The sequence below is a fragment of the Henckelia pumila genome, chromosome 2 (genome assembly GCF_033568475.1).
Source record: "Henckelia pumila isolate YLH828 chromosome 2, ASM3356847v2, whole genome shotgun sequence".
NCBI classification, from domain to species: domain Eukaryota; kingdom Viridiplantae; phylum Streptophyta; class Magnoliopsida; order Lamiales; family Gesneriaceae; genus Henckelia; species Henckelia pumila.
This window is the reverse complement of record NC_133121.1, coordinates 81872114-81944202: the sequence shown is the minus strand read 5'-3', so window position 1 is coordinate 81944202 and position 72089 is coordinate 81872114. Positions and strand designations below refer to the sequence as shown.

General features: G+C 39.1%; 3 protein-coding genes across 14 annotated transcripts; all 3 read right to left on the bottom strand.

Moving 5' to 3' along the window:
• Positions 1-14807: 14807 nt before the first annotated feature.
• LOC140877797 (uncharacterized) lies at positions 14808-16127 on the bottom strand. The gene is made up of 2 exons (XM_073281375.1): positions 15743-16127; positions 14808-15118 (listed from the first exon to the last, which is right to left on the bottom strand). The coding sequence occupies exons 1-2, from the start codon at positions 16125-16127 to the stop codon at positions 14808-14810; spliced, it is 696 nt and encodes a 231-aa protein (XP_073137476.1).
• A 30954-nt stretch (positions 16128-47081) lies between these two features.
• Positions 47082-49691, bottom strand: LOC140877796 (uncharacterized). The gene is made up of 5 exons (XM_073281374.1): positions 49427-49691; positions 48925-49355; positions 48162-48651; positions 47842-47916; positions 47082-47404 (listed from the first exon to the last, which is right to left on the bottom strand). Exons 1-5 carry the CDS (start codon positions 49689-49691, stop codon positions 47082-47084), a joined length of 1584 nt encoding a protein of 527 aa, XP_073137475.1.
• Positions 49692-52231: 2540 nt separating this feature from the next.
• Positions 52232-60868, bottom strand: LOC140877715 (uncharacterized). Of its 12 annotated transcripts, XM_073281275.1 has the most exons (16): positions 60691-60868; positions 60497-60525; positions 60297-60399; positions 59326-59497; positions 58276-58461; positions 57689-57849; positions 57331-57607; positions 56815-57029; positions 56475-56573; positions 55865-56388; positions 54791-55551; positions 54393-54591; positions 53923-54081; positions 53738-53773; positions 52898-53104; positions 52232-52783 (listed from the first exon to the last, which is right to left on the bottom strand). In XM_073281275.1, the coding sequence occupies exons 1-13, from the start codon at positions 60863-60865 to the stop codon at positions 53938-53940; spliced, it is 3045 nt and encodes a 1014-aa protein (XP_073137376.1). In that variant the 5' UTR covers positions 60866-60868; the 3' UTR covers positions 52232-52783; positions 52898-53104; positions 53738-53773; positions 53923-53937. The 12 variants fall into 12 exon arrangements, with proteins under 12 accessions (XP_073137376.1, XP_073137380.1, XP_073137381.1 ...); XM_073281279.1 differs by having other exon boundaries at positions 53738-54081; positions 54389-54591; XM_073281280.1 differs by having other exon boundaries at positions 52898-53773; positions 54389-54591.
• Positions 60869-72089: the final 11221 nt, after the last annotated feature.

Sequence of the window (72089 nt, the reverse complement as noted above, 5' to 3'; positions counted from 1 at the left end):
ACCCTCAACCGGAGGTGGCACGGGGTCCGTACACTCAAAACAAAGGAACACTCCAAACTTGCAAGGGGACACGGACCCTTGCACGGATGTGGCACGGGGTCCGTGCCCTGTTGCACCAGCAGATTAAAAGCTTCCGCAGAACTGATTCCATGCTAACACAATCCAATTCTTCAATTCCAAAATGCTACAAACTCATAAAACATGCATAAATAGTACAAGGTAGATCTAGAGTTGTACCTTTTTCAAACCAGTAGAACATGCTTTGGTTCTAGATTACAACCCGAATACAAAACAAGTTCGAATTATAAAATGACTTCTAAAAACACCAAGTCCTCACTTCTACTCAACTCAACGCCTATCATGCTGCCTCTAACTTGATCCTGCCCCACCTGTCGCCAAGTACACATACAAAACAAAGCAATAGCCGGATAACTCCGGTGAGAATGATATTTCCAGTAAAAGCAAGATAACAGGCAATAACAAGTAATATCTCAATAACATGAAATACAAACAACATATTCAATTTTAATACGAATGAAATTCTTGTCTTTAAAATCGGGATATCAACTCTGATAAACAAGGGATTGATGTTATGCTTTTGAGATCCCAAGGATGAGATCACATAACAACTCACCGACTCTCCCAATCGAGGTGGTGCCACGTATCCCAATCCTCTAGACTTTGGTGCGACTATAAGGAGTATGCTGACACTAGGTGAACTTCTACAACCCAGGCCACTCGCAGTATAGCCCCCAAAACGTCTAAACAAAAAGGGCGTACAGACCGCTGAAATCAAAGATTTAGGCTCGAGATGAATGCATAAGAAAAACATAAAGCATCAAGCCATATAACAAAGTTCAAACAACAAAATACAAGTTCCCCATTCTAGAACAAGTATTGATGCAAGTATGTGATTTAAGGAAAACTCAAGAACCAACTGTCTCGAGTGTGATATCCCACTAAAACGATGACTGCTTGTACCTTTCGATGCAATTAGCTCCAACTCTGGATAAGCTATAAAAGAGGTTATATCAAAATCTATACAACCTAAACAACAACAACGCTCAAGGTAAACTCTTTACCGTACTTCGTCCAACTCTTCAATGATCAACTTCTGCTAACTCTGGGCTCGAAAAACTTCAAACGAATCTGTACGGAAGCAAAAGATGATCAACAACGACGAACAAACTCAATAGCCAAAGTTCATCAACTCAAACGGTTCAAAATCCCAAAACTCAAATCGGCGGCGTAACGACTATAAACTGATTAAAGCGGAAACACAGACATCAGTATAGCATTGCAAACAACTCAAATAAATGCTAAAACATCAAAAAAAATTCAATTCCAACACATCTCAAAATCCCCATTTTCAAATTATGCTTCCGAAAATCATAACAAATCCGAACGACGCTCTAATTCAAAATCGACTAAGAATAATAGATAAGAACTATCTAAAGAACGACATAACCGAAACTCAATCGATTCTATTAACATCCAAAAATAGAAGTATAACTGATCGGAGAAATACTTATGATAGAACGAAGCTCTCGCTGCCGTGATCGCCAATCTGCATTCGGATTAAAATTCTAAGGGACGGATCGACCGGAAAATGAAATCACAAAGCTTGAAGTCACGATTTGGGCGCCTACATTGGAGGAAAGGCGATGGAGGAGGAAGTTAGAGTGGGAAAGACAATTCAAAGCCTTTTAAATATATAATAAAATCGATATTTGCATTTTAGTCCCTAAAAAATCCGAAATTTGCAAAATAGACCCTGATCAAAATCAAATCGGCTCTTGAATTCTGTAATCTCCGATTATCTCAAATAAACTCAATTAAGATAAATTTGGGGCGTTACAATAAATCCCTAACAACTACCTCTACTCAGGCACCAGCCTCAACCCTGCTGCGAATCGCCTGGACCGTCCAGTCTCAAACCTGTCCCGCCACAAGGTATCCCAAGAACACCAAACATAGGGGCGTGATCGCCTACGCTCAATACGGAAGTAATGATATATGAAAAAATATTAGCATACAAATGACTTTAAAATCCTGGGTAAAACAGTCTGCTCAGGGCACCATCGAATATAGAACATCTTGCTAGAGAGCGACTCCGCGGGGGTACTCGTTTATTCACCCTATCAGTATAGCGTCTACTCCACCATCGTGGTCTCTCCTAGTGATAGAAAAACTTGGGGCTGAGCTTCCCCAAATCCTGACCCGAATCCAAAACAGGATACAAGTCTCATATGGAAACTGTCACAACCTGACTCGAGTCCATGATGAGGTGCAAGCTCCCTATGGAAACTGTCAATGACTCACCTCTCACGAGATGCAGTCCAGTGTAAAACATCCATGTGCTAAAGCAGTAAAACATGGTAAACATATAGAACATACAAATGCAACATATAAGCATATATATCATGCCGACTATCTCGGTCAGTACTTGCGTACCTCTAACCCTGCAGGCCAAATCCTAGCACACCGGTCTAGATCCCACGCCTACAAGTCCACGCTACTTCGGCTACAATTCAAACACCCATGCATAACTATTCAAGATCTAAAAGTCTTAACTCAGTCATTTCATACTTATAAATATTTTTAGGAAGTCAAAGCTATAACTGCATCCGTCATCAGCCCGCTGATGACGATTGCCTCAAAAACTTAGGCATAGCTCCGCTACTAGCCCCGTACCGCCTAGCCACTTCTGGCTCGTCAATAGGATGCATAGAAAGCCTTTATAATGCTAGAAGACTACTAAGAAGAAGAGAGGAGAAGGGAACTCGGTGCACCTCCAAATGAGCTCGGCACCCCTTTATATAGGCGGAGATCGGAGCGTTCGATCTCGAGTTCGGAGCCTCCGATCTCGATCGGATGGTCCGATCCCTGCGTCCGATCCCTCCTGGCCTTACACGTGTCACCCCCTGGCTGGTTGCCGACACCCAAACGGAGCCTCCGATAACCTATTAGGAGCTTCCGATCCTATGACATCAACCAAGCTGACCTCACACATGACGTATTATTTCTGGAACCAATCGGAGCCTCCGATCCCATCGGATCGTCTGATCTTCCAGTCAGAGCTTCCGATCTGCTAAACCCCATTTAAATTAATTAATTGTGATATAATCCCTTAATCACCTTATTTGGGTACGGGTTACTACATGATCCAAGACATAGAGTCCTCCTTGCCTACGGCCTGTCCCAATAAGGCTCTGTGATTGCGGGTCCTGAACATAACAATTGGATGAAGAAAAGAAGACTAAGTATCCAGACTCACATAATTGACTAACAGAAACAATATTTAAAGTGATACTAGTAATATTGTAAACATCTGTAACAGACTAACAAGATGTAGCAACTGAACCAAAACCTACTAAAGGCATAGGAGTACTATCAGCAGTCATAATAGATATAGATGAACTGGGAGAAAAAGAGATAAAAGATGACAAATTGGGTGACATATGATGGGAGGCACCAAAATCCAAAACCTACAAGGATGAGGGTATACCTGAAGAAGCAGACGATGGAAAACCTATGGGGACCTCGGGTTGTTAATCTTATTTTAGGGCAATTAATAAACAATTAGCATTCATTAAACATCATTTAAATAAACCAAGAGCAAAGTAAAATTTTTTTTTTTTTTTTAAAAAATCAGTGTCTCGCTCGATCGGTGAAAATCACCCGATCGAGCGAGCACAAATGCTCTGCTCACTGTTCGATAATATTTTGGCCTCGCTCGATCGGGCAACTTCCGCCGATTGAGCGGGCCAAAATATCCAATTCTCTGTTTTGCAAAATTTATGGCCGCGCTCGATCCTGGCTTTTCACAGGATCGAGCGTGCCCTCTGTTTCCAGAAAAATCAGCAATTCATTTTGCTGTCAAGCTTGATTCCATCTATTTTAAATCAACAACACATGATATATCAAATCCAAGTTTTGCATATAATCATAAACAAACTCTTAAGCATCTACACATGCATTTGATACATCAACAAGTCGCTAAAGATCGGTAAACGACATCAATTATGCCAAACTTCATACATGTAATTCAAAACCAACTAGACTAAAGTTTCATGCTTCTAAAGTTCAAGACTGTTGGAAAACGGTGATCAGATCAATCAGAATTGATACCCGGTGCAGCGGAAGTTTAAAAATTTTATATGGAACGATTCCATAATGGGTATCAAAACTTTACGATTAAATTGTGCGTGTAAAAATTAAATAACAATTAAATTTTTACCTCCAATCTCGAATCGAGATTATGGACACCAACAGATTACTCTGCTCTTGTTGTATATCCCAGGAACTGATGGACGAACAATTCTTCAATCAGGTCCACAAACAGAAGTTTAATCCCTCTGATAGATTGCACTAGAAAATCTATCAGAAGTTTCTACGAAGAGAATTAACAAATTTGATCCGTTAAACCAGACTGCAAATTCAAAATTCACAGGCTGGATTTTCTCACAAAGAGAGAGAGGGGCGGCGGCCACTGTAAGGAAAAACCAGGGTTTTCGAAAAATATTTTGTGACCTCTGTTGTGTAATTTCTGTACTGCAATAACTTATTTATAATGTGGACTGCTAACAGCTTAGGGCCCATTAGTCATAAGTTCAAGCCTGACAAGCAAAGCCCGCATGTTTAGAAATTAATATAAAATTCATCGTGACTCCTATTGATAAACCAATTTCACCAATGTGCACAGAAACCATTTCTGCACCTTTTAAAGTCAAAATAAATTTTCTGAATCCGAATTCAGTGATTTCCAAAAATGCCCATCCCTATGTCATTTTAGGAAATCTTACTCCCTCTATTCTTAAATAAGAAGTCCCACTTCTTTGTTCATTAAATTTAACTCTTTAAATTTAACTATCTCAACGGGGATTAAAAATCCATTAATTGTGTGACCCTCAATGGTTCAGGGATACAGCTAGTCGTGGGCTCACAACTCCTTGTGACTCGGAACAACAATTTCCGACTTGCCCATCGAATCATGGTAAGAGCACCTAGCAACATCGCCCCATGATTCCCTAGGTATCACTGATAGTGCCTGCAAGAACCAATATATTTTGGTTAGCGTACAGTACGGTCCCTTCATCCATATATCCCGATCGAATCAACAACCATTGGTAAATCGAGAGTCGTTTGAGATTTGATAACTATGCAATGCATCTTGAAGATCAAATAGTGACATCGCATGTGCTACTAAGAAACCATTTCTTAAAACACATCATGTACTCTGGCCAGAGATTCGTCACACTAATATCTCCTCAGATTGCATAGGATATCCACACTCGCAAGTATGTGGTGAATCCTTGACAACAAAGCATCGACTCCTATATGTGTCGTAACCGTACCCAATCCCGACACCTGATGACCCCAATAGAGTCGGTAAAAGAGTCAAAGCACAGTACTAGCATATAGAGTCTCAATGATGTTTCAAGTAGTAAGGACTAATGGTGTACAACCAAAACCGCGGACTTTATCCACTCGATAAGTGATAACCACTTGGAAAGTCCGGATAGGGTAGTTCGATCATTCATCGTATGAATATCCATTTGCATGCTTTGAACATCTCTATGTTCCATACCAATGAAACGTGGTACTCGGCATCGCAAATGCTAGTCTCAATCTCGAGCGATCCTTATCCTTATTAACGGACGGCTCAATCGACTAGGAACTGTTTAGAATATACAGTGACTATAAGATGTGTTTCATGATAGCCATCCCCATGTGCCACCACATCTTACATACACTATAGTATATTCAAGGTCTTCATCTAAACATCTTATAGTATGTCACAACATAATAATATGATAAAAGATAAAGTAAACGCCATTATAAAAGTGTAAATTATATTAAACAAAAGATTGTTTATACATAGAGTCATCAAAGCCCTTAGCCACAAGTTGGCTCACCGGGCACCCACTCTTTCAAAGACATCATCTACAACCCAAGTCCTCACGTGCTAGACTCTCTCCCAGCTGTCAATGATGTCGATGACCAGCTCCTGCCCCATCTGTTGTCATGCACACATACAAAACAAGACAACAGCCGGATAAAATTCGATGAGAAAACATTCTCAGTATAACCAACATATAGAAAGCGTTAAATAAATCATCTTGACTCTATTTAAACTCGACTCAACAAATACAGTACGTAAACGCTTTACATACGAATTGATTCACATAACTTCAAAGCCATCAAGATTCATAACTGATCTTGACATGGATATCCATCTAACGAGTTCGTAAACGACTCGCAAATAAGGTTAACCGCAACCTTGGCATAGAATCAATTCAATATAGCATCATATCAACTCGAATATAAAGATCCACTACCTGAGATGGATCGACAACATCACAATCAAATCAAAAACATAAACAAGTATGTGGTTTTTGTGGGCCAACTCAAGATTAGTCGTTCTTGAGTTTCAAAGTCCCTACTTCACGATGTCGTCATTATACCTTCGTTTATCGAGGTTCTAAACTCTTCAAATCTGTGAGATATAAACAAAATACATATATCAAACTTCAAATCAATCTATCATTTCAGAAACGAGTCAAAACCATCAAGAATTCATCAATCAATCGCATTTCAAACCTCAACTCTTTCTTCGTTAGTTCAAGTCGGTGTCTTGTGTCGTTTAGCCTTCAAACTTAACTGAAACTGAATAAGAAAAATACTATAACATTCAAAACATCTCAACAACAACTTCAACTCAAATATCGGCTATCAAAACAGTTCCAAAACTCGATCAAACGACGTAGCGATTCAAAATCGGTAACCGACGTAATCCCGACTTCGAAACTTGTAACTCAAATTCATATATCAGGATATACCTTATAAAACTCAGTAACATAACATCATATCAGTAGCTATACTCATCGATATACATGCTAGAAGTCATAACCACAACATTCAATCATCCAACTTTGATTCGGTTTCGAAAATAGAAGCGATACAATTCAAGAACATAATCAATAACTCAAAATCTGATATCTGCTCCATAATGATTTTGAAATCCAAATAACACAACATAAAACTTACACGAGATCGAAGCCCTCGTTGTAAGGATTCCAGAACACTTTTCGGAATCAAAAACGGACGATCGAATCAAAAGATATAAGGTTTTGAAAATCACAATCGCAAAGGAAAAGAAGAAGCTCGGCTTCTCTGTTCTTACTTTCTGAATAAGGAATGAAAATTACACGTGACATGCTGAGTAATCCAACGCAAATCTGATAACTTTCAATCAAAATTGCACTTTAGTCCCTCAACTCTTCAATAATTGCAATTTGTTACTCGACCCTTATTTTAATTCAATTTCAATCCTAAATAATTTAAGAATATTAGAATTTAAATCAAAACTCTAAATATTCCCAAATTAAATATACTTGGATTAAAATTAAATAAATTCGGATTAATATTAATTAATCTCGGGCCTTACATTTCTCCCCCACTAAGACATGAGTTCGTCCTCGAATTCATAAACAGTATAGATATGCAGACTGCATGCTCATAAGAATAAAGAATAACTGAAAATTGAATAAGAACTCACATCAGTGAAATAGATAAGGAAATCGTTGCTTCATATCATCTTCAACTTCCCACGTCGCTTCTTCAACTCCGTACCGACTCCATTGAATCTTCACTAATGGAATGGTCTTCGATCGGAGTAGTTTTGTCTTCCTATCAAGAATCTGAATAGGTCGCTCAAAGTAGCAAAGAGTGTCATCCAACTCAGCTTCATCAGATCGAATTACATGAGATGAATCAGATATATACTTCCTCAACATCGATACATGAAAGACATCATGTATTCTAGATAAAGACATAGGAAGAGCGAGTCGATAAGCTAGATTGCTTATCTTTCGAGAATCTCATACGGCCCAATATACCTCGGAGATAATTTTTCTCGTTTGCCAAATCGGACTGTGCCCCTGAATGGTGAAATCTTCAGAAACACTCTATCTCCCTGATCAAAAGATAATGGTCATCGTCGTACATTCGCATATCGGGACTGTCTATGTTGGGCTGTTCTCATTCTCTGCTGTATCAGTTTCACCTTCTCAGTCATCTGTCTGATCATATCTGGCCCTAACTCAGGTACCTCAGAAACATCATCCCAATACAAAGGCGATCGACATTTTTTTCCATATAATGCTTCGAATGGTGCCATCTCTATACTCGTCTGATAACTGTTGTTATAAGAAAATTCCACAAGTGGTATAGAATTTTGCCATGTAACGCCAAAATCAAGTACTATAGCTCTGAGCATATCCTCAAGCGTCTGAATAGTTCGTTCATATTGACCGTCAGTTTGAGGATGATAAGCGGTACTCAAATGTAAGCGCGTACCTAGAGCTTCCTGTAGGCTATGCCAAAAGTGCGAAGTAAACCTCGGATCTCAATCAGATACAATCGACTTTGGCACACCGTGTAGTCTTACCACTTCTCAAATATAGAGATCCGCCATTTCATCATGACGATAAGTCATTCGATAAGGAATAAAGCACGCAGATTTTGTCAATCTGTCAATGATCACCCAAACAGCATCGCATCCTCGAGATGATCGTGGAAACTTCGTTACAAAGTCCAAGGAAATGTGGTCCCATTTCCATTCAGGAATCGATAAACTCTTTAATAATCCACCTGGTTTCTTTTTTTCAGCCTTCACCTGTTGGCAATTCAAACATTTAGATACACATTCAGTCACATCAGACTTCATTTGTTTCCACCAGTACTGACTCTTCAAGTCGTTGTACATCTTTCTGCCTCCAGGGTGAACACTATAGCGACTGCAATGAGCTTCTTTCAAAATATTATGCCTCAACTCTGCAATATTAGGAACAACTATTCGGTCATTCACATACAAGATATCATCGTCACTAACCTTGTACTCAGACTGATGTCCTGATCGGATCATTTCAATCGATTTCTGTACATTCTGATCTGCTTTCTGTGCTTCTTTGATACGAATTAACAATTCTGGCTCAGCACTGATTGCATACACTCTCATCGGCCTTCTATTTGTCTCAAATACATACCCAGAACTACAACAATCTTCAATCAAATTAGATACACCTACAGTAGACAAAGATAAAGCACATACCTTTCTACTCAGGGCATCTGCTGCTGCATTAGATTTTCCCGGATAATATTTGATTTCACAATCAAAATCCTTCAATAAATCAAGCCATCGTCGTTGTCTCATATTCAATTTAGATTGTGAGAATAGATACTTCAGACTTTTGTGATCAGAAAAGATTTCAAACTTCTCGTCATATAAGTAATGTCTCCAGATCTTTAATGCAAAGACGATTGTAGCCAATTCAAGATCATGAATCGGATACCTGACTTCATGTGGTTTTAGTTGTCGAGAAGCATAAGCGACAACATGTCCTTTCTGCATTAAAATACATCCCAAACCCTGGTGAGAAGCATCACAATAAACAACAAAATCACCAGTACCTTTAGGGATTTTCAAAACCGGCGCTGTAGTCAATATCTTCTTTAATTCGATAAAACTCCTTTCACACGCTTCAGACCAAATAAATAATGCATTCTTCTGTGTAAGCTGTGTAATAGGCTTCGCTATCGATGAAAAATCTCGAATGAATCGACGGTAATAACCAGCTAAGCCCATAAAACTTCGAATTTCTGGCACAGATGTCGGTCTCTACCAACTGATCACAGCTTCAACCTTACTCGGATCCACTGAAATGCCATCTCCTGAAATTACATGACCAAGAAAAACAACTCGCTACAACCAAAACTCACATTTGGATAACTTGGCATACAATTTCTCTTCTCTTAATGTTCTCATTACAATTCGAAGATGATCAGCATGTTCACACAGATTCTTAGAGTATATCAAAATATCATCGATAAAGATAATTACAAAATCATCTAAATATCTTTGAAATACTCTATTCATCAATCCCATAAAAACTGCCGGTGCATTCGTTAGACCAAAAGGCATGACTATGAATTCATAATGGACATACCTGGTTCTAAATGAAGTTTTAGCAATATCCTCGTCTCTAACTCTCAACTGATGATATCTGAATCGGAGATCAATCTTCGAATATACTGACGATCCCTGCAATTGATCAAATAAATCTTCGATACGAGGTAAAGGATAGCTATTCTTTACCGTTGCTTTGTTCAATTGCCGGTAGTCAATACACAATCTCATCGATCCGTCCTTCTTTCTAACAAATAATACCGGAGCACCCCATGGGGATACACTCGGTCTGATATATCCTTTGACCAACAAATCTTCAAGTTGGTCCTTCAATTCTTTTAGTTCGATCGGTGCCATACGGTAAGGTGCTTTCGATATCGGTTGTGTACCTGGCATTAATTCAATACCGAAATCTACCTCTCTGTACGGTGGCAATCCTGGAATCTCATCAGGGAATACATCTGCAAACTCACTCACCACCGGTATATCAGTCAATTTCGGACTAGACTTCAGCATATCAACTGCATAGATCAAAAATCCCTCTGCTCCCTTCTGTAACAAATCAGTCATAGCAATAACAGATATCAAAGGAATTCTGGCTCGTGATCCCTTACCATAGAACTTCCATTCAGCAGTCATATCAGGTCTGAACTGCACAATCTTCTGAAAACAGTCAACTGTTGCTCTGTACTTGGTTAACATATCAATACCGATTATACAATCAAAATCAGATAAACCAAGAACGATACAGTCAAGCTCAACTTCATTACCTTCATACTGTAGTACACAGTTTCTAACAGACTTCACTGATACTATACCTTTTCCCAACGGTGAAGATATAGACACTACAGTAGCTAATGACTCAACAGGCAATGAATACAACGTAACAAATTATTCAGATATGAAGGTATGCACGCACCCGTATCGAATAAAACATAAACAGGATAACCATAAAGAGAACAGTTACCTGCAATCACATCGTCTGGTTCCGCTTGTGCTTGCTCTTCAGTCAATGCAAACACTCGTTCTTGTTGCCTTGGAGGTTGATTCACCGTCTGACCTCCTCCTCTACTCGGTGTTGTAGGCTGTGGTTGAAAAGAGTGAACAGAAGATGTAGATTAACCTATCGGTATCGATGATCCCGCACCCTGTGCACCTTCAGAACCTCGTTGTGGACACACTCGTGCAAAATGTCCCATCTTGTTGCAAATGTGGCAGCTTCCAAATACACCTCGGCATTGTTCATTGGTATGGCGTCCACCACACTTGGTGCAATACACATCAGACTTCTGTCCAGCCCTAGACTGTCGGGAACTACCTGAACTCGAAGAGTTACTACCACCAGATCTCTTGAACTGTTTACTCTTGCCCTTGAAGAAGTTTTTCTTTCCACTAGTGCTACCTCCAGCTTCAAATCGAGGTGGCGGTGGAATCTGTGACTGTTCTTGGGACTGTCTTACTGGCTGTGGAACAAACTGTGCTCCTCGTTGTTTCAATATCCCTTCTTCCGCACCCTTTGCTCGATTCAGAGCATCGGCAAAGGTATTCGGTCTTCCCGAATTCACAAGTGTAAACACATCAAGGTTCAAGCCATTGATGAATTGATCGGCTTGAGCTTCATCACTAACAGCAATATGTGGAGCAAACTTCAACAAGCTAGTGAACTTTGCAACATATTCCTCGATATTTAACTGTCCCTGTTGCAAACTCGCAAACTCTGCTCCTTTTTCCTTGTGATAAGACACAGGAAAGAAACGCTGATAGAAAGCAGTTCGAAATACAGACCAGGTAATAACAGTACCTTGGTTCTCCAATGCTTTCTTCGTCGCTATCCACCAACTCTGGGCCAGGCCATGAAGTTGATGAATAACCAGTCTCACACGACGATCATCTAAATAGTCAATAGACTCGAATAACTGCTCAATATCTTCCAGCCAATTCTCACATTCCACAGCATTCTCAGTTCCTTGCAACTTCGGTGGTTGGAATGACTAGAATCGTTTCAGAAGTTTCTCCATCGGATTAGCATCACTGAACTCATCAGTAGAGGTACTACCCTGTCCATGTTCAGACACTGTCACTGGGACCTGTGCAGCATTTGTCTGTTCAGGCTAATTCGTAGCGAACGTCTGTCTAACCCTCGGTGCTGGTCGGGGAGGCATATCTGATAATCAAATAGATTAGTGTACAAGTCATCATTACATCATAACACAATTATGTTTCAGTCCCTCCTCTGATAAGCACACAATGACTTCTCAAAAGATCGAATCTGATTCAGTCGTAATAATACATGCTTCCAATCATATTAGATAACAGATAACATGCAATTCTTAAAGCTGTAAATCAAGTCAAATAATAATCATGCTTCGAGAATAACTAAATCAGAATAAAAGACTCGATCTATCCCCGCTCATCTATTCTCAGTCCAAGAAACCTGGCTTTGATACAACCTGTTGTGGGGACCTCGGGTTGTTAATCTTATCTTAGGGCAATTAATAAACAATTAGCATTCATTAAACATCATTTAAATAAACCAAGAGCAAAGTAAAAAAAAAAAAAAAATTTTAAAAATCAGTGTCTCGCTCGATCGGTGAAAATCACCCGATCGAGCGAGCACAAATGCTCTGCTCACTGTTCGATAATATTTTGGCCTCGCTCGATCGGGCAACTTCCGCCGATCGAGCGGGCCAAAATATCCAATTCTCTGTTTTGCAAAATTGATGGCCGCGCTCGATCCTGGCATTTCACAAGATCGAGCGTGCCCTCTGTTTCCAGAAAAATCAGCAATTCATTTTGCTGTCAAGCTTGATTCCATCTATTTTAAATCAACAACACATGATATATCAAATCCAAGTTTTGCATATAATCATAAACAACCTCTTAAGCATCTACACATGCATTTGATACATCAACAAGTCGCTAAAAATCGGTAAACGATATCAATTATGCCAAACTTCATACATGTAATTCAAAACCAACTAGACTAAAGTTTCATGCTTCTAAAGTTCAAGACATCATCTACAACCCGAGTCCTCACGTGCTAGACTCTCTCCTAGCTGTCAATGATGTCGATGACCAGCTCCTGCCCCATCTGTTGTCATGCACACATACAAAACAAGACAACAGGCGGATAAAATCCGGTGAGAAAACATTCTCAGTATAACCAACATATAGAAAGCGTTAAATAAATCATCTTGACTCTATTTAAACTCGACTCAACAAATAGAGTACGTAAACTCTTTACATATGAATTGATTCACATAACTTCAAAGCCATCAAGATTCATAACTGATCTTGACATGGATATCCATCTAACGAGTTCGTAAACGACTCGCAAATAAGGTTAACCGCAACCTTGGCATAGAATCAATTCAATATAGCATCATATCAACTCGAATATAAAGATCCACTACCTGAGATGGATCGACAACATCACAATCAAATCAAAAACATAAACAAGTATGTGGTTTTTGCGGGCCAACTCAAGATTAGTCGTTTTTGAGTTTCAAAGTCCCTACTTCGCGATGTCATCATTATACCTTCGTTTATCGAGGTTCTGAACCCTTCAAATCTGTGAGATATAAACAAAATACATATATCAAACTTCAAATCAATCTATCATTTCAGAAACGAGTCAAAACCATCAAGAATTCATCAATCAATCGCATTTCAAACCTCAACTCTTTCTTCGTTAGTTCAAGTCGGCGTCTTGTGTCGTTTAGCCTTCAAACTTAACTGAAACTGAATAAGAAAAATACTATAACATTCAAAACATCTCAACAACAACTTCAACTCAAATATCGGCTATCAAAACAGTTCCAAAACTCGATCAAACGACGTAGCGATTCAAAATTGGTAACCGACGTAATCCCGACTTCGAAACTTGTAACTCAAATTCATATATCAGCATATAGCTTATAAAACTCAGTAACATAACATCATATCAGCAGCTATACTCATCGATATACATGCTAGAAGTCATAACCACAACATTCAATCATCCAACTTTGATCCGGTTTCGAAAATAGAAGCGATACAATTCAAGAACATAATCAATAACTCAAAATCTGATATCTGCTCCATACTGATTTCGAAATCCAAATAATACAACATAAAACTTACACGAGATCGAAGCCCTCGTCTTAAGGATTCCAGAACACTTTTCGGAATAAAAAACGGACGATCGAATCAAAAGATATAAGGTTTTGAAAATCACAATCGCAAAGGAAAAGAAGAAGCTCGGCTTCTATGTTCTTACTTTCTGAATAAGGAATGAAAATTACACGTGACATACTGAGTAATCCAACGCAAATCTGATAACTTTCAATCAAAATATCACTTTAGTCCCTCAACTCTTCAATAATTGCAATTTGGTCCTCGACTCTTATTTTAATTCAATTTCAATCCTAAATAATTTAAGAATATTAGAATTTAAATCAAAACTCTAAATATTTCCAAATTAAATATACTCGGATTAAAATTAAATAAATTCGGATTAATATTAATTAGTCCCGGGCCTTACAAAACCTATATGAGAGGAGGCTGACATGGCAGAGGGCTGTGAAGCAAGGAACTACTGAAACTGCTCAAACATATACGGATCCAAATGGTGGTAGCCACTGCATTACTAGACTGAGATAGTCGATATGGAAACTGTTGTGGTTGATTACCAGGTTTCCATGAAGCATTTTGGGGCAGCAAGGACAGCTGTTGAGCTCGTTGTTGCGATGGTTGTTTCTGTTGTTGCGGTTGTGGTTAACCTTTGTTCAACAAAAGTTTACATTGTGACTTCCAATGTCCCTTTTCTTTGAAATAAGCACACCTTCACTAAAAACCTTCAAACTTGACCGATATTTTGGTTATGAGGCGGAGGCCGCTGTGGTGCTGCAAAAACAGATTGCGTAGACGGTGCAATAGTTCCCTTATCAGCTTGAGACTTAAAGCAAATCTCCTCAATGAGAAATTCATGTACCACTGAATAAACTGAAGAAAGAGGACTACGATGCAGGATTGTCCCACGCAATACTTCAAAATCATCGTGAAGAGCCATCAAGAATTGTACCTGATGTTGTTCGTCTCTATGAGTAATGTAAGTTGGGAATGCTCGCAATGCTGAGGATTTTGTGAGTGCCAAATTTTCCCATAGTTCTGAAATGGCAGAATAAAAATCGTGGATGCCCATATCTTTCTACTGAAGTGCACGAATATCAGCATCCAATTGATATTGTTTGGAAAATTAAGACTATGTGTACAATTTTACCAGATGATCCCAAACCTCTTTGGCAGTTTCATAATTGGCCAGCTGAGCACCAATGGAGTGGGTAACAGAATTATTGATCCATGAGATAATCTTCGCATTATCGGCCTATTCTTCTCTATGAGTAACGTAAGCTGGGAATGCTCGCAATGCTGAGGATTCTGTGAGTGTCAACTGGTCTCATATTTCTGACATGGCAGAATAAAAATCTTGGATGCCCATATCTTTTTGCCGAAGTTCACGAATATCAGCCTCCAATTGATATTGTTTGGCAAAGTTAGACTGTGTGTACAATTCTTCCAGATGATCCCAAACCTCTTTGGTAGTCTTATACTTGGCCAGCTGAGCACCAATGGAGTGGGTAACAGAATTATTGATCCACGTGATAATCTTCGCATTATCGGACTATTCTTCTCTATGAGTAACGTAAGCTGGGAATGCTCGCAATGCGGAGGATTCTATGAGTGCCAACTGTTCCCATAGTTCTTACATGGTAGAATAAAAATCTTGGAGACCCATATCATTCTGCCGAAGTGCATGAATATCAGCCTCCAATTGATATTGTTTGGAAAAGTTAGACTGTGTGTACAATTTTTCCAGATGATCCCAAACCTCTTTGTCAGTCTCATACTTGGCCAGATGAGCACCAATGGAGTGGGTAACAAAATTATTGATCCACGTCATAATCTTCGCATTATCGGCCTCCCAAGTATCCAACAACTTCGCATAATTAGCAGCTTTTGTGTCCGTAGGTTTAACACACACACACACACCTGTAACATAACCCCTCATAGATTTTTTCCGCAAGAAATTCTTCATAACATAGCCCCAATACGAATAACTTTTTCCATCCAATTGGACACTAATCGATTGAAGCGAACCATCTTTACGACCAGCCATGATGAGAACAAATAGGCGCTCGAGGCAGCCATTTCTTTACACCATCCTTACTTCTCTCTCGACTTATAGCTTGATTCTAGCGGTTTTAGATCTCGGTTCGAAGGTCGGAGGATAGCAAGGCACTAATGGGATCGTAGCGAAGTTGTGCCTAGTTTTTGAGGTCATTGCATCAAAGGGCTAACGACAGATGCATGTAATCTAGACTCTGATTAGCTTATATGAGTAGCTATTAGTCTAGTTATGCTTTTAGTAGTCAATAAGTGATATGGTGATTCTCTGCTTATAGGCTTGGACTAGAGAGCCAGTGTTACTAAGTTGCTTAAGTTGCTTAATAAAGGTACGAACGTACTATCCGAGATATCATGGTTGAGTGTTATGTATGTTTTATATATGTTTGCATGGTTTATATGGCATGACTTATGAGCATTTAATATACCAAGGTTATTACTGCTACACACATTAATTATCATGTTGAGCATATACCTTGCTATTACACCAGTAGAGGGGTTGCTCAACCCCAAGTTATTGTGGATGGATTCCATGGATTCGGGTCCGGTTACTGCAATTAATAATAATAATAATAATAATAATAATAATAACAACAACAACAACAATAATAATAATTTTTTCAAATCACCCCTTGTATTTATTTTTTGGGAAATAATTTAATGGGATGAATTTGTGAGATAAACCGGAATGTCTGAAAGTATTTTTTTCACAGGAAGGAGTGGCGTGCCCGCGCATGTAGAAAATTTAGCACATTTCATAACCGGTATGTAAATGATATTTTATTTAATAAAATTTAATAAATAAATGTTGAAAATGAAGTTTCTGATGGGTAACTATATTCAGGAGACCGAAAAATAAGTTTCTGAAAACCAAACTTAAAAATAGTTTATTGACGTTTCATAACATCAATATTTAGACAGATAGAGAATGGACCCATCAATTATAGATCTCACAAAATATCATACGAATGCAATTAATTATTGATAATAACATTCATCAAAACTAAAAATTTTAATCCCGTAAATATATGTTTTAAGTTTTAATCTTGTAACTAGTCCATGTTTGATTTTCATTAAATGATTAAAATGCCTTTTCTTTTGAATCATTTTCACACAAAGCTATTAAATCTATCAAATATATATATAGTTTATTTGGCACCGATACCCTACTACGTAACTTATATAACGAAAATAATATACTATATACATTAAAATCTTAATTTCTAAGTGAAAATAAAGCGAGACAACAAATTTTTTTCCTTCTAGTTTGAAATATTGAGTATCGTTTGACTTTATTTTTCTACTTTGTTTTGCTTAGTTATTTTAATAGGTATACGTAATATAGGTTTATTCTCACTACAAGAACTTCGTGTGACAGTATCATAGCCAAATAAACAATACTCGATAAGGTTAGTGAATTTTTTTTTGGGAAAAAATGACCAAAATCTTAAAAAATCCAAGGTATTGAACTAAAACCAAACATTTGCATGTTATAGAACTAATACTATAAAAAATTATATTACTAAAATTACAATTTTTCCTTCAAAATATCATCGTTATATATTATCATAAATTATCGAGCGTTAAAATTATGGGGATATTCTAGGTTTCATTTGGACATGTATACTTTAAAAATATTTTTAGTATTTTATAAATGAAAAAAACTTTTAAAAAATTTCTTCAACGGCAAAAACTCATATGAGACGGTCTCAAGGGTCATTTTCTTTGAGACGGATCTCTTATCTGGGTTATTCATTTAAAAATATTATATTTTATGCCAAAAGTATTACTTATTATTATAAATATGGGTAGGATTGACCCGTCTCATTTGTGAGACCGTCTCACAAGAGTGTTACTCTTCTTCAACTATAGTTTTTTTTTTAAAATCGGCTATGAAATTGAATTTAAGATAAGACAAGATGAGGTGTTTGTGGGATAGTGTGACATACATATTAATTATATGTTGAAATATTTTTTAGACATGATAGTTTTAAAATTTTTCTAAGGAAATATTTTAACAAATTTCAATGCAATAAATTTGTAGAATATACTAATAAGTTATAACATTACATTTCAATGGTCTATGGAGGTGAAATTTTGACTAAAAACTTTCAGAACAAAGAGTTTATACAAGATGAGCATTTCTTAATCAAAAAATAGTGATAGGATGTTCTTTTTGATAAAGAAAGGAAGAAACTAAAATTTTAGCTGAAAACAAAATTACTAAAAAGTAAAAAACATGACTTTTAGGCTTCTGTCTCTTTCAAAACGTTGAAAACAAAAAACAAACAATTTTTTTCACCAATCTCTTGAAAATGCAAAAGTGCTTTGATGAAGCCAGAGAAAAATCTGGTATTCAGGGTGGGCGACTGTTCGAGCAAATAATACGAGAGATTAATCTAATGAGAATTGGGTGATTGGATGATGACTTTTTCCTGTATATGGGTCTGCACACACTTTAAACAAAAAATCAAGTTAGTGGGGCGCCGGAAGGTATTCCGGCGTGACCACTCCGATGCTTAAGTCAGCAATGGAAAAGTTTATGATCTGAAAAATTAAAGGGAATATATAGAATATTCGAGAAATTAGGATTTTTTTTCTATACCTGGTTATGTGGTATTTGAAGGATCTTGGAATGGAAAGAGATCTTCAGGAATTCCCGAATGGTGTCCATGCTTACTCATCATTGTTCTGCAATTCTCGGGTGGTGCCCATACCTACTCATCATTGTTCTGTAATTCCCGAGGGTTGCCCATACTTGTGTACCGTGGCTTCCTTAAGACCTTGGAATAGCGGTGATGTGATGGGATCCCAGGACCTCGTGCCTCTAGGGTTCTGATGGTGCGTCGGGAGCTCACGAATATCTGACACAATTACCATGTATGTTCTCCCTCCTTCCTACCCGAGAAAATCACCTTGACCCGAGTTCTGTGATAACATGGGACCTTCCCGACGTACCACCACTTCCCCTAAAAAAGTCGGTCTAGAGCCCGCCTCGTTGTCTCGAGTGGTCCATGCCGAACCCCAAGGGAGAGGTGATCTCTTCTTCAAAAAACCTTACTCGAACTAGGGCTGACCTAAGCAAGACGTCAGCCCTAATCGCCGCAGACGTACACGTGTGTATGAAACTGTCACGCGTCAATTCCACTACACATACTCGTCTATCTCATCCATCCATTTCTCTCTCATTTTAACGGCTATGATTACTGGGTTATTAATACTTATAAAACCCCTTTGCCCGCACCTTCCTCTTACTCTCGTCTTCTCCTTCCTCGAGTTCCTCTACTTCAACGATACCCGGTGCTCTCTCTTCTACAATTTTTGATCGACCCTCCACCTTATAAGTTCTCATTCTTTTTTAGTTATGCCTGACTCTACTTTCTCTACCTCTGGTGCAGTTGCTCGAGGTTCACCCGCGTATGAACCAGCGGGTAAAAGCTCGAGTGATTATCAATCTGTCTCCACCATTCCTTCCACCGCCACCTGTTAGTTTGTAGTAACCCGGTTTCATTTTGCAATATTAAGTTGATATTCATGTTTAGTTTTAATAAATCAAGATAAAGGGATTTTAATAAGATCTAACGGACCAAAGATTTGGGTCTAGAATGCCCGAAAAATGCTTAATGGGCTTATTGGTCTCGAGCAGTTTGGAGGATCCAAACTGGGTTTGGAGGCTTGAATGGTGTTCGGGGGAGGGAGAGATCGGACGATCTGAACTCACCCAGAGATAGGTGTCCAAATCTCGAGTATACAATGACATCATTGCTGATATCACATGGCCGGATCGGATGATCTGAAGTGTAGATCGGACCGTCCGATGTGTCACCAGGACAAGTGGCAAGGAGGATTTTACAAGTGACTCAGACGAGTAGGATCGGATGATCCGAAGAGGAGATCGGACCGTCCAAATTTGAATGCAGGCTACATGTTAACCATGCATAGATCGGACCGTCCGAACCGAGGATCGGATCATCCGATCTCCACCTATAAATAAGGGTCGAGATTGCCTCATTTGAATCGTTCAGTTTCCTCTCCTCTCCCGTTATGCCTTTATTTTAAGGACTTCGGTTCTCATTCTTTAAGAGTTGGAGTTGGAATTAGTATTTTAATAGCGGACAGTGTCCGTAGTAGCGGCCGAGCGGCGGAGCTCTGGCAAGGCTTCCAAGGGTCGTAGCTAGGCTATGCCCAGGCCCTGAGGCATACGACATTAGCAGGCTGACGATGGATGAAGGTATGGCTTTGGTTTCCTATAGTAAATATAGAGTAGGTTATAGTTTAATTAAGGCTTTTAGAACCTAGTAAGTGATGTTTGGTGTAGTAACCCAGATTCCATTTTAAGATAATAATATGATAATCATGATTAAGGGTCCAGTCTAAACTGCTGAACTGTTGAGCTGCTGAACTGCAGCTAGGGAATATGAGCAGCTAGGGAATCTGCTGCTAGGGAATCCCGACCTGCTGCTAGGGAATCCCGAACTGCTAATAGGGAAGCCCGAACCCTCCAGGACAGGCAGGCAGGTGTGTGGACGCTTGCATGAATGACAGTTGGCGCCTAAGCATGAGCTGTCAATAATGGTAGTGACTCAGCTCAAGCATCTGATACGTGGCGTGCTTATAGGAGCTCGGACGTCTCGACGTCAGCTCAAGAATCCCGATCACCCCAAATATTTTTCTATAAATAGGAGCTGGGGATTCAGTTATTTTTTACATCACTTCCATCTCACTTCATATCTTTACCCGGAAAAGAGTAGCTCGGGAGCTTGGGAAAGATTATCTCGGGAATTCGGGAAGGAATAGATCGGGAAGGAGGAGCTCGGGGTCGGACCAAGAGGCCAGGTCGGGTCGGGTCGGACTTGAGACCAGGTCGGGTCGGGAGTTTACCTAGGACAGCTAGGGGTTGTCTTTTTCCAGCTTAGTTCAGATTTCGGTGTTAGGTACATACACATTGACTGAGATTGCCAGCGAGTATACATGTTTATATGTTGCATTTATTTGACATTATTATGTGGCATGATGTATGTTTTACCGTTTTCTATATTCATATATCATGTTCACATACATGTTAAGCCTATACCTTGTTATACTTGATTATAGAGCCGCTCAGCTCTATACTCGATAGTCTGTCACTGAGAGTACCGCGACGGCGGGGACATGTATGTCTGACTACTCTGGTGTATTAAACGAGTGTGGTTGTACCCAGAGGTTGATCCGTGCGGTGGCAGCACTCATGTGGCGCCGGTACTGAGCATGACTTTTCAAATGACCATTTACCAGTCATCATGTTGCATGCATCATATACATATGTTTAATCATGTCTATGTACTGGGCGTTAGCGCTCACGTCCTAGTTGTTATCTTGGAAACCCTATTCCACGGGCAGGTCGCAGGATGGACGGAGCCGGTAGTTCGAGGCAGGACTAGGAAGCCGGAGCTTTTCAGGGGATTTTATACAGCAGGATTTGCTTAGTTGTATAATGGTTACTTTTAGGTTCTTCGATATGGCTGTATCACTAAAGATTTAAGCCTGGATTTGTTTTCCTAAGCTGTTATGTAATTTATGGATTATGTTTCCGCACGTTTTTACTCTGTTAAGAATTTTGCTGTATTAAGTTTAATGCATGCTATTAGTTGCCAGATAGTAGATGATTCCATGCAGGGTCACTACATTTTTGGTATCAGAGCATGCATAGATTTTGGGATTAGTACTTGGGATTTACTCTCATCTTAAGTAATTATTGCGCATTTGGGATTTTAATGTGCAATTCTTTTCAGGATATGGCTGACGAGAGTCACGGTAGTGTTGGCCAGGGAGGTGGTCATCATCATCGTCACCATCACCATCAGGATGATCGACATCGTCCTCATGAGGGTAGACGTCATTACTCTATTAATAAGTTCATGCAAGTCGGACCGAAACCCTTGTTGAGAGGTGAGAATCCTGAACAAGCAAGAGGTTGGATGTCTAAACTCGAGAGTGCGTTTCGAGCTTTCGATTGCAACGAGGAGAAAAAACTGGAAGTTCTAGAATTCATTCTAGAGGATCGAGCACGCTTATGGTGGGATGCCAAAGCTACTCAGGCACTTACTGAGAGAGGACAGGTGACTTGGGGGGATTTCTGTCAGTAGTTTCAGAAACTGTATTTTCCTCCAGCTGTTCGACAGACACGATCTATGGAGTTGCTGACTCTGAGGCAAGTATCATTGACTATTGATCAATATCAGCAACGATTTCTTGATCTGCTACCTTTTAGTCCTCATATCAATGACAGTGATGCGTCCAAGTATGATATCTTTCTGCAAGGCCTGAATCAAGATATCTACTCACAAGTTGTCGTATGTGATAATCCGACATCTTATGAGACTTTGGTGAACCGTTGCCGTCAAGTGAAGAACAGCAATAGGCGGACACTGTTGATGATGCCAGGACAGCCTAGTGGATCTCTTGGGCCTAGGGCTCAATCTGTTGTGCAATCTGGACCTATGTCTTCTTCTACTACTACTACTACTACTTCATCTGGTTCTCGTGGTTCGTGAGGTACTTTCCATTTCGGAAAGAAGAAGAAGAAGAAGAAGGAGGAATTTTGCAGCCACTGTGGTGGGAAGCATCCTGCGGCTTCGTGTCGGAAGGCTACTGGTGCTTGTTATATTTGTGGTGAGAAGGGACATCTGCGGAGAGATTGTCCTCAGCGCATGGGTTCTGCTAGTGGATCGGGATCACAGGTTGGATCTCAGGCTTCTACTTTTTCACGTCAGCAGACAGCACCACAGAGTTCTTTTGGTTATCGTCCACAGACTCAAGGGCAGGTATTTGCTCTGTCTCAGGAGCAGGCTACGGAGGGAAGAGATCGCATGTTGGCAGGTACCTTTCTGTTATGTGGTATTCCTGCACTTGTCTTAATTGATACTGGAGCGTTGCATTCCTTTATTTCTATTCGTTTTGTTAAGAGACATAGATTACCTTATGTATCATTAGATATGGATTTAGTTGTATCTACTCCGCTGGAGCAGGAGGTAGTAACTAAGCGTCTAGTGATGATTTGCCTTCTAGAGTTTGAGGGTAATGTGTTATCAGCTAATCTGATGATATTAGCGATGACAGATTTTGATTGTATTTTGGGAATAGATATGCTGACTTTGCATCACGCTACTGTGGATTGTTATCAGCGTCTGGTACAGTTTCATCCGGATGAGGGTGATAGCTGGTACTTTTATGGTGAGGGTGCGCGACCTCCGATGCCACTTGTATCGGCTCTGAAGGCATGTCATGTCTTGGAGTCAGGTGGGGAGGGCTACCTCATTTATGCAGTTGATATGTCCACGAGTAGTCTGGGTATCGATCAGCTACCGGTTGTCAGCGAGTTTTCTGATATATTCCCTGATGAGATTCCTGGTTTTCCTCCGGTTTGAGAGGTTGAATTTGGTATTGATCTAGTACCAGGAACTACGCCTATATCCCGAGCACCTTATCGTCTAGCACCGTCAGAGATGAGGGAATTGAAACAACAGTTGCAGGATCTGCTTGATAAGGGATATATTCGTCCTAGTGTTTCTCCGTAGGGAGCACCTGTTTTGTTTGTCAAGAAGAAGGATAGATCGATGCGATTATGTATTGATTACAGGCAGCTGAATCGTGTCACCATCAAGAATAAGTATCCTTTGCCACGAATTGATGATTTGTTCGATCAATTACAGGGTACTTCTGTTTACTCCAAGATAGATCTGAGATCGGGATACCACCAGATGCGGGTACGAGACTCAGATATTTCTACGACTGCTTTCAGAACCAGATACGGGCATTTTGAATTTCTGGTGATGCCATTCGGTTTGACGAATGCACCGACAGTCTTTATGAATCTGATGAATCAGGTATTTCGAGAATATCTGGATAGATTTGTCATTGTCTTCATTGATGATATTCTTGTCTATTCTCATGACAAGGATGAGCATGCACATCATCTGAGGATTGTGTTGCAGACGTTACGAGATAAGCAGCTGTATGAGAAATTGAGCAAGTGTGAATTCTGGCTTGATCGGGTAGTGTTTCTTGGTCATGTGATTTCTAGTGAAGGAATATCTGTTGATCCAAGTAAGATAGAGGCAGTGCTGAACTGGTCTCGTCCGACGACGGTTGCTGAGATTCGTAGTTTCTTGGGTCTAGCGGGTTATTACCGTCGGTTCATCGAGAATTTTGCACAGTTGGCCAGGCCTTTGACAAAGCTTACACGAAAAGATTTTGCCTTCATTTGGTCCTCGGATTGTGAGGAGTCATTTCACGAGCTGCGTAGACTTCTTACTACTGCACCTGTGCTAGCTCTACCTTCTGGATCAGGAGGTTATGTTGTTTATACTGATGCCTCTGGTAAGGGGTTAGGATGTGTTCTGACACAGCATGGACATGTTATTGCCTATGCTTCTCGACAGTTGAAGACACATGAGAATAATTATCCAGTGCATGATCTCAAGTTAGCCGCCATTGTATTTTCTCTCAAGATTTGGAGACATTATCTTTATGGTGAGAAATTTGAGATATTCACGGATCACAAGAGTTTGAAGTATTTATTCACTCAGGCAGAGTTGAATATGCGACAAAGACGCTGGATGGATCTTCTGAAGGATTATGATTGCGAAATCAAATATCATCCAGGTTCTGCTAATCTTACTGCTGATGCCTTGAGTCGGCAGGTGAGATTTTTTGAACTTCAGACTAGTGAAGTATCTCATATGATTCAAGAGTGCTGTTCATTGAGTTTTATGCTCAAGCATAAGAAAGGGAGGAATGGGATTCGATTGTATACTATTCTATCTGAGCCAGCATTGTATTCTCGGATCAGAGATGCTCAGATATCTGATGATAAGACTCAGAGTTTGGCATGTCTAGCCAATGGAGTTAATACATCTAGATTCCATTATCAGGCAGATGGTTTATTATGCTTATCAAATCGAGTGGTTGTACCTGATGTTGCAGAGCTCAGAAATGATATTTTTTCTCAAGCTCACAGGAGTCGATTATCTGTTCATCCTGGAAGTATGAAAATGTATAAGGACTTGCGAACTAGATTCTGGTGGAAAGGGATGAAGCGAAGTGTATATCAATTTGTTTCAAGATGTTTGGTTTGTCAACAGGTCAAGGCTGAACACCGATGACCAGGTGGATTACTGCAGAATCTTGAAATTTCCGAATGGAAGTGGGAGCACGTAACTATGGATTTTGTCACCCACTTGCCTATGACGTCACGTCAGTGTGATGCTATTTGGGTCGTTGTTGACCGTCTGACAAAATCAGCACATTTCATTCCTTACAACTGGGAGTATTCTTATGATCGCATGGCACGCTTATATGTCCAGGAGATAGTGCGATTTCATGGAATTCCAGTGAGCATAGTTAGTGATAGAGACCCGCAATTTACCTCACATTTCTGGGGTAGTTTTCAGCAGGCGTTGGGTACCACTCTGAGTTTAAGTACTGCATATCATCCGGAGACTGATGGGCAGTAAGAACGGACGATTCGTACGTTGGAGGATATGCTACGTTCTTCTGTCATGGACTTTGGTTTATCTTGGCAGGATCAGTTACCTTTGATCGAATTTGCTTACAATAACAGTTATCATCGTAGTATTGATATGGCACCTTTCGAGGCATTGTATGGTCGACGGTGTCGTACTCCATTATTCTGGAATGAAGTAGGAGAACGACAAGTCGAGGGTCCTGAGTTGGTGCAGCAGATTGTAGACAAGGTAGATTTGATCAAGCGGAGAATCAAAACTGCTCAAGATAGACAAGCCAGTTATGCTAATATTCATCGCAGGCCATTGCAGTTTGAGCCTGGTGAATATGTGTTCTTGCAAGTATCACCTTCCATGAAGGTGATGAGATTCGGTGTGAAAGGCAAGTTGTCACCCCGTTTCATTGGACCTTTCCAGATATTGGAGAAGATCGGAGATGTTGCTTATCGTTTGGCGTTACCTCCATCTCTTTCCAGTATACATAATGTTTTTCATGTGTCGTTACTTCGACAGTATATAGCTGATGAATCACATGTGATTCAGTCTTCTGAAGTTCAGCTAGAGCCAGATCTGTCGTATGTTGAACGACCACTCCGTATTCTAGACAGGAAGGAGAAAGTTCTTTGAAACAAGACTATACCACTTGTGATGGTACAGTGGCAGCGCCGAGGCGTTGAGGAAGCAACTTGGAAAACCGAGAGCCATATGCGAGCAGAATATCCTGAGTTGTTTGCTTTTTACTTTTAGTTACCATGTAAAGATGTAATTACCGTTGTTGTAATAAAACATGGTTTTTTGTTTCATATTATTATCTTAATTTGTCTTTAGATTTTATTTCGCGGACGAAATATCTAAAGGTGGGGAGAATGTAGTAACCCAGATTCCATTTTAAGATAATAATATGATAATCATGATTAAGGGTCCAGTCTAAACTGCTGAACTGTTGAGCTGCTGAACTGCAGCTAGGGAATATGATCAGCTAGGGAAACATGAGCAGCTAGGGAATCTGCTGCTAGGGAATCCCGACCTGCTGCAAGGGAATCCCGACCTGCTGCTAGGGAATCCTGAACTGCTAATAGGGAAGCCCGAACCCTCCAGGACAGGCAGGCAGGTGTGTGGACGCTTGCATGAATGACAGTTGGTGCCTAAGCATGAGCTGTCAATAATGGTAGTGACTCAGCTCAAGCATCTGATACGTGGTGTGCTTATAGGAGCTCGGACGTCTCGACGTCAGCTCAAGAATCCCGATCACCCCAAATATTTGTCTATAAATAGGAGCTGGGGATTCAGTTATTTTTCACATCACTTCCATCTCACTTCATATCTTTACCCGGAAAAGAGTAGCTCGGGAGCTCGGGAAAGAGTAGCTCGGGAATTCGGGAAGGAATAGCTCGGGAAGGAAGAGCTCCGGGTCGGACCAAGAGGCCAGGTCGGATCGGGTCGGACTTGAGACCAGGTCGGGTCGGGAGTTTACCTAGGACAGATAGGGGTTGTCTTTTTCTAGCTTAGTTCAGACTTCGGTGTTAGGTACATACACATTGACTGAGATTGCCAGCGAGTATACATGTTTATATGTTGCATTTATTTGGCATTATTATGTGGAATGATGTATGTTTTACCGTTTTCTATATTCATATATCATGTGCACATACACGTTGAGCCTATACCTTGTTATACGTGATTATAGAGCCGCTCAGCTCTATACTCGATAGTCTGTCACTGAGAGTACCGCGACGGCGAGGACATGTATGTCTGACTACTCTGGTGTATTAGACGAGTGTGGTTGCACCCAGAATTTGATCCGTGCGGTGGCAGCACTCATGTGGCGCCGGTACTGAGCATGACTTTTCAGATGACCATTTACTAGTCATCATGTTGCATGCATCATATACATATGTTTACTCATGTCTATGTACTGGGCGTTAGCGCTCACGTCCTAGTTGTTATCTTGGACACCCTATTCCATGGGCAGGTCGCAGGATGGATGGAGCCGGTAGTTCGAGGCAGGACTAGGAAGCCGGAGCTTTTCAGGGGATTTTATACAGCAGGATTTGCTTAGCTGTATAATGGTTACTTTTAGGTTCTTCGATATGGTTTTATCACTACAGATTTAAGCCTGGATATGTTTTCCTAAGCTGTTATGTAATTTATGGATTATGTTTTCGCACGTTTTTACTCTGTTAAGAATTTTGCTGTATTAAGTTTAATGCATGCTATTAGTTGCCAGTTAGTAGGTGATTCCATGCAGGGTCACTACATTTGGCATGATAGATAATGCATGGTATTTATGCATTGTAGTGCTGCATGGTAGGCTTGGACATAGATGAGAGCTTTTAGGATATGCCTCAGTAAGACACGGAAGTATTATTCGAGATATCCAGATTGAGTATGCATGTATTATGTGTTTGCATGGATTATATGATTGCATGTTTTATATGCCTTTATATTGTTGGGTAACTGGCGTTCAGATCAATCACGATTGATACCCGGTGCAGCGGAAGTTTAAAAATTTTATTATGGAACAATTCCATAGTGTGGGTATCAACCGTTTAACGATTAAATTATTTGTGTGTGTAAAATTAAATAACTATTATTAAATTTTACCTTCAATCTCGAAGCGAGATTATTGGACACCACACAGATTTCTCTGCGCTTCTTGTATCTCCCTGGAACTGATGAACAAGCTTTCCTTCAATCAGGTCCACGAATGGAGGTTTAATCCCTCTGATAGATTGCACTAGAAAATCTATCAGAAGTTTTCTACGAAGAGAATAAACGAATTTGATTCGCTATTCCAGACTGCAATTCAAAATCACAGACCGGAATTTCTCACGCAGAGAAGGGAGGGGGGCAGCCGAATTTCTTTTGAGAGAGAGCTAGGGTTTTCGATTTTCTGTCTCTCAAATTATGACCAGTTTTTTTTTAATTTCTGTACTGCAATAACTTATTTATAATGCAGGCCACTAACACCTTAGGGCCCATTAGTCATAAGTTGAGGCCCGACAAGCAAAGCCCGCATGTTCAGAAATTAATATAAAATTCATCGTGACTCCGATTGATAAACCGATTTTACCAATGTGCACAGAAACCATTTCTGCACATTTTAAAGTCAAGATAAATTTTCCTGAATCCGAATTCAGTGGTTTCCAAAAATGTCCATCCCTATGTCATTTTAGGAAATCCTACTCCCTTACTCTTATTTAAGAAGTCCAACTTCTTTATTCATTAAATTTAACTCTTTAAATTTAACTATCTCAACGGGGATTAAAACTCCATTACACTGTGTGACCCTCAATGGTTCAGGGATACAGCTAGCCGTGGGCTCACAACTCCTTGTGACTCGGAACAACACTTTCCGACTTGCCCAACGAATCATGGTAAAGTGCCTAGCAACATCGCCCCATGATTCCCTAGGTATCATGATAGTGCCTACAAGAACCAGTAGATTTTGGTTAGCGTACAGTACGGTCCCTTCATCCAAATATCCCGATCGAATCAACAACCATTGGTATATCGAGAGTCGCTCAAGATTCGATAACTATGCAATACATCTTGAAGATCAAATTAGTGACATCGCATGTGCTACTAAGAAACCATTTCTTAAATCACATCAAGTACTCTGGCCAGAGATTTGTCACACTAATATCTCCTCAGATCGCATAGGATATCCACACTCGCAAGTATGTGGTGAATCCTTGACAACAATGCATCGACTCCTATATGTGTTGTAACTGTACCCAATCCCGACACCTGATGACCCCAATAGAGTCGGTAAACGAGTCAAAGCACAGTACTAGCATATAGAGTCTCCATGATGTTTCAAGTAATAAGGACTAATGGTGTACAACCAAAACCGCGGACTTAATCCACTCGATAAGTGATAACCACTTGGAAAGTCCGTATAGGGTAGTTCGATTATTCATCCTATGAATATCCATTTGCATGCTTCGAACATCTCCATGTTCCCTACCAATGAAACGTGGTACTCCACATCGCAAATGCTAGTCTCAAACTCGAGCGATCCTTATCCTTATTATCGGACGGCTCAATCGACTAGGAACAGTTTAGAATATACAGTGACTATAAGATGTATTTCATGATAGACATCCCCATGTTCTACCACATCTTACATACACTATAGTATATTCAAGGTCTTTATCAAAACAACAATAGTATATCATAATATAACAATATGAAGAAAGATAAAGTCATTGCCATTAATAAAAGTGTAAATTACATTAAACAAAAGATCGTTTGTACAAAGAGTCATCAAAGCCCATAGCCACAAGTTGGCTCACTGGGCACCCACTCTTTCAATCTCCCACTTGCCCTATAGCCAACTAGTCATACTACGTAGACCCATTGCTTCGCGATGTTTGTCAAACAATGGTCCTGGCAAGGGCTTAGTAAGCGGATCAGCGATATTGTCTGCAGAGGCCACTCGTTCGACAGTGATGTCTCCTCTTTTCACAATCTCCCGGATGATGTGGTATTTCCTCAGTACGTGTTTGGATCTTTGATGAGACCTTGGTTCCTTTGCTTGAGCAACGGCACCCGTGTTGTCACAGTACACCGGGACTGGACCAACAAATTCAGGAATGACGCCCAACTCTTGGACGAAATTCCTCATCCAAACAGCCTCTTTAGCAGCTGCTGATGCTGCAATGTATTCAGCCTCAGTGGTGGAATCCGCTGTGGTGTCCTGCTTGGAACTCTTCCAAGAGACAGCACCGCCATTGAGCATGAACACAAATCCAGAGGTTGACTTCGAGTCATCCACGTCACTTTGGAAGCTAGAGTTGGTATAGCCTTCCAATTTCAGATCTCGTCCTCCATATACCATGAACATATTCTTAGTCCTTCGTAAGTACTTAAAAATGTCCTTCACGGCTTTCCAATGCATTTGACCAGATTAGCCTGATATCTGCTCGTGACACTCAGAGCAAATGCTACATCCGGTCTAGTAGATATCATCCCATACATGATACTACCTATAGCTGACGCATATGGTACATGTGTCATATTCTCTATCTCTGCATCAGTCTTGGGACACATAGACTTGGATAAAGAAACTCCATGACACATGGGTAGATGTCCTCTCTTGGACCCATCCATTGAAAACCGTTTCAATATGGTGTCGATGTAGGTTGATTGAGTGAGTCCTATCATTCTCTTAGATCTATCTCTATAGATCTGTATCCCAAGAATGTAGGATGCCTCACCCAAATCCTTCATCGAGAATCTACCTGATAACCATATCTTTGTTGACTGCAACATCCCTACATCATTCCCAATGAATAGGATGTCATCAACATAAAGTACTAAGAATGTCACAGCATCCTTAACTACTTTCTTGTACACGCACGGTTCCTCCGGGTTCTTGATGAAACCAAAATCTTTTATTGTTTCATCAAATTTCTGGTTCCAACTTCTTGATGCTTGTTTTAGACCATAAATTGATCTCTGAAGCTTGCATACCTTATGCTCGCTTCCCATGGATGTGAACCCCTCAGGCTGCTTCATATAGATTTCTTCCTTAATGTCTCCATTAAGAAAAGCAGTCTTCACATCCATTTGCCATATCTCATAGTCATACCATGCAGCTATGGCAATAAGGATTCTTATGGACTTGAACATTGCAACTGGTGAAAAGGTTTCATCATAGTCAACTCCTTGTCTTTGAGTGTAACCTTTCGCCACCAATCGCGCCTTGTAGGTCAATACCTTACCATCAGGCCCAAGCTTTCTCTTGTAGATCCATTTACACCCTATTGGAACAATTCCATCAGGAGGATCTACTAAAGACCAAACTTGGTTTGTATGCATTGAATCCAATTCAGACTGCATAGCTTCAAGCCATAAATTTGAATCCGCATCAGAAATTGCTTCCTTGAAGTTTCTTGGATCACATCCAATGTCGGGTTCATCTTGATCCCCTTCAATAAGAAGACCATATCGAACAGGAGGTCTAGAAGTCCTCTCGGATCTTCTAGGTTCAGGCGTGTCCAGTAATGGTTCCTGAGGTGTAGGATCGTTATTTTGTATTTCGGGTTCTTCTCGAATTTCTTCGAGTTCCATCATCTCGCCTTTCTTATCCAATAAGAACTCCTTCTCCAAGAAGGTGGCATTCCTCGAAACAAACACCTTTGTTTCAGCAGGATAATAGAAATAATATCCGATTGAATTCTTCGGATACCCTACAAAATAACATAAGCTGGATCGACTATCCAACTTATCTTCCACTGTTCGCTTCACGTAAGCAGGACATCCCCAACTCCTCAAGTACGAATACTTAGGAGCTTTGCCATTCCATAACTCGTATGGTGTTTTGTTCACTGCTTTAGTGTGGACGTTGTTCAACAACAATACCGCCGTTTCAAGCGCATAGCCCCAAAACGAAGGTGGAAGCTCAGTGAAGCTCATCATGGATCGAACCATGTCCAACAAAGTTCGATTACGACGCTCCGATACACCATTCCGCTGTGGTGTCATAGGAGGAGTCCACTGAGAGAGAATCCCATTCTCTTTCAGATAGTCCAAAAACTCGGTACTCAAGTATTCTCCACCTCGATCCGATCTAAGTGCTTTAATACTTTTACCTAGCTTGTTTTCTACTTCAGCCTTGAATTCTTTGAACTTTTCAAATGCTTCAGACTTATATTTCATTAAATATAAATACCCATACCTTGAATAATCATTAGTAAAGGTAATGAAGTAGGTGTGGCCATATTGAGTCCCAACTCTAAATGGACCACAAACATCTGTATGGATCAAATCCAACAGATTTTGACTACGCTCAGGTTTCCCCTTAAAAGGAGATTTAGTCATTTTTCCTTTTAGGCAGGATTCACAAGTAGGTAGAGAGTTAATATCAGACATATCAAACATGCCCTCTCCCACTAGCTTGTTCATCCTCCTTGAGGAAATATGACCTAGCCTAGCGTGCCAAAGGTTTGCCGGGTTTTGGCTATCGATTTTCCTTTTGTTTGTTGTCGCCGGTTTATCAACATAATTTATTGGAAAGTCTTTTAGTTTTAAGTTGTATAGATCGTTTTCAAGTTGTCCATTTCCAATCAAACATTCATTCTTGTAAATATTGCAAATCCCATTCACAAAATTGCAAGAATAACCATCTCTATCTAGCATAGAAACAGAAATAATGTTTTTAATTAAATCCGGAACAAATAAAACATCTCTTAAAAATAACTTAAAACCGTTCTGCAAAATTAAACAAACATCTCCAATGGCTGTAGCTTCAACTCTGGAACCATTCCCGAGCCTCAGCTGGGTCTCACCCATTCTAAGCCTGCGACTTCTTGTCATCACCTGCAAATCATTGCAAATGTGAGATCCACATCCGGTATCCAATACCCAAGAAGTAGTATTAAGTGAAATGTTTATTTCAATATAGAACATACCCTTTGCAGTTCCCAACTGCTCTAGATATTCCTTGCAGTTGCGCTTTCAATGATCGGGCTTCTTGCAGTAATGGCAAACATCCTTGGATTTTCCATTGTTTGAAGCCTTTGTCTTGTGCTTCTTCTCGGGTTCGACTTTCTTGGGTGGGGCAGAACGTTTCTTACCCTTCGTACTTGGCCCCTTCTTAGCAGAAGATGAGGAGCCCACCAAGAAAGCTGGTTTATCCTTCTTTAGTGTGGATTCATATGTCACAAGCATATTGACCATCTCTTCAAGGGTGGCCTCTATCTTGTTCATATTAAAATTTACCACAAATCCGTCAAACGAAGAAGGAAGAGACAGAAGCAGTAAATCCACGTTGAGTTCATGCTCCAACACCAAATCAAGAGTTGCTAACTTCTGTATGAGCCAAATCACTCGTACCCCATGATCACGGACCGAAGTCCCTTCACGCATGCGACACGTCATTAGCTCCTTAACAGTAGCGAACCTTTCAGCCCTCGATTGAGCCCCAAAAAGTTCCTTGAGTTGAGCGTGAATGTCAGCAGCATTCACGGTGTCCTCAAATCGCCTCTGGAGTTCATCAGACATCGAGGCTTGCATATAGCATTTGGTCTTGATGTCATGGTCTCACCATGCATCAAGTTTGGCCAATTCCTCCGGACTTACATCAGCTGGTGCTTCCTTCGGAGGTGATTTCTCTAACACGTAGAGCATCTTCTCCGAAGTCAAGACAATCTTCAACTTCCGGAACCATTCCGTATAGTTTGCGCCAGTCAACTTGTTTTGTTCGAGGATCGAGAATAATGGATTACGCGAATTCATTGTATGAAATACTGAAAAGAAAAACAGACATATATCAATGATTGTTTAAGCAATTTACTAAGACATAAAATAGGCGAATTTAATTTTATGAATCTCACTCCCACTATTTTAACGATTTCACTACCCTCTAGTGAAAACGGGAAACTTTTTCCTTAGTGAGAACATGGAGTCCAATTGACAAACTTATGGTCCCGAATAATATCAGCCAACCATAATTCTCAAAAGGTAGAGCCCAATAATATGACACCGTTTATAGTGACATGTCAAGATGACCCATCAATATTAAGTTGTGATGGACGGTCGCCATGTGGATCCCCCAATAATATGAGCCGATCCCATGGGAGTTCCACCCAACTTACAACATGTGTCGATCCAATGTACAGCTTTTCGACGGACGGGCCCCCCCAATAATATGAGCCGGACCGTATCCGCGGGTAGCATCACATACATTGACCGTTGATGGAAGGTAGGAACATTTAAACAAATTTAAATTTCCTTTATTTATCTTGATATCAATTTTAAATCATATTTAAAATGAGGGATTTTTAATTATGAAAATTTGTCTCATCATTTTTCAATTTATTGTATGCTTGCCGGATTCATACAATTATGTCTAAAACATGCATACAATCATAATATCATATATTATATATAGGATGATCGATTCCATTTCTAATTGACTCGTGGTTGCCAATCACGAGTCTTAGTCCAATCCTAGGTAATATGCAGTATGCAATGCAATCCTATTACATTAGCTTCCAATTTACATTTCTTCGTCTTTATTGTCTGCTGGGCCCACCATCTTCAAATCTTGATCTCCCACTAAATCTAATGTATTTACAATAAATAGCAATGACAAGTAGGGGATACATTTTAGGGGTGGGAACGGGCCATAAACCAAGCCCACTTTTATTACATATGACATTCATATTGGGCCATAAACCAGGCCCATTAATAAAACCAACAATAAAACAAATGTAAATTCCTAACATACACCTACAAAATTGGTCATGGAAATCGATCATCCTTATCCAATAACATTTAATTCAAAATTAATTTATTGGATATCATGCATATGGCAATTTAAATTTAAACAGGATAAAATCATATTTTATATATAAAATCATATTTTACATATAAAATCATATTTTACCTTTTATTAAATAAAATCATATTTTATCTACAGAATCTAATTTTATAGATAAAATCATATTTTACTTAATATATACATAAGATCAAATCTTATCATCAATTGTACCAAAAATAATTGATTTCAAAATTCAATTTAAGGATAAAATATTAAAGTTTTCCAAAAATTCAAATTTATCCAAAAATCAATTTTAAAATTTTCGGACTCGAACAATTCGATCCGATGCCTCGTGAACCAATCAAAACAATTTTTGACCGGACCAAAAATAAAATTTTAACACATTAAAATTAATTTAAATAAAAAAATAATTTTTTCCCGCGGGCCGCTCGGGACACTCCCGGGCCGGCCCGCACCCGTGGGCGCGGGCCGGGGCAGCCCGGCTGCCCCTTTAGGGCAGCGACAATCGCTGCCCTGGCGGCGCCTGGCGCCGCCCCTGGGCGGCGACGTGCGCCGCCGTGGGCGGCGCTGTGCGCCCCCTTTGGGCGGCGCCGTGCGCTGCCCGGGGCAGCGATCCAATCGATGCCCGGGTTTTGCCCGAAAAAAAAAAAAAAATTTTTTTTATTTAAAATATTTATTTTGTTTTAAAAAACCAAGACTCAAAAATTTTTGTACAATCGATTAATTTAATCGTTTGATCTGAGCAACCTGGCTCTGATACCACTGTTGGGTAACTGGCGTTCAGATCAATCACGATTGATACCCGGTGCAGCGGAAGTTTAAAAATTTTATTATGGAACAATTCCATAGTGTGGGTATCAACCGTTTAACGATTAAATTATAAGTGTGTGTAAAATTAAATAACAATTATTAAATTTTACCTTCAATCTCGAAGCGAGATTATTGGACTCCAACAGATTTCTCTGCTCTTGTTGTCTCTCCCAGGAACTGATGAACTCCTTCAATCAGGTCCACGAATGGAGGTTTAATCCCTCTGATAGATTGCACTAGAAAATCTATCAGAAGTTTTCTGCGAAGAGAATAAACGAATTTGATTCGCTATTCCAGACTGCAATTCAAAATCACAGACCGGAATTTCTCAGACAGAGAGAGGGAGGGTGTTCGGCCGAAATATTTGAGAGAGAGGCTAGGGTTTCGAAATTTTTCTCTCAAAATTATGACCTGTTGTCTGTAATTTCTGTACTGTAATAACATATTTATAATGCAGGCCACTAACAGCTTAGGGCCCATTAGTCATAAGTTGAGGCCCGACAAGCAAAGCCCGCACGTTCAGAAATTAATATAAAATTCATCGTGACTCCGATTGATAAACCGATTTTACCAATGTGCACAGAAACCATTTCTGCACATTTTAAAGTCAAGATAAATTTTCCTGAATCCGAATTCAGTGGTTTCCAAAAATGTCCATCCCTATGTCATTTTAGGAAATCCTACTCCCTTACTCTTATTTAAGAAGTCCAACTTCTTTATTCATTAAATTTAACACTTTAAATTTAACTATCTCAACAGGGATTAAAACTCCATTACACTGTGTGACCCTCAATGGTTCAGGGATACAGCTAGCCGTGGGCTCACAACTCCTTGTGACTCGGAACAACGATTTCCGACTTGCCCAACGAATCATGGTAAAGCGCCTAGCAACATCGCCCCATGATTCCCTAGGTATCACTGATAGTGCCTACAAGAACCAGTAGATTTTGGTTAGCATACAGTACGGTCCCTTCATCCATATATCCCGATCGAATCAACAACCATTGGTATATCGAGAGTCGCTCAAGATTCGATAACTATGCAATACATCTTGAAGATCAAATTAGTGACATCGCATGTGCTACTAAGAAACCATTTCTTAAATCACATCAAGTACTCTGGCCAGAGATTCGTCACACTAATATCTCCTCAGATCGCATAGGATATCCACACTCGCAAGTATGTGGTGAATCCTTGACAACAATGCATCGACTCCTATATGTGTTGTAACTGTACCCAATCCCGACACCTGATGACCCCCATAGAGTCGGTAAACGAGTCAAAGCACAGTACTAGCATATAGAGTCTCCATGATGTTTCAAGTAGTAAGGACTAATGGTGTACAACCAAAACCGCGGACTTTATCCACTCGATAAGTGATAACCACTTGGAAAGTCCGGATAGGGTAGTTCGATTATTCATCCTATGAATATCCATTTGCATGCTTCGAACATCTCCATGTTCCCTACCAATGAAACGTGGTACTCCGCATCGCAAATGCTAGTCTCAAACTCGAGCGATCCTTATTCTTATTATCGGACGGCTCAATCGACTAGGAACAGTTTAGAATATACAGTGACTATAAGATGTATTTCATGATAGACATCCCCATGTTCTACCACATCTTACATACACTATAGTATATTCAAGGTCTTTATCAAAACAACAATAGTAGATCATAATATAACAATATGAAGAAAGATAAAGTCATTGCCATTAAAAAAATGTAAATTATATTAAACAAAAGATTGTTTATACAAAGAGTCATCAAAGCCCATAGCCACAAGTTGGCTCACTGGGCACCCACTCTTTCAAGTTTGGTGCCCAGTGACTATTTGCAATTATTTGTCTGAGGTTGATACAGATGTTATAACCCGTGATGGGGGAGCTAAATATTCTTTTGCATAAAGAATGATTAGAATTATTCACGTTTTGATAGACTGAAAAGATGAGTAGAGTACTCAGATATTCAGTTCCCAGGAATAATTTGCAGTAATTCTGGGACTTCAGTGTTAGAAATTGATCTAGCAAGCGTTTGAATTTTAATGAATACTAATAGGATAACATCAAGTGTTTTGACATGGAAAAAGGACAGCAGCTGAAATCTAAGGTTATCAGATCCAGCGAGATTTTTGTCACTGATTGTTCAGGATGTCTAATGGATGCATTGATAAGTCTGATTCGATGAGATCGATTCAGGCGTTTTTGCTTGGTTGTATTGGTTTTAGGACTTTTCCTAAGAGGGATGAAACAGTTTTGTTAATCCAGTAGTGCAAGTCAGGATTCAACAAGAAATGATTATCCGTGACAGGATAAACAATATTCTCATTTTCAGGTGTTATCTGAATTTATGAGACGGATGTCAATATAATTGGCACTAGAGATTGTACGAATCGATTTGTTAATCAACAGAATAATTGTATTGATGTTTTCCAAGAAGAGAACCTGAGAGGTTCAAAAAAATCAAGAATTGTGGACAACGACGTTATCACAGGTGTTATGACAAGTGTTAGTCATAAAGTATGTGAATCCTTTCGGTGTAGAAATATTTGCGTCTGAGGTTCTTTCTGGTGGAAAGGAATGAAGAAAAATGTGTATTAGTATGCTTCTATATGTTTGGTGTATGAGTAGGTCAAGGCAGAACACTGACAACTTGGAGGATTGCTTCACAGTTTATCCATTCCTGAGTGGAAATGAGAGTTGATCATGATGGACTTCGTGACCCATTTACCGGTGAGCTCGAGGAATTGTGATGCTATTTGGGTTGTGGTGGACCGACTCACCAAGTCTGCACATTTCATTCCTTATAACCGAGACTTCAGTTATGATAGGATGGCACGATTGTACATCCAGGATATTGTTCGATTGCACGGAGTGCCTGTGAGCATAGTCAGCGATCGAGATCCCATGTTTACTTCCAGGTTCTGGGGGAGTTTTCAGCGCGCTATGGGTACTACTCTTAGTTTGAGTACAACATATCACCCAGAGACTGACGGGCAGTCAGAGCGCACGATTCATACTCTTGAAGACATGTTGCGAGCATGTTCTATGGATTTTGGTCCAGCATGGAAAGATCAGTTGCCATTGATTGAGTTCGCGTACAACAACAGTTACCATCGAAGTATTGGGATGGCTCTGTTTGAGGCCTTGTACGGGCGATGATGTCGTACTCCACTGTTCTGGGAGGAAGTGGGGGAGCGACAGGTTGAGGGACCAGAGTTAGTCCAGAAAGCTGTTGATATTGTTGGACAATTCAAGAAGAGAATTAAGGTTGCGCAGGATCGACAAGCTAGCTATGCGAATGTCAAGCTCATACCTTTACAGTTTGAGGTGGGTGAGAAAGTATTCCTGAAAGTCTCACCATTTCGCAGGATTTTGAGATTTGGTTAAGCTATCTCCTAGGTTTATTGGTCCATTTGAAATATTGGAAAGTGTTGGAGATCTGGTTTACAGGTTGGCTTTACCCCCGTATTTGTCTAAGTATCCAAGACGTGTTCCATGTTTCACTGTTACGACGGTATGTGACGGATGAGTCTCATATCTTACAGGCGTCTGAGGTACAGTTGGACTCAGATTTGACATATGTGGAGAGACCTTTGCGTATCATAGGTCACAAGGATAAGGTGTTATGCAACAAGACCATTCCTCTTGTTCTAGTTCAGTGGCAGCGCCGAGGCACTAAGGAGGCCACTTGGGAACTTGAGAGTCGTATGCGTACAGATTATCCAGAGCGATTTTGAATTGTTGTATTTTCAGGTTGTAACTTGTAAAATGAATCAGTTTAAATAAAATATGTTTATTCAATATTTTACTGCATTCAGTACTTAAGATTGTTCGAGGACGAAATATCTTAAGTAGGGGGAGAATGTAGTAGCCCGGTTCCATTTTTATAAGATTAAGTGATTTTTAAACATGTTAGAAAATGACATATAATTTTAAAAGTGTCAAAACATGTTTAAGGAGTCCTTATTTGGTTAAAATAAGTGGAAAATCAGATCCGGAACGTCCGAAAATGGTGGGGTAGGTCCCGGGTGTCTCGGAGGACCAAAACCAGTTCGGAAGCATGAGAAACAGTTCGGAGCTTCCGGACAGATCGGAGCTTTCGATCCGAGATAGGAGCTTCCGATCTCAACCAGAAACAGGTGTCAAGGAGATTGAAACACGTGGCCAGATGCAGGAGATCGAAGCTTCCGATCCTGCGATCGGAGCTTCCGATCTCGGCCATCCAAAACGTGGCAAACATGCACCGATCGGAGCTTCCGATCAGGAGATCGGAGCTTCCGATCGTGGCCTATAAATAGAGGTCCAAATCCCTCATTTTGAAGTGCAAATTTCCTCTCCTCTCCTGGTAATGGCTCTATTTTAAGGGCTTCGGGACTCTTTCTTTAAGAGTTGGAGTAGGAAATAGTATTTTTTATAGTGGACAGTGTCCGCAGTAGCAGCCAGGCGGCGGAGCTCTGGCGAGGCGTCCAGGAGTCGTAGCTAGGCTATGCCCAGACTCTGGGGCATGCAACATCAGCGGGCTGACGACGGACGAAGGTATGACTTTGGTTCCCTATAATAAATAGGGAGTAGGCTATAATTTAATTAAGGCTTTTAGAGCCTAGTAGGTGATGTTTGGCATGCTAGATAATGCATGGTTATTTATGTTGTAGTGTTGCATGGTAGGCTTGGATCCAGATGGAAGCTTCTAGGATCTGCCTTAGAAAGGTACGGAAGTATTATTCGAGATATCCAGATTGAGTATGCATGTATTATGTGTTTGCATGGATTATGTGATTGCATGTTTTATATGCCTTTATATATAGCATGTCATGACTGTATGTTGCATACATGAGCATATTGAGCTTTTACCTTAGAGGTATCCTGTACTAGGGCGCTCACCCTACGAGTTTGTGGATGTTTGGATATGTAAGTCTTGTGTCAGGTCACCTTTATGGTTGGACACATGTACTAGTATCAGGTCACCATTATCCACTGGGTATATGAGCCACCTCCTGATGCGACGGCGCAGCGTGCTATATACCTTGGGCCCGGTCTATGAGCTTGTTTCTTGACCTGAGAGTCTTGGTACCCAGTTCACTTGCATACATGCACACATAACACCGTATACTCATACTCTCGTACTGAGCATGTTAGGCTCACTTCCGGTTATTTTCTGTTGGCTGGATGCCCTATTCCATGGGGCAGATGCAGGTAGTTCTCCCGGAGACAGGGAGGTTAGGTGGTGACCAAGGCTGGATAGCGGGGTTGACCACTAGGTTTTGCTTACCTGGTATTTGACTTACTCTAGTTCCGCAGTTACTCTGATTAAGATTATTTTATTAATTAATTACATGCTTAATTTCTGATTAGTAGGTGATCACGGTGCGGGTCACTACATTTATGGTATCATAGCATGCAATAAGATTATTTGGGACATAGTATTGATTTTGGGTTATCCTTTGTAGGGTTACAAGTTGGATTCAATATCGATAGAATTATCAGGAATTGGAATAGCAAGATTTTTAGGCTTTTCCAAGATCGTCATTGCCAAGGTTGGCAGCAGAAGTTCGTATTATGTGGATCCCAGCAGGATGGAGCTGGTAGAGAAGATCCAGTTTTCAACGCCAGGTGCTTCTCCAGGTTGAAAGGAATGTGTGACATGTAGTCATCCATTTTGAGTCGACCAAGGAAGCCACCCCGAAAGACTCTTCACTAGTAGTTGGAGAGATTGTCCGAAGAATCTTGTCTCATCTACCAGATTAGGAACCCAACAATATTGGAAGGATCCAGTAGATTAGCAAGATTTTATCTTTGAGATCTTGCTATGAAGAAGGTCTGCTGACCTTAGGAAAACTTCATGTTCAAGATCATTAGATGGAATGAAAGACTTCCGTAGGAATTTAAATACTGTATTTCAGATGTATTAAAGATTTCAGAAATTGATGTACTCAGTTATTGTTGTATTGTACATCTTTCAGTGTAATCTTTTGATTAAGTTGTGTATTACATGGGATTGTAATAAATATTGTATTAGAACCTGGATTTGTGGTTCAAGTGTTGTAATCTTGAAATTAACTTGGTTATATTGAATAAAATATTGATCATTGTTTAAATGAGTACTTGGGAATTTTGCATGTTTTCAAGGAATAGTTCTAGATGTTTTACCTAGAATATTCTAGTAAACCAAGTGTTTTCAGAGATGATGTGATTCATCAGGATGCATGAATGTTTGTTCTAGACGGATTTATTTAGAACAGTTGGCTGTTTTGATCTTTTTAGGTTGTTACCTAGTGGTAATTGATTTTCATCAGGATGACAGACTAAGTAATACCAAGAGTTGTGGATTGTGACCAGTACTAGACGTGAGGAAGCGCGACCCTTAGTCGATATTACTCTGGAAGTTTTCTTACTTCAGAGGTTGTTTTGGAGGCCTTTGTGCTCCATAGACTATATAGGGAAGGCTACTCAGTCTGGAAATTTGGCACTGTCACAGTAGGGTATGACTTTGGATAGGACAGATACCAGGTATGGTATCAAGGTTTAGTTATCCTCTGTTTGAGATACAGATGTTCCGTTGTCAGAACAGTCTTGGAATAGATTTTTCCTTGACAAGTAATTGTTCTGAGTAGATAAGTTTTTGATCTTGATTTGTGATATCGGGATTTAATCCAGGAGATTAGTTGAATTGATATTCAACAGGATTTAATTATCAGATGCTTGCAAACTCGGGATTTGAGTTGTGCCTCTACAGAGAATTTTCCTTGACCAATGATTTTGGTCCAGAAAGGAATGATTGCATAATATCAGAGACTCAGGGATGAGTTATGCCAGGGTGCTCTTGACTGTCGGGTTCCGAGATGGTATAGTAAGTGCGACCTTATGCCGGTGTACTCTGGAAGGATTCTTTTGTTCCAGGTTGGCATTATAGGAAGACTTACCTCAGTCTCGTTGTATGTACAGTCATAGCAATGGGTATAACTATCAGGAAAATATTCAGGATTTATTTGAGTCTTCTTGAATTGCATTTGGTGCTGGATTAGTGCCAAAGGGATTGTGGTGAGTTATTGTCTGACTTTATCAGAGATACAAACTTTGTATTTCGTGGACAGAATAGTCTTGGAAAGGATTCCTTGACAAGTGAATATTCTGAACGGATAGTCCTCGCATGTGATACTGGGGGAGAACCAGGAGGTTTTACCAGTATTGTCCGATTCTATCAGAGGTATAATTAGTGATCAGGATCTTGATTACAAGATGAACAGGAAATTCTAAGTGATGAATCTACTTAGGTAAGTTTCCCTGTAAGAATTGAAATTTTATTAATGGGTTATCAAGCAAAGATGAGAACACTGGGATGACTTATACTGGGAGACGTGAACTATGATCATTGTGACAGTTACGTTAAAGTATAATTTGGTGTCAGTTTGATAACTTTGAAAGGATACTCGATTCTATTGACAGATGTCATGAGCCTGCTAATTCACAGCGTGGATGCAACAATATAAGAATTCATTTGGATAGTGGAAAGATGAACACTTAGGTGTTCATGTATGTTTTGAAATGGTCAGTTAAACTAGTGCAAGTTTGGTGCCCAGTGACTATTTGCAATTATTTGTCTGAGGTTGATACAAATGTTATAACCCGTGATGAGGGAGCTAAATATTCTTTTGCATAAAGAATGATTAGAATTATTCACTTTTTGATAGACTGAAAAGATGAGTAGAGTACTCAGATATTCAGTTCTCAGGAATGATTTGCAGTAATTCTGGGACTTCAGTGTCAGAAATTGATCTAGCAAGCGTTTGAATTTTAATGAATACTAACAGGATAACATCAAGTGTTTAGACATGGAAAAAGGACATCAGCTGAAATCTAAGGTTATCAGATCCAGCGAGATTTTTGTCACTGATTTTTCAGGATGTCTAATGGATGCATTGATAAGTCTGATTCGATGAGATCGATTCAGGCGTTTTTGCTAGGTTGTATTGGTTTTAGGACTTTGCCTAAGAGGGACAAACAGTTTTGTTAATCCAGTAGTGCAAGTCAGGATTCAACAAGAAATGATTATCCGTGACAGGATAAGCAATATTCTCATTTTCAGGTGTTATCTGAATTTATGAGACGGATGTCAATATAATTGGCACTAGAGATTGTACGAATTGATTTGTTAATCAACAGAATAATTGTATTGATGTTTTCCAAGAAGAGAACCTGAGAGGTTCAAAAAAATCAAGAATTGTGGACAACGACGTTGTCACAGGTGTTATGACAAGTGTTAGTCATAAAGTATGTGAATCCTTTCGGTGTAGAAATATTTGCATCTGAGGTTCTTTCTGGTGAAAAGGAATGAAGAAAAATGTATATTAGTATGTTTCTATATATTTGGTGTATGAGTAGGTCAAGGCAGAACACTGACAACTTGGAGGATTGCTTCACAGTTTATCCATTCCTGAGTGGAAATGGGAGTTGATCATGATGGACTTCGTGACCCATTTACCGGTGAGCTCGAGGAATTGTGATGCTATCTGGGTTGTGGTCTGCACATTTCATTCCTTATAACCGAGACTTCAGTTTTGATAGGATGGCACGATTGTACATCCAGGATATTGTTCGATTGCACGGAGTGCCTGTGAGCATAGTCAGCGATCGAGATCCCAGGTTTACTTCCAGGTTCTGGGGGAGTCTTCAGCGCGCTATAGGTACTACTCTTAGTTTGAGTACAACATATCACCCAGAGACTGACGAAAAGTCAGAGCGCACGATTCATACTCTTGAAGACATGTTGCGAGCATGTTCTATGGATTTTGGTCCAACATGGAAAGATCTGTTGTCATTGATTGAGTTCGCGTACAACAACAGTTACCATCGAAGTATTGGGAAGGCTCTGTTTGAGGCCTTGTATGGGCGATGATGTCGTACTCCACTATTCTGGGAGGAAGTGGGGGAGCGACAGGTTGAGGGACCAGAGTTAGTCCAGAAAGCTGTTGATATTGTTGGACAATTCAAGAAGAGAATTAAGGTTGCGCAGGATCGACAAGCTAGCTATGCGAATGTCAAGCGCATACCTTTACAGTTTGAGGTGGGTGAGAAAGTATTCCTGAAAGTCTCACCATTTCGCAGGATTTTGAGATTTGGTTAAGCTATCTCCTAGGTTTATTGGTCCATTTGAAATATTGGAAAGTGTTGGAGATCTGGTTTACAGGTTGGCTTTACCCCCGTATTTGTCTAAGTATCCAAGACGTGTTCCATGTTTCACTGTTACGACGGTATGTGACGGATGAGTCTCATATCTTACAGGCGTCTGAGGTACAGTTGGACTCAGATTTGACATATGTGGAGAGACCTTTGCGTATCATAGGTCACAAGGATAAGGTGTTATGCAACAAGACCATTCCTCTTGTTCTAGTTCAGTGGCAGCGCCGAGGCACTAAGGAGGCCACTTGGGAACTTGAGAGTCGTATGCGTACAGATTATCCAGAGCGATTTTGAATTGTTGTAACTTGTAAAATGAATCAGTTTGAATAAAAGATGTTTATTCAATATTTTACTGCATTCAGTACTTAAGATTGTTCGAGGATGAAATATCTTAAGTAGGGGGAGAATGTAGTAGCCCGGTTCCATTTTTACAAGATTAAGTGATTTTTAAACATGTTAGAAAATGACATATAATTTTAAAAGTGTCAAAACATGTTTAAGGAGTCCTTATTTGGTTAAAATAAGTGGCAAATCAGATCCAGAACGTCCGAAAATGGTGGGGTAGGTCCCGGGGGTCCCAGAGGACCAAAACCAGTTCGAAAGCATGAGAAACAGTTCGGAGCTTCCGGACAGATCGGAGCTTCCGATCCGAGATAGGAGCTTCCGATCTCAACCAGAAACAGGTGTCAAGGAGATTGAAACACGTGGCCAGATGCAGGAGATCGGAGCTTCCGATCCTGCGATCGGAGCTTCCGATCTCGGCCGTCCAAAACGTGGCAAACATGCACCGATCGGAGCTTCCGATCGTGGCCTATAAATAGGGGTCCGAATCCCTCATTTTGAAGTGCAAATTTCCTCTCCTCTCCCGGTAATGGCTCTATTTTAAGGGCTTCGGGACTCTTTCTTTAAGAGTTGGAATAGGAAATAGTATTTTTTTATAGCGGACAGTGGTCCGCAGTAGCAGCCAGGCGGCAGAGCTCTGGCGAGGCATCCAAGAGTCGTAGCTAAGCTATGCCCAGACTTTGGGGTATGCGACATCAGCGGGCTGACGACGGACGAAGGTATGACTTTGGTTCCCTATAGTAAATAGGGAGTATGCTATAATTTAATTAAGGCTTTTAGAGCCTAGTAGGTGATGTTTGGCATGCTAGGTAATACATGGTTATTTATGTTGTAGTGTTGCATGGTAGGCTTGGACCTAGATGGAAGCTTCTAGGATCTGCCTTAGAAAGGTACGAAAGTATTATTTGAGATATCCAGATTGAGTATGCATGTATTATGTGTTTGCATGGATTATGTGATTGCATGTTTTATATGCCTTTATATACAGCATGTCATGACTGTATGTTGCATACATGAGCATATTGAGCTTTTACCTTAGAGGTATCCTGTAGTAGGGCGCTCACCCTACGAGTTTGTGGATGTTTGGATACGTAAATCTTGTGTCAGGTCACCTTTTTGGTTGGACACATGTACTAGTATCAGGTCACCATTATCCACTGGGTATATGAGCCACCTCCTGATGCGACGGCGCAGCGTGCTATATACCCTGGGCCCGGTCTATGAGCTTGTTTCTTGACCTGAGAGTCTTGGTACCCAGTTCACTTGCATACATGCACACATAACACCGTATACTCATACTCTCATACTGAGCATGTTAGGCTCACTTCCGGTTATTTTCTGTTGGCTGGATGCCCAATTCCATGGGGCAGATACAGGTAGTTCTCCCGGAGACAGGGAGGTTAGGTGGTGACCAAGGCTGGATAGCGGGATTGACCACTAGGTTTTGCTTACCTGGTATTTGACTTACTCTAATTCCGCAGTTACTCTGATTAAGATTATTTTATTAATTAATTACATGATTAAGTTCTGATTAGTAGATGATCACGGTGTGGGTCACTACAGAAACTTTTTCTTTTGATGAAAAGACAAGTTATGTGGAAGTGTGCCTGTGACTAAGTAATTTTCAAAATTTGCATACCAAGGAGAATTTTCTATTGCAAACAATTTTTCATCTGGAAACCAATCATATATTTCCTCAGTATTATTCTGTGAGCAATCAGGAACACATTCTAATCTAGACAAGTGGTCAGCTACAACATTTTCTACCCCTTTCTTATCCTTTATCTCTAAATAAAATTCTTGTAAGAGCAGGATCCACCTAATCAGTGTATACAGTGACTTTGGAGAGCACAAGGTATGAATGAAACTTGTCAAGAGCAAAAATTACAGCTAGCAATTCCTTTTCAGTGGTAGTATAATTCAATTGAGCTTCATTCAAGGTTTTGCTAGCATAGTAGATAGTACGAAATACCTTGTCTATTCTTTGGCCAAGTACAGCGCCAACCGCCGAGTCGCTCGCATCACACATGACCTCAAAGGGAAGATCCCAATTAGGTGATGTAAGCACTGGTGCAGTTACCAATATCTCTCTCAGGGTCTCTAACGCTTGCAAACAATGTGAGTCAAAGTCAAATGGTGCATCTTTCATTAATAAGGAAGAAAAAGGTTTTGCAATTTTTGAAAACTTGGATAAACCGACGATAAAACCCTGCATGACCTAGAAAACTTCTGACTCCCTTAATTGTCGTCGGTGGAGGCAAATTTTGAATAACTTGTACCTTGGCCTTGTCCACCTCGATTCCCTGTTCAGAAATTTGATGCCCTAACACAATTCCTTATTTTACCATGAAATGACCTTTCTCCCAGTTTAGCACCAAATTTGTTTCCTCGCATCTCACCAAAACAATATTCAAGTTATTCAGACATGAATCAAAATATTGACCAAAGATTGAAAAATCATCCATAAATATTTCTAAAAGATTTTCAACCATATCATGAAAGATTGAAGTCATGCATATCTGAAAGGTTGCAGGAGCATTACAAAGACCAAAAAAGCATACATCTATAAGCAAACGTACCATATGGGCAAGTGAAAGTGGTCTTATCCTGATCTTCAGGTGCAATTGAAATCTGATTATACCCTGAGTACCCATCTAAAAAACAATAAAATTCATACCCAGCAAGTTTTTCTAGCATTTGGTCAATGAAGGGGAGAGGAAAGTGGTATTTACGGGTTGCGTCATTTAATTTCCTGTAATCTATGCACACACGCCAACCAGTAACTGTCCTAGTAGGTATTAATTCATTCTGCTCATTTTGGATCACAGTTATACCCCCTTTTTCGGCACACACTGAACAGGACTCACCTATGCACTATCAGATATTGGATAAATAATACCTGCATCTAGAATTTTAATCGTTTCGGCCTTCACTACCTCTTGCATTTCGGGATTCAATCTTCTCTGTGGCTGGACCAGAGGGTTGATGTTCTCTTCCATTAGGATCTTGTGCATGCAGATGGATGGATTGATCCCTTTGATATCTGTTACCTTCCAGGCGAACACACTCTTGTGATTTTTGAGAAAATCCAGTAGTTTGGCTTCCATGGTACCTGTCAAAGAAGAAGAAATTATGACAGGTAAGTTGTTATTATCACCAAGAAATACATATTTCAAATGAGTTGGTAGTGGTTTCAATTCAACAGTCAGTGGTTCCTCAAGGCTTGGTTTCTGGAGGACTAAATCCTTTCGGTCACCTAGATCTTCAAGTCTAAGCTTGCCACCTTTTCGCCATGGCTGATTATCGTTCAAGAATGCAGTCATCTCTTCTTTTCCTATATGGATTTCGTCCTCATGGGAAGGAGATGCAAGTGCAGCTTCTAAAGGTTCCTAGAATGTCTCATGCACATAATTGTATACAAGTGAGTCAACAACATCTATTTGGAAACATTCTTCATCAAGTTGTGAACATTTGAGTGCATTAAAAACATAAAAAAAAATCTTCTCTTCTCCAACTCTCAGTAGTAATTCTCCCTTTTGGACATCTATGAGTGTTTTTCCTGTTTCCAGGAAAGGTCTTCCCAGAATAATTGACATATCCAAATCTTATTCCATATCGAGTACTACAAAATCCACCGGGAAGATGAATTTGTCTACTTTCACCAGTACATCCTCTATTATTCCTCTTGAATATTTGATAGACCTGTCAGCCAACTGCAACGACATCCTGGTGGGTTTTGGCTCCCCCAAACCCAGTTTCCTGAAAACAGAATATGACATTAGATTTATGCTAGCACCTAAATCACACAAAGCTTTTTGAAAATTCACATCACTAATCATGCAAGGGATAGAGAAACTCCCTGGATCTTTTTGCTTTGGTGGAATCTTGTTCTGAACCAGTGCAGAGCAATTTTCTGTTAAGCTGACCAACGCATGTTCCTCCAATTTCCTCTTGTTGGAGAGAATCTCCTTCAAGAACTTAGCATAGCTAGGCATTTGCATCAATGCGTTGACGAATGGAATGTTGATATTCAATTTCTTGAATACCTCCAAGAATTTGGAAAACTGAGCATCTAACTTGGCCTTCTTAAGAGCTGCAGGGAAAGGTGTGGAATAACAAAATTTGACTGTGATGTGGGTGGAGGTGTAGAATTAGAAGACTTACCTGCTGATTTTTCCGGTACAATGACGAAATCTGTCTTTTGTGGTTCCTGTTGCTCAGTCTCCACTTTCTTTCCACTTCTCAATTCGATTGCTTTCACCTGCGCTTTTGGGTTCTTTTCAGTGTCACTTGGTAAAGTACCATGATCTCTACTAGCCATCGCTTTAGCCAACTGCCCAATCTGATTCTCTAAATTCTTTATTGAAGCATCCTGATTATGCATTCTGGTCTCAGTGGATGATATGAAATTTTTCATCATCTGCTCCATGCTCGATTTCTCTTCCTGAGGTTGTTTTCCCTAATTTTGATTTCCATACTGCATGTTGTTCTGTCCTCCCCATGAAAAATTTGGATGTTTTTTCCACCCTGGATTATATGTATTCGAGAAAGGATCATTCCTAGGGCGATTTTGATTTCCTACATGGTTAGTCATAACTCCCTCTGGCTGATAGTGTGGATTTCCAGTTTGACAGTCTTTAGTAAAATGTTCAGCACCACATTTTTCGCACCACACTTCTTGAATACGCATTGCAGAATTCCCCAAACTTAGCTCATCAATCTTCTTATTCATTATCTCAAGTTGAGCTGCCATTAAAGTAAATGTGTCTACTTGATGCATTCCTGCAGACTTTCGCATAATATTCCTCTCAGACTGAGGGTGATAACTGCTAGATGCCATCTCTTCAATCAACTCACATCCTTCTTCTGGTGATTTTCTTAACAGATTTCCAGCTGCAGCTGCATCTAACATAGTGCGATTAGCATGAGGAAGGCCATAGAAAAAAATTTGTACCACAAGCCAGTCGGGTAATTTGTGGTGTGGGCATCTCCTTAACAACTACTTATAGCATTCCCATGCCTCGTAGAGTGATTCTTGTTCGCCTTGGGCAAACGTAATGATATCTGTTCTCAACTTCATTGACTTTGACAGAGGGAAGTATTTGGCGAGGAAGGCCTGCAGGTAGATTTGTTAGCCATGCTTTTGCTTTATCTCTTAGTGAAAAATGGAATAAGCGTAAACGAATAGCATCATCAGAAACTCCCTGTTGCTTGAAAGTGTCACAAATTTCTAGGAAATTTGCGATATGAGTGTTCGGGTCGTCAATTGATGTGCCACCAAATTGGACTGAGTTCTGAATCATTTGAATGATAGCTGGCTTTATCTCAAAATGGTTTGCTGCTATTGTTGGCCTGATGATGCTCGGTCTAACATCCTCAATGGATGGCAAGGCGCTATCCATCATGGATCTATAAACAGATGGTGTGTTATTCTCGGCATCTCCACCATTCAACATTTGTTGTTCCTCTTATGCCATTGCTTCTCTCTGTTGCCTTCGTCTCCTGCGAAAGGTTCTTTCGATTTCAGGATCAATAGGGATGAGTTCCGGATCAAATGGATGTTGCATGCACTGCAAGAGTATCCCGCAGTTCACAGATGAAAATAATGATTAAAATTGGAATAGAGAAATGTAAATAAAACAAATTAAAGTAATTTATAGTCCTCGGCAACGGTGCCAAAAACTTGATCGAGCAAATACTAACACTTCAAATTAATATAATTATTCCTCACTTTCGCTCGAAACTATCGCAAGTGCACGAATCAAATTATAGTAAAGTGTACTAAGTACGAGTATCGTCCTCAGGGACTATTTTAACAATAAATTGTTTATCTTATTTCTCTATCCAAAGTAATGAAATTTTGAGAATAATTTTAGCTAAGATTATAAACTAAAAAAAATAACTTCAAACCACTTAAATTAAAAGAACAAAAGATAGTTTTTAACAAGGAATAGTAATAAAGAAATATGTTGGAATTTCGGTTCACCTCCCCCTAATTGAATTGGACGATTGAAATTTACTTTTATACACTTATGTTTGACAGAAATTCCTAATATGACGACACTCTCTCTCAAGTTATGCCAACCTAATTCAATTTAACAAAATAATCAAATCTCTCTAATTATTTATCATTACCGATTGCCTTGCGCTCTTTGAATTCCCATAACTTTCAACCTGGTGGTCTATGGTTATCAGCATGTACTAAATATCATATCTCTATGCATATTTTAAGTCCATGGATCATGTCCCTCGTCCTAATCATGAATTTATCTCTCGATAATAATTCACAACATACGAAACTATGTTAAAGTTAGCTATTCCTCAACATATATAATAATAAAACCAGTGTTTCCGGAACCGGATTGGACCGGCCGGTTCGACCGGTTCGACCGAGAACCGGTCACCGGACCGGTCCGATCCGACCCGACCCCAAAAACCGGAAAACCGGTCCAACCGGTCAGAACCGGTCAAAACCGGTCAAGAACCGGTTGGACCGGCCAAGAACCGGAAAACCGGTTCAACCGGTTTTTCGAATTTTTTTTATTTTTTTATTTTGAAAATTAATTTTTTTTATTTTTAAACCTTAGATTTAATATTTTTATATATAAATACATTATTATTTGAAATTATACTTCATTTAAAATTTTTTAAAATAATTATTGGTTTTTAAAAAAATAATAAATAATTTATTATTTAAATAATTTATAACTATAATTGATATTTTAAATATATTTACATATTTATTTAGCTTTTAAACTATGTTAAATATATATTTTATATCTATTTATATAATTTTTGAGTTTTTAAAATTTCAAAATATATTATTTATTATATTAAATTATATAAACGGTTTTCCGGTTCGACCGTCCGGTTAAAACGGTCCGACCGATTGGACCATTTTTTTAAGTAAACCGGTTCGATCACCGATCCGATTATGAAAACACTGAATAAAACCATGACAAAATTAAATAATAATATAAAGCAAACTCAATTCGTCCAAAATATTCAATCACACAAAAGTGTTTCGGGAGTAGGATCCTCTAGATTCCAACAAAATAAAGCTCAGCTACTTGAACTCATAATAAAAATCAATCTAACAAAGATTTTCAACATCAAATATTAAAGTTTGGAAGAAGAAAGACTCAAAACGAGAAGAAGAAAGACTACAATCTCCACAAGCCGCCACCTCTGAATCTTCTGCCTTTTCGAACCCTTAAAAACGTCCAAAATTTATCTATTTATAGTGCCCAAGAGTTCTTTCCATGTACAACAACCGAGAAAATAAAATTTCCAAATACGCGAGAGCGCCCATGCGGTAGAATTTGACGGCTCGGGCGCATGGAACTCTGCCTCTGTTCTGTTTCTTTTCCTCGAGGCCGCGCTCGGGCTGACGATTTGACCGCCCGAGCGCACCCCTCTCTGCCTTTTTCTTTTCTTTTCTCTAATGCTATGCTCGGGCTGCAAGATTTGACGGCCCGAGCGCACCGGTTTTGCCCAGCAGATGTGATTTTTCTTGTTTTCCTGCCACATCAACCATAAATGCAAGAGGAGTGAACAATATGCATGAGAAAACACTAAATGCAAATAAACTAACTTTAATACAAACAAAATAAAGCGAAACTAATGCAAACACACCGAAATCATGCAATAAAAACACGTAAAATTGACTCATGTCAATGCTCAAGTCCCGTCGGTTATGCGGGCAGTTTTATTACTTTGTTGTAAGTGATTACTTGTAATCTTGTACTTGTACTCTTAAAAAAATAAACTTCAAAATTCATTGAGGTGCTCCCAAGTCCCAACCAATGAGTCCAGCGGCACATGTCCATCACTACAAGTGCCCTGAAAAGAAAAGGAACATAAGCAAAGGCAAAAGACATCGCATCTTTCCATTAGATATATGAACTACAATCATAATCTCAAAATAAGACAAGTCTTTTGTAGCCAATACAATACCGTGCATTTTAGTGTCACACTCACACATCTAGGTTTTTTGAACTTTCCATCCAATAAAGGTTGATCAAAGACTCACAGTGCAAAATAAAAAAGGCACAATCCAACTCGTGATTTCTGGTTCATACAACCATCCCCCAGCTGTTGATTCCCGCATCCAAATCCCCCAAAACCATTCCATTCCAAAAATAAGTAGAAACAATCACTACCCACCCTTTAACCGTCGTCCGAAGCCAAACTTCATAAACTTCAATTGACACGCACTCGGAAACTAGGACCGAGGACTGAAATATTACTCTTCTTAAAGCAGTTTTAATATACCTTGAAGTATGATTTAAGAAGTATAGACCATGTATAGCAGGGTACTAGGGTAAAATATAATATAAAACCAAAGTCATGACACATGCATCTAATGTGTTCTCAAATCAATAAATCCTTAAATCACACAGATCTCATAATGCCACCCACAACAACTCGATTGAATGCTGAATATAAACTCAAAATACACACAATACATCTTACTTTTCGTCATGCTTCTTCCATTCTGTATCATTGGAACTGCACCACGGTATCTGTATTTAATAAACAGAAGAGGGCAAGCACATACACGCATGGAAAAAAGAAAAGGATAACATGGCTGCATCTATTAAGTCTCTTTAAAGATTAAATGGCTACATCTGAAAAGAATGTACAGGAATGGCAAATACACTGATATCCGGAATCTAAAAAGGGAGTTTGATCGATCCATTTGATGAAGTAGGGAATATACTAATGCTCTTCGGTTTTGATGTATCTTTTGAGGATTCAAGAGCTCGAGAAGCTTGCAGTGCCATCTCTGCATGGAGTTGCAGACATGCCATAGCGAGCTGCATTTTAAAGCGAAAAATATGATTATATACACTGTATCCAAAGAAACGAAAAAAATCCAATTCAGGCATCCACATTCAGATAAGATCCTGGTAAACTAGGTTGACACATTCAGATAAGATCCTAGTAAACTAGGTTGACCGTGTAAGAGATTGGAGGTATAAGAAAGCAAATAAGTAGACAACCTGACAGGGATAGTGGGATGAAAATGGATCCCAAACAAGCTTCAAGAAAATCCATTAGAAGAATCAAATACAACATTTTCTTGCAACTTTAGCTTCTATCTAAATGGACTTATTCGCATACCTACCGTGTAGCATTCTTTGTCTGTGTCAGATTCAGCCACCTGCACTGCCCATGTGCGAACCCACTCAAGCCCTTCAGAGATCTCAATATTTCCATCAACCAGAGCAGATGCAACAAATGATGGATGCAGGGCCAACAACACACATGAAGCAGTAAAAAGGACAGATCTCCTCACATACGATTCTGCATGATGGGATACCTCCCTGTTTTAAAGTAAGCCAAATATCTGAATCATGAGGATCCACCTAAAAAATTGTTGATTTAAATCATTTGATAACATATGAGATTGCCATTTTTTTTAAATAATAGTAATAGTGCAGAAAATAAGATTTCTACCCAAATAAACACAAGTTAATTGGTAGTCAAGCCTCCACACTCGTGGCATTTGTTAAATGTCAATACCTGGATCGTAACATATCCAAAAGAGGGGATGCCAAAACAGAAGCTTCTGGGTGCATTGCTGCACACTTCATACATACCCCAAGCATGTGGATGAGTTTCCCCAAGACAATAAAATCCCTCCCCAATAAATCAACACCATGCCTCTTTTTGTCAAACCCCTGCATGGCTGGAAGCATAAATGCAACAGCATATTGTGGAAACCTGTTCTGCAACTGTTCTGTCTGGTTATCTTGAACTGCTGACCGAAGGCTCCAGCGGCGGGTCTTCCCCCTCTTGATCTGCCCTGCTTTGGATGGAAGTTCTCTTTCATACGAGTAAGACCAGTTCAATGGAGTTCCTGCTGATGGAATTTCCTTCCAGGACCCTGCGTTTGGAGGACCTCCATTTCTTGGTACATACCATGGTTGATCTGAAGTTTGTGTTATGAGGGACTTCGGTTTCTCAGATTTCAGGATTCTTGCACTTGCAAGCTCCTGCGCGGCATCTGTCATGACATCCAAGATGATTATCCGCTGACCGATGTCTACGTTAGGTGAATACAGCAGCTTGTTAAGACTATCAAGAGATTCATGAGGACAGGTGACAATCAATGCTACCAGTGCCCTTTGTCTTTTTTCTTCAGCTGATTCTTCTTCTCCTTCCACAGTCAAGTCAGAGCAACGGACCATTAGAAGCGTCCTAGCCAAATCACCAGCCATATATTTTAGCTCGTCTGGTGATGCTCGAACCAGCTTCTCAGCAACATCAAGGGCCTTCTCTACCTGCATATGGGTAAACATTCATCATTAAGGAATGTGCTTATGGAGCACTTCGCGATCAACCACATAAATAATTAGATATATGATACATGGAATAATACACATCAAACTTTTGCAAATTTTAAACCAGATCGGATGTATCCGGGAGTGAGCATTAGTACAAAATAAAAGACAGTAGTAACACACGATGAAATACTTTGTATTTCTTGTGTGATAACTAACAGCACAACCCAATTTATCTGCCGACAGAAAACCATATAGTTATGTACTGAAGACATAAAGGACGTCAGGATGTTGCAAATATCCTTGAACTTACACCCTCTGCATCATCTGATTTTCTTAATGCTGCGATCACATCAGCCAACTGCGAGAACTTTCTTGTCAAATCAGTGTCATCATCTGTTAAGTCATATGGTTTCAAAGACTCATTTGAGGTACCAGAATCCTCACTTCCATTGACACTGCCATCTTCATCAAAGGCTGAATCATTATTTAAAGTTGCCGGATCAATTATTTCATCAGGATCAACTAAATCAAATTGCACATTTTTCTTTATAGCTGTTGAGTCTTTACTGATCCCATTATCTTCATTCTTTTGAATTTCTTTTCCAGGGATCATAGCACGAGGAATTTCTCTATCAGAATTTTCATTCACTTTGAGCATTGTTGCTGTTGGAGGCCCGTTGATTGGGTTTGTTTTCCCAAACTCCCAATCTATTGTCTCCTCATGGCAACTATCATCAAGATACAAAGGATTTTTGGGGTCTATGACCTTAGAAAATACAAAAGCAATACCGCTTGCCATTTTACGAACCAAATACTCAGGGCTCTCTAGCCTACCTGTCAGCAACATGAATTTTGGTAGGATCACTATAGGTTACCAATTTTACAAGCATTTCAATTGTGAGAAAAAATCCAAAACCTACGACTGATCCCCTGTAGAATTGATGGCAGTGCATCCTTTGTAGCATCTAGATCTTCTTTACTCATCTTCTCCAGGCAAAGGCCTAACGCAGCAGTTACATCTGTATCTCATGTCAAGGAAATCATATGAACAATGCCATGACAGGAAATAAAAAGTACTGTTTAACATTGTTTAGATGATAATGGCACTGAAGCACGTGCAATCAATAATCAAACTATCAAAGTGGGTCTTGAACTGAAGATAAGAGTGGCTGATTCTATGCAGAAGTCAGTTTTTACAAATCGTAAACTCCACAACTATCAACCCTTTGGTTAGTACTCAATAACGTATTACAAGGATACACACTTGTCGCTCAATTGGGGTTGATTGCACAAACTCGCTTCTTGACCATGCTGCGACAAGGCGCTGCACTGTCTCTGAGAGACCCCGAGTATTAAGAGATTTTACCGATAAAGCATCGTCAGGGTTGCATTCAAGTACCGCAAAATGAAGAATCCATCTTAAGCAACAGGTAGGAAACACTTTCCAGAGTAAGAATTTCTCTCGAAAAGCAAACCTGAGAGCAGCAAAAGGTAGAAATATAATCAATCACATCTTCATGGATAAGCAGAAATCACGAGTCATGGAAAAAATTAAAACTACTTCTATTTGAATAAATCATAGAATCTTGAGCGGTACGATTGATCTAAAGTATGCCCTTGCACATAGAGAAAGTAAAACTTGTTTCTTATTGATTGATAATCCAACTTTCATTAAGGTTTTGTAAGAGTAATGTTAACAGAGATTAGTAATTTATCTTTCTTTGGTTCCTTGAAGTTAGTATAACAGTGTCATGTAAATCTTTATTACAATATTACCTAACTGAAGGTTGGCGCTTATAGAGGCGACCAAAAAGTATCCACAAAAACCAATAACCCTCAACATCGTTGACATTTTGAACAGCTAGTTGATGCAAGAGTTCTTCAGCTATTCTTTCAACAGAATGGGAATCATTCACTGCCTCCATGAGTTTCAACCAGAAACGCACACCTGGTTGTGACATAAAAATTTCATCGACAGCCACCCCAGAGCTTGATTTTAAGACGTTGCAAATATTTCCAAGGATCAATGGAATCACATCACGCAATAGTTCACCTGAAAAGTGTAAAAGCTAGCTATTTAATGAGCACAAGCATTACAGATTGTTAACTTCAGGATCTAGGAATTTCAAAATACCAGTATACCCTCGACGACAAATACGGGAAATTGCTTCTCCAACAAAAAGAATACCACTATTCTTCTGGTTTTCATATGCAAAAGATGACTCCTCAACCAACTTATCATCCCACTCCATCATTCCGTGGAAAAGCTGAGTTGTGATTCTTTTGAAGAACAAGCTGGAATATCGAGTTAAGGATAAAAACAGAGCAAGAGGAGCATGGATAAGTTACTATATGATCATAAAGATACAAAATAATCCATTTAAGAAGTCTAACATTTGTATTTTTATTGGTGTTCCACCACTCAAAGTTTAACGAGCATTGCAATGGGAAGTAAATAATCAAGAGTTATGTAAACACATTCGGGTGTTCTCATGCTTCTTTCTAACAATTAAGTGATTCTCCCTTGTGGACAAAATCAAAGGTCTAAAGTGATCCTCAATTACAGGTGATGCTGCACAATGCAGACACATGTTCCATGTGCTTCATTTGAAACAATATCACAAAATCCCTATTCATGAAGGCAAACTTCAGTCCATATGAACACAGGACCGTATTTTGTGCATAAACAAACATGAAGTTGTCTTAAAGTGTCGAGGATACCGAGGTGAAAGTGAAGTCGGGGCTCCTTGTCTTGCTTTATCAGGAATAGATGTAATTAGCTGTGAGACCCTGGAAATAACCTGCTTGAGTTGTTCTTGGCCAAGATCTTCACATTGACAACCACCACAGAAATCTCTAACCATCTGAAGCACCCCATTATTCTCCAGCAAGCAAAGGACAAGCAATCTATTTCACAAAATGTGAGCAAGAATATCTGTATATGCTTTCTAGAGAGAATTCCATCACCTAAACATACTTGTGAAGGAATACAAACAAGTAGCGTGGTGTAATCTACACATGTAAGACATACTTAACTGGAAGCTAATATACAAACAAGGTGAAACAAAAGCCCTGACATAATTGCTCTTTTAGATATTACAATATTCGTCCTTGATTTGTTATTCAAAAGGTACAACTTTCTTTATGACCAAAATCGCAGTTCAGCCCTCCTAAACAAACAGAGAGAAAAATACCGATTTATGTCTCACAAATCAAAGGTTGCAAACCATAGCATACCAGTAAATACTGAAAACCCTATGCAACACAGTATAAAGCCAAATCCAATAAGAAATGCTCAGCATTAGAAACTGAGTAATTAGTTTCAACTAAATCAGCAGCCCAAAATCCACATAAAATCAATGATGGACTTTGGAGCTTAATCACTCACTCTATGAACCGCCAAATGAAATTGCTGAAGAGAGTGAGTATATCAATCATACATACCACAGAAGACATTATACAAATATCAAAACAAGGCCAACCTTAATCTAAAATTTCCTCAATCAACAATTTTTTTTTTGTTTGGATAACTCAAAATTAATTGACAGAATTAGATATCTGTGAAAAATCAATGACTCCATTCTCATATGTATGGATTAGTCTCATATAAAACAGAATTATAGAACAAAGTTCTTATAAAACTTTATTTGATGATTTTAAGCTAAGACAAGCATGAATGAAAAGCAACAGGCAAAACACAATAAGATGTGAATAAATGATAACATCAAAAAATGAGAAAGATTGTGATTAAATAAATTTTCTACTGGTTACCTCTCAGCATTTGAGCACACAGCATTTGAATCATGACTACCACTTCCAATCTGCTGTAGACAAGGAACCACCTCATAAACAATCTCAGCAGCACAGCCGTTAATGAAAAACACATCATATGACTGTTTCTTTGCAGAAGTTGGGAAGCATGCCAGCCAATTGGAAGCGACATCTTTATGAAATCACAATATCTTTTAGAGATCAACTAAAGCCACATCATAGGGAAAAATGAAGTATAGAAGAAATCAAGAATTGAAGTAATACAGGTTGAGCAAATTCAAACTTTACAACAGACAAGGCAGTTTGATCGATGGGTTAAATTTCCAGTCAGAAAATTGGAAACTACTCAAGCACCGAAGCATGAGCAATGTATTTTAGTTCATCTATAAATATATGTACAAGTATATATCGAATTAAAGAAATATAAGAATTCTTCTGCATTGGAAATGAAAAGCCTTGTTGTACTAGCCGAGCGAGATAAAATTTTACTATGCATGCAACATGTTTATTAAGGCAGTTAAAATTTTCCAATGATTTCATATAAATGGTAAAACCATGCATATGCTTGCTCTCAATTGCTAAATACACCTAAGCTCGTTCATATGACAATGCATTGATCTATCCATACTGTCACGCCCCGGGCCCTTGCCCGCACCTGCTCGACTGCTCAATAAGCTCATATAGCAACTACTTCGTATTCGTCCTCGCTTTACCAAAATGATTAACCCTAAATCCTTGATTTTTCCATCGTGGGACAGGGGTATCACACATACAACCATGAGCATAAAGATACAAAAGAGAATAAACAGCAGCAGGGTTCAGAATGCGTTATAAAATGAAAGTATAATGCCATAATAAAGCCACGAAAGGTGTTATAGGGCAAACCAACCCTACCCTTTACAAAGCAAAAAAAGAAAAAAAAAACTATCAAGGATATAAAAAAAAAACAGATTTAAAAAAAGAACACTTACCAAACAACAAAAATCTGGCAAATGCTCGAAATGCGGAGCCCTTGTAGAAAATATTCCACAATTCAGTTCTCTCATCTTCACTGGGAAACTCCACAGCCAACAACTACCAAAAAGATTCAGAACAAATCAAAATCGTTTCTTTTCAAATGTTCTGAAAATTCCCCACAAATAAACTTAGGAAAATTTACATCCATACGGACCTCATGTCGGAATTTCACATCAAGACAACCTACAAAAAAAAAAAAAAAACAGAACAATAAGCTAAAAAAAAATCACACTATATGCTGCTAATACGCAATGGAATTAAACAAATTTCGCCAAAAGTTTGAAATCAGATACACTGAGCAAGCATTGAACTAAAAGCAAAGCGGCAGTATTAATCAAGGGGGGGAACCTGAAATTGAACTGGTATCGAGAGGAAAGAGGGAAGCGGCGAGAGAACAAAGAGCGACAACAACTTGATCGACTTGGCTGGCGTCATTGACTGCGGAGATGACGACAGCAACCTTCTCCAGTACTCTTCTCTCCAGTTCTCTCCGTTGCTTCTCTGCAGAGGGCTCCATTTCCATGGTCAGCCGAAGAGTTTTGACACAAAATCAAGGCCTTTAAAACACACAAACAATTATTTAAAAAAAAAAAAATAAGAAAAAACACACGCACAAACAATTGTTAATTATTTGTTTGTTTTTAGGAAATTTTTTATTATATTTTTTATTAAACGTACGTCTTGCCTTACACCTAGTATTTATATTATAAAAATTTCCTTAATTTAATATAATTAGATATTTTTTAATTCTCCATTAGCTAATTTTACCAGACTCATATTGTTGAGACTCTATTTGCACACACGAAATTTTTATTTCTTGAAAAATTGATGTTCTCATTTCAATTTTTTTAACCTTGTCTTGATGGATATAGTGTTCTCGATACTAGATCAATTCCATAGTTGTGCTGTATGTACTCCATAACTAGGATCCCAGAGAAGGTGTTAAGAGTCCTATAATGTGATGTGGGCAAAACAATCGTCTCCCTAATCAGCAAGTAAATCGAAAAGTCGTACGTTCTCGTGATCTCCTGCTTCCTCGGTCACCTGAAGAGGACGAACGATTTTTTGATCTCCTACTCCTTTGGTCACCTGAAGAAGTCGTACGATCTCCTTTTAGGCTGTCACATGATTCACGAACACACGTTAAAGGTGCCGGGTGGTCACCCGACGAAAACCCTCCGACGCTCAAGTCGGCGATCACCTCCACACAAAACAGGAGAGCACATAGCTTTTATAAACCAAAGAGTCAGTTACTTGAAATGAAAAGCTTGAGTGATATTTATAGACAAAATCAAGTTAAATTGCACATTAAACCTCAAATGAACCAAAAATTGGCAATTAACCATGCTAAGGTCTAAAAATGTAAATTAACCCTTCAGGGCTCCCAAATTAAGAATTAATCATTTAAACATGCGATTCTCGCAAATTGACTCACTTAATTTATTTATATATTATAAATATATTAAAAATATACTTATATCCATCATAGGCCCCCTACTCTCGATTAGCTGCAGTTTTATTGAAGATGATCGAGAGTACCATTATAAAATACCAAGATTTTATTTTTAATTATTTTCGTGACATAAAATTTAATTATCAAATATCATTTTTTAATTAAAAAATCTTGCCACCCACCAAATATATTTGGCTCTCACTCACAAATTTTATCGTTCACGTTAATGTACCAAACGCAAAACCATTAATGCACTTTTCCTTTTTTAGGCTTTTTCTTGTTTATTATACGCGTGCTCTGTTCCTTTTCCTTCCTTCTTCTCTGTTTCGCTTTTTGTCTGTTTTTTTTTCTTTTGGATTGAAATTTTGGGGGATAAAGCCCATTTTCGTCCCTTTTGTTTGCAACTTATTCTCAAATAATTCCTTGAATTTTCGGGCAGCCAAAATAGTCCCTCGTATTTCATTTTTTTCCGCATTTGGTCCCTCCCGTTATATGCACGTTAAAATTTGACGGGAAAAAGCCCACGTCTCCATTTCTCTGTTATTTCCCCCAAATTGAAACTCTTTTTCACGTTTTCCCAAATCCAAACCCTAGAACACATAACACAAATTCAAATTCGACGCCCACATCTTGATACCACGCTCTTCTTCAAGTTTTGCACCGTCATTTCTTCCAGTTGGGTGGAAAGATAAGGTCATCTCTTTGAAATCCAGATCTCGTGTAAGGTAAATGCTTTCCTTCATCTATCTCTAGATTCGCGTTTACATGTTTTCGAGGATGAAAAGCCACATAATTTGACTTCTTTTCAAGAGGAGCAATTTATCTAATGTTGGTATGTGGTATAGATAGGCCTGATAATGAAATTTCAGACCTAAACCTGTCATCTCTACATGTTATTTACCTTATTATTGTAGTCAAAGATCTGCATGTTTCTGATGCTTGACTCTTCTGCTGAAACAAGGAAATGTAAGGAAACCATATCAATAGCTATCTCTCTTAACATTGATGTCTTGAGTGTCTCCATGAAGTGTTCAAATTAGAACCATGCTATTCTTCAAATTCTCAAATGTTTCTTGTGGTTTCAATTAGTCATTATATTAATTATGACCTTTGAATAATTATAGATATTATGTGTTTTCCTGTAGTATCTCTGCTAATCTTTAGGTGAATTGACCTCAAGTTCTTGGTGTTAAAGTTTAAAATGCATAATCTGTGCTTCATTCGCCTATAAGAATTCGACCTTTCGCTCCCTGATTTACTGGTGGATTCTATACGTGTCTACAACCACCATGAAATTCCATATTTTTCTAATGCTAGACATCATGTTTTTCTATGATATAAACTGATCAAGTAATGTAAGTGTTTGGACAGAAACTGCACCATCATCATTGTGAGAATTATTTGATGATATTGTTTGAGATATATTTATGATGTAGTTGATGATAGTGTTTGGACAGAAATTGCAAGAGTGTTTGGGATAGAGCTTCTTGATTTGATTTGCTTTGTATTGCTATGTATTCTCATTTGATTTAAGCACATGTCTCGAATTGATTACTTTTCCCACTGTTTGTGTCTTTTGATTTTGCAAGTGTTTGCGTGTGAAAGAATGGTTAATGAATGTCTGCTTGGATTGTAATTTGCAAAGGAACTTAGCATACTACCAAAAATTTTATGTAAGGGTCAATGCCATGCTTTAGTAAAATTGCAGTTTTTGTCATTTGTTTTTTAATGTGTTCTTTTGATTTGGATAGTTTTTTATGGTTATTGCCAAAAACTGCTCATATTTGCATTTTCCACTCTCGCATCATATCCAACTTATGAACTGATTTTGATGTTTATAATTCCTGCCCTGCATTGTTGAATTGTACATTATTGTTCAGTTTTCCATCTCCTGTTTATGTTGTTGAAAGAAATATGACATCAAAGTCTTCTTATGCCATTTGTTGAAGGTCTTCTTGAGAATGAAAATTTATTTCACTTATTCCTTTGGTTTAACCATGGTATATCTTGTGATGATGCTGGAATACACTCTTCATTTAGACCACTGATTTCTTGCATTGTCATTGCATATATTTAATTTTTTTTGTAACCTTCATTCGTGTGTCAGGTGAATCCAATCGCGAAGCAAAATTTCATTGTGAAAGATGGAAAGAATTTTGTGACAAGCTCTCATTTAAGAGCTTCATTGGATGATAAAAAGAAAAAACCACCAACAGATTCAAGTGGATCTCTATCATTACGGCCTATGACGAAGGAGAAAACTGCCGCATCATCAGCTTCATCATCTAAAAACAAACAGTGACATAATTCCACGATGATGGGTTATGAAGAGGGTCTTTATGTTGGAAAACTGTGTTCAGATCAATTAGAATTGATACCCGGTGCAGCGGAAGTTTAAAAATTTATTTTATTAATATGGAACGATTCCATATCTGGGTATCAAAACTTTTACGATTAAATTCACACAAGTAAAACAAATAATCATAATTAATGTTTTACCTTAAATCTCGAAACGAGATTATGGACTCCAACAGAATTTAATCTGCTCTTCTTGTAAATCCCGGGAACTGATGGCGTCACGATCAATCACCGGAATAAGGTCCACGAACAGAAAACAGAAACCCTCTGATTGACTGCACTAGAAATCAATCAGAAGTTTGCGTAGAGAATAAACAGATATGATCTGTTAATTCAAATTGTAATTTTTCATAAAAATCACAAGCCGAATTTTCTCCGAAAGGGACAAGGATTTTCGAAAAACCCTTAGAAAATAATATGCAGTGTTCGAAAATTTGAAGACTGAATCACACACAATTTTCGAACCCACTACATATATTTATAGATAATTTTTAGACTAGGTTAAGTTATAATTGTGTTAGGACTCTAACTCCTTAAAGCCCACAATCCATAACTTAAGCCCAACAAGCCAAACCCGTTGTTCTAAAAATTAATATAAAATTCATCGTGACTCCAATTGATAAACTGATTTTACCAATGTGCACAGAAACCATTTTTGCATCAGTTAAAGTCAAGATAATTTTTCTGAATCCGAATTCAGTGATTTCCAAAAATGCCCATCCCTATGTCATTTTAGAAAATCTCACTCCCTTTAGTTAAGAAGTCCAACTTCTCTTTCATTAAATTTAACTCTTTAAATTTAACTATCTCTACGGGGTTTTAGTAATTCATTACTTGTGTAACCCTCAATGGTTCAGGAATACAGCTAGCCGTGGGCTCACAACTCCTTGTGACTCGGAACAACAATTTCCGACTTACCCATCGAATCATGGTAAGAGCGCCTAGCAACATTGCCCCATGATTCCCTAGGTATTACTGATAGTGCCTGCAAGAACCAGTAGATTTTGGTTAGCGTACAGTACGGTCCCTTCATCCATATATCCCGTTCGAATCAACAACCATTGGTATATCGAGAGTCGTTCGAGATTCGATAACTATGCATTACATCTTGGAGATCAAATAGTGACATCGCATGTGTTACTAGGATAACCAATTAACCTAAAACACATCATGTACTCTGGCCAGAGATTCGTCACACTAATATCTCCTCAGATCGCATAGGATATCCACACTCGCAAGTATGTGGTGAATCCTTGACAACAAAGCATCGAATCCTATATGTGTCGTAACTGTACCCAATCCCGACACCTGATGACCCCAATAGAGTCGGTAAACGAGTCAAAGCATAGTACTAGCATATAGAGCCTCAATGATGTTTCAAGTAATAAGGACTAATGGTGTACAACCAAAACCGCGGACTTTATCCACTCGATAAGTGATAACCACTTGGAAAGTCCGAATAGGGTAGTTCGATCATTCATCATATGAATATCCATTTGCATGCTTTGAACATCTCTATGTTCCATACCAATGAAACGTGGTACTCGGCATCGCAAATGCTAGTCTCAATCTCGAGCGATCCTTATCCCTTTTTTGCGGACGGCTCAATTGACTAGGAATAGTTTAGAATATACAGTGACTATAAGATGTGTTTCATGATAGCCATCCCCATGTGCTACCACATCGTACATACATTATAGTATATTCAAGGTCTTTATCAAAACAACAATATTATATCATAATATAACAATATGAAGAAAGATAAAGTCAATACCATTATAAAAGTGTAAATTATATTAAACAAAAGATTGTTTTACATAGAGTCATAAAAGCCCTTAGCCACAAGTTGGCTAACCGGGCACCCACTCTTTCAATCTCCCACTTGCCCTAAAGCCAACTAGTCATACTACGTAATCCCATTGCTTCGCGATGTTTGTCAAACAATGGTCCTGGCAAGGGCTTAGTAAGCGGATCAGCGATATTGTCTGTAGAGGCCACTCTCTCGACACTGATGTATCCTCTTTCCACAATCTCCTGGATGATGTGGTATTTCCTCAGTACGTGTTTGGACTTCTGATGAGACCTTGGCTCCTTTGCCTGAGCAACGGCACCCGTGTTGTCACAGTACATCGGGACTGGACCAACAGCTTCAGGAATTACACCCAACTCTTGGATGAATTTCCTTATCCAAACCGCCTCTTTAGCAGCAGCTGATGCTGCAATGTATTCTGCCTCATTGGTGGAATCCGCTGTGGTGTCTTGCTTGGAACTCTTCCAAGAGACAGCACCGCCATTGAGCACGAATACAAATCCAGAGGTTGATTTCGAGTCATCCACGTCATATTGGAAGCTAGAGTCGGTGTAGCCTTCCAACTTCAATTCTCTTCCTCCATAAACCATGAACACATTCTTAGTCCTTCGCAAGTACTTAAGAATATCCTTCACGGCTTTCCAATGCATTTGACCGGGATTGGCTTGATATCTGCTCGTGACGCTCAGAGCATAGGCCACATCCGGTCTGGTAGATATCATCCCATACATGATACTACCAATGGCTGACGCATATGGTATGTGTGTCATCTTCTCTATCTCTTCGTCAGTCTTGGGACACATAGACTTGGATAAAGAAACTCCATGACACATAGGTAGATGTCCTCTCTTGGACCCATCCATTGAAAACCTTTTCAATATGGTTTCGATGTAGGTTGATTGAGTAAGTCCTATCATTCTCTTAGATCTATCTTTATAGATCTGTATCCCAAGAATATAGGAGGCCTCACCCAAATCCTTCATCGAGAATCTACTTGATAACCATATCTTTGTTGACTGCAACATCCCTACGTCATTCCCCATGAGTAGAATGTCATCAACATAAAGTACTAAGAATGTTACCGCATCCTTAACTACTTTCTTGTACACGCATGGTTCCTCCGGGTTTTTGATGAAACCAAAATCCTTTATTGTTTCATCAAATTTCTGGTTCCAACTTCTTGATGCTTGTTTGAGACCATAGATTGATCTCTGAAGCTTGCATACCTTATGCTCGCTTTTCATGGATGTGTATCCCTCAGGCTGCGTCATATAGATCTATTCCTTAATGTTTCCATTAAGAAATGCAGTCTTTACATCCATTTGTCATATCTCATAGTCATACCATGCTGCTATGGCAATAAGGATTCTTATGGACTTGAACATTGCGACTGGTGAAAAGGTTTCATCATAGTCAACTCCTTGTCTTTGAGTATAACCTTTTGCCACCAATCGTGCCTTGTAGGTCAATACCTTTCCATCAGGCCCAAGCTTTTTCTTGTAGATCCATTTGCACCCAATTGGAACAATTCCATCGGGAGGATCTACTAAAGACCAAACTTGGTTAGAATGCATCGAATCTATTTCCGATTGCATAGCTTCAAGCCATAAATTTGAATCCGCATCAGAAATTGCTTCCTTGAAGTTTCTTGGATCACATACAATGTCGGGTTCATTTTGATCCCCTTCAAGAAGAAGACCATATTTAATAGGAGGCCTAGAAGTTCTCTCGGATCTCCTAGTAGTAGGCGTGTCTTGTGATGATTCTTGAGGTGTAGGATCGCTATTTTGTATCTCGGGTTCTTCTCGAATTTCTTCGAGTTCCATCATCTTGCCTTTCTTATCCAATAAGAACTCCTTCTCCAAGAAGGTGGCATTCCTTGAAACAAACACTTTTGTTTCATTAGGATGATAGAAATAATATCCGATTAAATTCTTCGGATACCCCACAAAATAACATAAGGAGGATCGACTATCCAACTTATCTCCCACTATCTGATTCATGTAAGCAGGACATCCCCAAATCCTCAAGTACGAATACTTAGGAGCTTTGCCATTCCATAACTCGTATGGTGTTTTATTTACTGCTTTAGTGTGGACGTTATTTAACAACAATAGCGCCGTTTCAAGCGCGTAACCCCAAAACGAAGGTGGGAGCTCAGTGAAGCTCATCATGGATCAAACCATGTCCAACAAAGTTCGATTGCGACGCTCCGAAACACCATTAAGCTGAGGTGTCATAGGAGGAGTCCATTGAGAGAGAATCTCATTCTCTTTTAGATAGTCCAAAAACTCGGTACTTAAGTATTCTCCACCTCGATCCGATCGAAGTGCCTAATACTTTTACCTAGTTTGTTTTCTACTTCAGCCTTGAATTCTTTGAACCTTTCAAATGCTTCAGACTTATATTTCATTAAATATAAATACCCATACCTAGAATGATCATCAGTAAAGGTAATGAGGTAGGAGTTGCCACATTTAGTACCAATCCTGCCGGGTTTTGACTATTGTCCTTCCTTTTAATTGTTGTTACCGGTTTATCAACATAATTAATTGGAACGTCTTTTAATTTTAAGCTATATAGATCGTTTTCAATTTGTCCATTTCCAATAAAACATTCATTCTTGTAAATATTGCAAATCTCATTTACAAAATTGCAAGAAAAACCATCTCTATCAAGCATAGAAATAGATATAATATTTTTGACCAAATCCGGAACATATAAAACATCTCTCAAAAATAACTTAAAATTGTTCTGCAAAACTAAATAAATGTCTCCTATAGCTTTGGCTTCGACTCTAGAACCATTCCCGAGCCTTAGCTGGGTCTCACCCATCCTTAGCTTACGACTTCTTGTCATTACCTGCAAATCATTGCAAATGTGAGATCCACATCCGGTATCCAATACCCAAGAAGAAGTATTAAGCGAAACATTTATTTCAATGTAAAACATACCCTTTTCAGTTCGCAACTGTTCGAGGTATTCCTTGCAGTTACGTTTCCAATGACCGGGTTTCTTGCAGTAATGGCAAACGTTTTCATCTTTTATCTCAATTGAAGCCTTGGCCTTTCCCTTCTTATTTGGTACAATCTTCTTGGGCGGGGCAGAACGTTTCTTACCCTTTCCACTTGGTCCTTTCTTAGAGTTAGAAGAGGAGCCAACCAAGAGTATCGGTTTATCCTTCTTTAGTGTGGCTTCATAAGTCACAAGCATATTGACCATCTCTTCAAGGGTGGCCTCTATCTTGTTCATATTGAAGTTCATCACAAAGCCGTCAAACGACGAAGGAAGTGAAAGAAGCAACAAGTCCACATTGAGTTCATGCTCTAATGTCAGTTCGAGTTTTACCAACTTTTCAATGAGCCCAATCATGTGTACCCCATGCTCACGGATCGAAGTCCCATCTCGCATGCGGCATGTCAAGAGCTCTTTTAAAGTCGCAAATTTCTCGGCCCTAGACTGAGCTCCAAAAAGTTCCTTGAGTGCGCTGTGAATGTCAGCAGCATTCACCGCATCCTCAAATCGCCTCTGGAGTTCATCAGACATTGATGCTAGCATATAACTCTTTGCCTTGACATCATGGTCCCACCAATCGTCAAGCTTTTTCAACTCTTTCGGACTAGTGTTAGCCGGGGCTTCCTTCGGAGGACGCTTCTCTAACACGTAGAAAGTCTTCTCCGAATTTAGAATGATTTTTAACTTACGGAACCATTCCGTATAGTTAGCGCCAGTCAACTTGTTTTGATCGAGAATTGAGAGTAGTGGATTACGCGAATTCATAGTAATGAAATACTGAAAAAGGAAACAGACAATAATCAGTGATTTGTTTAATTAATTTACTAAGACATAAAATATGGCGAATTTCATTTTATGAATTACACTCCCACTATTTTGACGATTTCACTACCCTCTAGTGAAAACGAGAAACATTTTCTTTAGTGGGAACATGGAGTCCAATTGACAAACTATGGTCCCGAATAATATCAGCCAACCATAATTTTCAAAAGGTAGAGCCCAATTGCTTCCAAAGCAGCCTCCATGTTTTTACCTCATGTCCAATAAGGGCCCAATAATATGACGCCGTTTATTGTGACATGTCAAGATGACCCATCAATATTAAGTTGTGATGGACGGTCGCCATATGAGCCAATCCCATGGGAGTTCCACCCAACTTACAACATGTGTCGATCCAATGTACAGCTTTCCGACGAACGGGCCCCCCCAATAATATGAGCCGGACCGTATCCGCGGGTAGCATCACATACATTGATCGTTGATGGAAGGTAGGAATATTTAAACAATATTTAAAATTCCCTTTTGTTTATCTTGATATCAATTTTAAATCATATTTAAAATGAGGGATTTTATTTTGAAAATTTGTCTCATCAATCAACATTTGTATGCTTGCGGGATTCATGCAATTTAGTTCTAAACATGCATACAACAATAATATCATATATTATATTTAGGATGATCGACTCCAATACTAATCGACCCGTGGTTGCCAATCACGAGTCTAAGTCCAATCCTAGGTGATATGCAAGTATGCAATGCAATCCTATTACATTGAGCTTCCAATTTACATTTTTTCGGTCTTTATTGTCTGCTGGGCCCACCTTTGTCTTCAAATCTTTATCTCCCACTAAGTCTAATAAATTTACAATAAATTTCGATGACAAGTAGGGGATACATATTTAAGGGTGGGAACGGGCCATCAACCAGACCCACTTTTTATTACAAATGACAATTCAAATTGGGTCATAAATCAAGCCCATTAATAAAACCCAACAACAATAAAACCAAATGTAAATAACCTAACATACACCTACAAACTTGGTCATGATAATCGATCATCCTTTTATCCAATAATTAATTCAATAATTAAATAATTGGATAACATGCAATGACATCATATTTAAAAAGATAAAATCAAATTTTATCTTATCCTTTCATAAGATCATATCTTATCATCATATTTAAAAAGATAAAATCAAATTTTATCTTATCCTTTCATAAGATCATATCTTATCATCAATTGTACCAAAATAATTAATTTTATAAAATCTAATTTAACGGATAAAATTTATAAATTTTCCAAAAAATTCAAATTTATCCAAAAATCAATTTTAAAAAATTTCGGACTCGAACATTTCGATCCGATGCCTCGTGATCCAATCAAAAACAATTTTCGATCGGATCAAACACAAGAATTTAAAAAATTCAAAATTTTTAAAAAATTAAAATTTTAATTTTTCGGGCTGCCCGGGACAATCCCGGGCAGCCCGTCGCTGCCCTGGGCAGCGCCGTGAGCCCGTCGTTGCCCATTGCGCTGCCCTGCGCAGCGCCCAGCGCTGCGCTGGGCAGCGATCCAATCGCTGCCCGTGTTTTGCCCGTCAAAATTTTGATTTTTTTAAAAATTTGTTTTGTTTCAAAAACGAGGCTTAAAAATTTTGTACAATCGATTAATTTAATCGTTTGATCTGAGCAACCTGGCTTTGATACCACTGTTGAAAAACTGTGTTCAGATCAATTAGAATTGATACCCGGTGCAGCGGAAGTTTAAAAATTTATTTTATTAATATGGAACGATTCCATATCTGGGTATCAAAACTTTTACGATTAAATTCACACAAGTAAAACAAATAATCATAATTAATGTTTTACCTTAAATCTCGAAACGAGATTATGGACTCCAATAGAATTTAATCTGCTCTTCTTGTAAATTCCGGGAACTGATGGCGTCACGATTAATCACCGGAATAAGGTCCACGAACAGAAAACAGAAACCCTCTGATTGACTGCACTAGAAATCAATCAAAAGTTTGCGTAGAGAATAAATAGATATGATCTGTTAATTCAAATTGTAATTTTTCATAAAAATCACAAGCCGAATTTTCTCCGAAAGGGACAAGGATTTTCGAAAACCCTTAGAAAATAATATGCAGTGTTCGAAAATTTGAAGACTGAATCACACACAATTTTCGAACCCACTACATATATTTATAGATAATTTCTAGACTAGGTTAAGTTATAATTGTGTTAGGACTCTAACTCCTTAAAGCCCACAATCCATAACTTAAGCTCAACAAGCCAAACCCGTTGTTCTAAAAATTAATATAAAATTTA

Coding starts and splice junctions, on each gene's coding strand:
- LOC140877797 (XM_073281375.1), bottom strand. CDS start 16,127: ATGGCTGGTCGTAAAGATGGTTCGCTTCAATCGATTAGTGTCCAATTG. Junction 15,119..15,742: donor ACTTCGGCAGAATGATATGG/GTCTCCAAGATT, acceptor CTGCCATTTCAG/AACTATGGGAAAATTTGGCA.
- LOC140877796 (XM_073281374.1), bottom strand. CDS start 49,691: ATGGAGCAGATGATGAAAAATTTCATATCATCCACTGAGACCAGAATG. Junction 49,356..49,426: donor TGTACCGGAAAAATCAGCAG/GTAAGTCTTCTA, acceptor CTTTCCCTGCAG/CTCTTAAGAAGGCCAAGTTA. Junction 48,652..48,924: donor GAATAATAGAGGATGTACTG/GTGAAAGTAGAC, acceptor GAGACATTCTAG/GAACCTTTAGAAGCTGCACT.
- LOC140877715 (XM_073281270.1), bottom strand. CDS start 60,865: ATGGAAATGGAGCCCTCTGCAGAGAAGCAACGGAGAGAACTGGAGAGA. Junction 60,400..60,496: donor ATGTGAAATTCCGACATGAG/GTCCGTATGGAT, acceptor TCTTTTTGGTAG/TTGTTGGCTGTGGAGTTTCC. Junction 57,608..57,688: donor TTGTCGTCGAGGGTATACTG/GTATTTTGAAAT, acceptor TACACTTTTCAG/GTGAACTATTGCGTGATGTG.